The sequence below is a fragment of the Arachis hypogaea genome, chromosome 17 (genome assembly GCF_003086295.3).
Source record: "Arachis hypogaea cultivar Tifrunner chromosome 17, arahy.Tifrunner.gnm2.J5K5, whole genome shotgun sequence".
Classification (NCBI taxonomy): domain Eukaryota; kingdom Viridiplantae; phylum Streptophyta; class Magnoliopsida; order Fabales; family Fabaceae; genus Arachis; species Arachis hypogaea.
The window spans coordinates 36,108,773-36,180,861 of NC_092052.1; the positions used below are offsets into that span (position 1 = coordinate 36,108,773).

The 72,089-nt window shown below is 34.7% G+C and overlaps 1 protein-coding gene and 2 non-coding genes across 4 annotated transcripts; 1 reads left to right on the forward strand and 2 right to left on the reverse strand.

Annotated features, from left to right (window-relative positions):
* Positions 1 to 21,116: 21,116 nt before the first annotated feature.
* Positions 21,117 to 33,562, reverse strand: LOC114925680 (uncharacterized). 2 transcript variants are annotated; one of them, XM_072222739.1, is made up of 16 exons: positions 33,426 to 33,562; positions 33,249 to 33,318; positions 32,906 to 33,138; positions 32,723 to 32,818; positions 32,452 to 32,551; positions 32,213 to 32,347; positions 30,498 to 30,587; positions 30,004 to 30,054; positions 29,072 to 29,932; positions 28,883 to 28,985; positions 27,875 to 27,941; positions 26,476 to 26,915; positions 26,292 to 26,389; positions 26,112 to 26,203; positions 24,998 to 25,040; positions 21,120 to 21,924 (listed from the first exon to the last, which is right to left on the reverse strand). In XM_072222739.1, exons 13-16 carry the CDS (start codon positions 26,373 to 26,375, stop codon positions 21,223 to 21,225), a joined length of 921 nt encoding a protein of 306 aa, XP_072078840.1. In that variant the 5' UTR covers positions 26,376 to 26,389; positions 26,476 to 26,915; positions 27,875 to 27,941; positions 28,883 to 28,985; positions 29,072 to 29,932; positions 30,004 to 30,054; positions 30,498 to 30,587; positions 32,213 to 32,347; positions 32,452 to 32,551; positions 32,723 to 32,818; positions 32,906 to 33,138; positions 33,249 to 33,318; positions 33,426 to 33,562; the 3' UTR covers positions 21,120 to 21,222. The 2 variants fall into 2 exon arrangements, with proteins under 2 accessions (XP_072078839.1, XP_072078840.1); XM_072222738.1 differs by lacking the exons at positions 24,998 to 25,040; positions 26,112 to 26,203; positions 26,292 to 26,389; ... (10 more) ...; positions 33,249 to 33,318; positions 33,426 to 33,562 and adding exons at positions 22,026 to 22,089; positions 22,182 to 22,573 and having other exon boundaries at positions 21,117 to 21,924.
* Positions 33,563 to 60,938: 27,376 nt separating this feature from the next.
* LOC112768243 (small nucleolar RNA R71) lies at positions 60,939 to 61,046 on the reverse strand. The gene has a single exon (XR_003185679.1). It is a non-coding gene; the product is annotated as a small nucleolar RNA R71 (small nucleolar RNA).
* Positions 61,047 to 67,322: 6,276 nt separating this feature from the next.
* LOC112768211 (small nucleolar RNA R71) lies at positions 67,323 to 67,430 on the forward strand. Its single transcript, XR_003185649.1, has one exon. It is a non-coding gene; the product is annotated as a small nucleolar RNA R71 (small nucleolar RNA).
* Positions 67,431 to 72,089: the final 4,659 nt, after the last annotated feature.

Consider the following 72,089-nt stretch of genomic DNA (forward strand, 5'->3'; position numbering starts at 1 on the left):
AAAGAGATTGGTCGAATCTGTTGCATTGAAGAAGCGTTATTTACTTTTGGAATTAAGCAAATTTAAGTGTAGTTAAACCCTCGTAGCATTCGTTCTCCTGAAAAGAAATTTTTTACTGCTTCTTTGACATCTGGACCAATTATACCCCAGAAAAATTGAAAATTTTTTTCAGAAAATCCATCATCACTTGGGGCTGCTTTAGGGGATATTGAGAAAATCGCTCTTTTAATTTCTTGGTCAATGATAGGTCGCTATAAATTCCTGTTCATATTGGCCAAGACATTGGATTCTAAATTTTTCATAAGTCAGAATTGATAGGATTACCTCTTCGGAAGAGGTCTTGATAGCATTTTTGAGCTTGTTCACCAATTTCATGTTTTTTTGTAAAGCCATCTTCCTTTTCTATCTTCCAACCGCCAAAGTTTGTTATGTCTATTTCTCATTTGAAATTTAGTATGGAAGAAACAAGTGTTTTGATCTTCCCAATGAAGCCAATAAGCCCGTGATTTCTCTCTCCAATATCGTTCTTCCAACTCTAGAGCTTGGGATAATTCTTCCTCTAGTTATAGGATCTCTTCCTTGCCACCTTCATTTATATTTTGTTTCTTTTCGGCTAGCCACTTAGATAACTCTTCTACCAATTTTCTTGTATTAGACACATTTGATTTTTGTCCTTCTACCATGAGGTATCTACAGAGCTTGAGTTTCTGAAAAAGAATGAACATTTTAGAGCCAGTTATTGTTTCCTTCCATACCTCATCTACAATTGTGGTGATTTTAGGATTAGTGCACCATCATTCCTGGAAGCGAAACCTTTTCTTCTTTTTCTCTTCCTCTGTTTCAGTAGAGAGCAAAATCGGTCTATGATCAGATCCAACATCTTCCATGTGTGTGAGTGTGAGGATAGCTTAAGAGAAATTCTGTTTCATAGTTACTAAGAATAAGAATCTATCAAGTCTTTCTCTAATTGCTCGATCTCCATCATTACAGTTCCACCAAGTATATTTATTTCCAACATAACCCAAGTCAATTAGTTTTGCCGAGTTAATGAAGGAATTAAATTGAGTGATTGAATTTGGTTATTTGTCCCTTCCCCCTTCCTTTTCATGACTCACAGTAATAATATTAAATCTTCAATTACCATATAGTTGTCCTCTGTAGTGGCAATAAGTTGTAGGAGCTCATCAAATGGTTGTTGCTTATTGATTCTAAACTGTGTAAATGAATGGCAAACACATTCAAACTTGCTATGCTGGATACTTCTTCAATAGTAAAATAAGGACAAAGCTATTTTAATAGTTAATTTGACTCCTTTTAAATACCACATCCCAAACCTCCTGCAGTACTACTCGGAGCCACACAATAACCATATTGGTATCTATAACTTCTTTTTTGTTCAACAAATGAAGTGATATTTTTTTATTTCACAGAGAAATACCACTCCAGGGGAATAGGATTTTTTAATCCTTTTATTATTGTGAATTTTCAGGAGTTTCTCCAAATCCCGACAATTTCACATTAGCCCGAGTGTCATTTTTGGGTTGTCACCCTCGACCTCTTCAGATGCATTTACTTCATTCAAACACATCTTCTTAGAATCTTCCATACCAGCACCATCAAACAGCCCCCTTTTATCTCCTATTACCTTTCCATGATTTTTTTTTCTTTTTGGCCATGTTTTTTCATTTTTTTGTCTCCCACTTCTTTTTTCACCCCATTTCCTCCTGAACCTTAACGGAATGTATGTGGCATTAAATTAGAAGTGTTGCATAGTAGTGAATGAAGCTCATTCTTCTCCAGATTAAGGGTGTTAAGGTCCCTAACTTTGGATTCAAATGAAGGTCCATTAATAGTAATAGCCACAATATCATTATCATCAAGTTCCTTCAAAGCTGATTCCCCTGTGTCCCCCATGTGATCTCTATTTGTAGCAGCCAGTCCCTCTCCTTTTATGGTATCGGTTGCGAGTGATTTGAGTTGCTAACAACTAATGTCTCCTTAAAATTCTCCTCTCTCATGCTGAGTTTAGAAAATCCATGAAGAAGATTAACTGGCGTGAATTTTCTGGGATCTTTATGCTTCTTGTTGAAATTACTTGTTCCTTCATTCTTCTTTTCTCTATTTCTCCAACCGAATTGGTCAACCTTGAAATTTTCTGTAATTCAGTTTTCTCCTTGTTTCCCTTCTACAATATCCTCCAATAAGAATTTACACGTTCTGTCCTCGTGTCCGAGATGACCACAGTACCTGCAATAATTCCTGATTCTTTCATAATGAAAATACACTTCAATTTTTTTTCCTTCGGGCCTGTTAGACTTATTTTTTCGAGTAGCATTCTTGTGGCATCTATATAAATTCTTGCTTTCACAATTTTGCTTTCCCTTCCACAGATACTGAAAAAGTCCATTGGCAAAATTTTTCCTAACCTGGCCCTTATTTTGTGTCCAAGTTCTAGGATTTTACAGTGTTCAGAGAACCCCCAGAATTAAACCCAAATAGAAATTCGAGAATAATCTTCTACTTCTATCTCCATTCCTTCTCTCCATCTCCGAAGGTGAATGCTATAATTTTTGAACAACCATATCGATCCCCTCTCAATTCTGATCACATCAGTTTCTTTATCAAAGAAGAATTGGTATATGTTATCCCCATAGTCATAACTCTAAAATCTTTCGGTCTCCCCCATATAGCTGCCAATGTTGCCTCTATTGTACCTATTGTAAATGTTGAGTTTGACATTAGTCTTTCTATTAGGCTTTTCTCACAAATTTTCACTCCTACCTTAATGTCTTCTTTATTGAAGGGCAGATCATCAAATTCTTCATCATCATGTCTATCTCTACCCCTCCTAATTTTTCCTGGCTCTGCCATTTGGATTGGAAGGAACACTTCTACTGTAACACATACTTTAGAACACACAAATTTAATAAAATTGACAATATCACTTTTTTAGGAGAAATTCTAGCAGAACACAAATTCTAGTGGTACGCATTTAATTGTTAATACCTTATTAACATTGAACATTTACCTATTATATTAGAAAATTCAGCGAAAATATGTTACATTTTACTATTACAATTGTATGTTAATTATAAATCTCTCTGCTTACATTAAAGTATTAAACTAGTAGAACCAATTAAATGATATGTAAATTACAATTGTATGTTATTGTATGTTACAATTTACTATTACAATTGTATGTTAAGTATAAATCTCTATGACAATAAAATTATTTCAAATTGTACTTTTAAACAACAATAATTGACTTGATGAGTAAAATAGATAATAAAAAAGGCAATCGGGTGGTTAATGTTTTGGGTTGATCTAAACACATTATTAGAGTTCTTTTAAGTTTACGACTGTTTTACTTCTTTTTTCTACTAATTTCACTAGTATCTAATTTTGTATATAAAAAGGAAAGATGCATTAGAGTCGTCTCGTATCTTAAAATCAAGACCTAAATTAAATTTATATTGATAATTATTAGTAATAATATAGTTATGGGTAATATTGTAAATACACAAAAAATCATCTTTTTTTTCTTGTTTTCTTGCTTGTTGTGAATAGAAAATTTTTTTGGTGGAACCCACAAAAAAATTTTCCTTTCTTTCTATTTTTTTAGGATCCAAACAAAGAAAAATAACATTTTCCATTCACTTTCCTTCCATCCTTTTTCTTTCCCCTTATTTTCTCTTAATCCAAACATAGTGTAAGGGTTAATTTAAAAATTGAGTTAAACAGCTTCAATTCTTTTTATAACAAGAACTTCCCTCTCCCCACCATGAAGAAAATTTCAACTTAGGGTCCCACTCCACAATACCTCCAAAGTTCGGCTTAGCTCACAAATTCAAACGAGTTGGTACTCCTCTTTTCCCTTTTGTTCTTTTGTGCTCTTTCTTTTTCCATCCAACAAATACAAAAATTGTCCACTCTTAGCTAATAGAGTGATATCTTAAATTAGTATTTATATTAGAAAAATTTTAGTTGAACATTTTAATTTTTAATAATTTTAAATTTTTAAATAAGTCTTCAATTTCTTATTTTGTTAGACAAATTTGTTACATTATGTCAATTTTTTTTGTTAAAAGAAAATAATGAGACTTATTTATTTGGAGAGACTGACTTGAGAATTTAAAAAAAATCATATTTTTAATAAATAATAATGTGGATTGATTTGGTTAAATTTGTTAACCTCTATAGAAAAATCTGAAAGCAAAATTAATTTATCCTAAAAAATAAAAAATTATTAGATATATATAACGTAATAATTATTCATATATTTTTTTTTATTAATTTAAATTTTTGAGATAGTTAGTATTATGATATAGTATTAGAATTTTAATAACCAAAAAATTGTTAACGAAAAAAAAGTAGCCTATGATATTACAACGTATGAAAGAATAAAAATGTATGAAAAATTTACACAAAATAAAAAACTCTTATATAAAAAATATATTAAAAATATAATTATTTATATATCTTTTATCAATTTAAATTTTTAGAACAAATAATCTTACAAAAAGTCTAAAGTAGCAAAATTTTTAAAATTCTTAAAAGAATACCGATGGTTATCTTTTAACTTTGATTTTCTAGTTGAATGGGGTGAAGCTACACACATACATACATCAAACACAAAAACAATAATAAATAAACAGAATCTATTTCCTTTCTCACCGCCACACTTGGCAGACCTAAGACATACATTATAAGTATCTCTATCTCTATTACGTGCACGGATACATTATTATTAGTACATCTAAATCACTACTATACTATATCTTAAGAGGATCATTTAATTTTGGCCTATGTATTTGGTTTTTTACTAATGTACGAATATGCAAACATCATAAACAGTTCCAGGGTTAACCTGTTTCGCTAATTAAACCATTATATTGACATTATTATGTTCCTATAAATGCATAATCGTATTTAATTATTGATAACGTATTCATTATTGTTGTTGTTCTTATATTGCGCCGTTCTAACATTGGCCAATTAGCGGTTTTTCTTTGGTAGGTGGTGATATGTATATAACATAACAAGGCCAACGTACTTTATACACAAATGGGAAACCATATCTTATTTATTTTATATATAAATTTGAAGATAGGTTTATTATATCATGGGCTTTTATATATTTCACTCATTTTTTATCGGATAATAAGATGGAACTGGAAGTGAGTAAGGTGGTAAATATAATTATGAAATTATTTATATATCTTAAAAATTTAAATTGCTAGACAAAAGTATATGAATTATTATGTATAATACTAATAGTTTTATGTATTAGTAATTGAATTCAAATCTAAAAGATGTGAATCTTAGCCTAAATAGAGGTTGCACCTCTTCGATAGTGTCAGGATGAAATATATGGAGAATTATGTTGAAATGACAATGTTTATTTTTTAAAACATATATTTATAATATAACCATGATAAATTAATTATTTTTCAGCCAATATCAGTCAATATTTTTAAAATTATTCTTTTACTTTTAATTTTAAACCCTAAATCTTATAATAAAATCCTAAACTCTCTAAAAACTAAGTGTTTAAAATGAAATTTTATAATAAAAATTAATTAGTGTTAGTTAAGTAAAAATTAATTTCTATATTTATTCTTAATACTAAAAATTCTCAAATCATAGATTAATATGTTGATTGTAGGTGGAGATTTTGGGTGTGCACACATGCATATGAAAGTAAAATAAAAAATAAACACTCAAATAAGTTTTCAAGCTAAGGAGTTTTGGATTGGATACTTTAATTGTTAACAAAATTTTTAACAAGTTCTCGAAAATTATTCTTGTTGGATAGATTGGTCCTTCAGTCGTTTTAATCAAATTTTTAATATGCTTATTAATTAAATAAATTTCCAAAAAAAATTTATTACAGAATAATTAGATTGCAGAAAGTATCACTAAAAATAAATTAATCTCTCTTCAAAGTAATAGAGGGATCAATCTATTTAATGAAAATGATTCTTGAGAACTTTTAAAAAATATAAACTTATTAAAATTAAAATGATTGATTGATAAAGCCTTTTTAAGAATCAATTTGAATATCTACTCTAAAATAAAAATTTAATTTTGTCCTTGTAACCAATAAATAACATTGTCTCTTTCTATTTTGTGCTAAAAATGGTATTATTATCTCCTCATACTCAATTACTCATCTAAGAGATCGCGGATTCGAATCTCTCTTTGGTAAAATAAATAAATAAATAAATAAAAATAAAAAATAAAATAAAAATAAAAATAGTATTATTATTTCAATATACAAATTGGCCGCGGTAACTATATAATAATAATAATAATAATAATAATAATAATAATAATAATAAGTGTAACAAAATTTTGCACCAACATCTAATAATTTATATCATATAAAAAAAAATCATTGACCCAATCAACAACTAATTTAAAAGTCATGCATGTGATGTATCACAAATTCTAATTAGACAATAATGTAAAAACTTTTGCACCGCTAATTTATATCTGAATCAAACTTTTAAATTTTAAATAAATAGGTGCTAAATATATGTCAAATTCATCTATTAATTAATGCTAAAAGGCTACTACAAACATGCATAATCAACCACTACGACCATACTTGACATGCAACTTGCCATCTATCTATATATATATATATACTCTTGCAATGCAACTTGCAAACCGGTTTGTATGTGTACACTATTAATGTGTTCATGAAGTGGGATCATTATTATTTGTGTGGTAAACATTGCAAACGCGTTATATAAATCTTGTTACAGATATTATATAGAGTAGACTACTAGAGAGCTATATGCATTAAGTATCTAATAAATTTTATCATAAAACAATTAAATTTTAAAAATATTGTTATAAAATAAATTTTCAAAACGATAAAGAAATCAATCTGTTTGATAAAAATAATTTTAGAAGAATTATAAAGAATAAAAATTTATTAACAATCAAAATGTCCAATTTAAAATTCTTTGAGATTAAGTTGAGTGTTTATTCTAAATTTTTTCAAAATCTTATAGAAATTAAGCTCAATAATTCTATATATATAAACCCGGAAGGGAAAAAAATGTTGAGAGAAGTTGGTCATATGATAATAATAACATTGTTTCTTGGATTTAATGAGATTATATTAAGCCGTTCATGTGAAAATTTAATTTATCACACATTTTATTGCGAGAAAGAATCTAACAACATGCTATATCAATGAGTAATTAACAAGCTAAGCATAAAGCTAATTAACAAAAGAACAAAATAGTAACATTTTCTTTAGTAGATTAAATTTACCTACTATGGTAGGCTTATAGTAGCAGATAATTAAGTACAAAGATGCATGTACATTGCCTTGGTTTTCTTCCAATAGGTTTGGATTATTGGTTTCGAAATGTCAACCAGATTTGCAGCAAAATCTTTCTTAGTTTGTTCTCATGGTTATTAACTTATTATATATATATATATATATATATATATATATATATATATATATATATATATATATATGATATTTTATAATTTAGAATCTACAATGCCACATGCTAGTCGATATGAGGAACTAGCTTTATGTGCAAAATATTTACTACCTAACGCGTCGATTATCAGGTTGAGTGTGCAATGATCGCTACACATGAAAATGCTAAATCTAAAATAATACTCATATTATTAAAAATTAAGAAAAGAAAGTAGGCTTTAATGCTCACACTATATATGGCGATCGTTAATTGGTCCAAATGGTGCACGAGCTGCAATGATTAGCAATTAGATTAGGACACCACTCATATAAAAATAGCAAAAATAACTTTTTATAAAGTTGTTTATTTGGCTCTAATTAAAAAAAGTACTCTAAAAAAACATAGATTAATAATAAAAGTATAAATTATGAATAAAATTAGAAATCTAACAGAAAAAATAATTATATTAATGATTTTAATTAATATTAATTTAAATGATATTAAATTTTTTAAATTTATAAATACAAAATATTTTTTAATCTTAATTTCACAATAAATTTTATTCAAAAAATTTAAAAATATATAAGAATTATTATACTAAACATAAAACAATTAGTAATAAAAATTAGTAGATTAAAATATATATCTTCAAAAATCAGAAAAAAGAAAAACAATATTAAAAGAATTATAAAAATTATAAATAAAAACTCAACTCGTAAAAATTATTAAATTCGCAAAAATAAAAAAATTATCAAAATGATAATAAAATAAAAGTAGAAAAATAATATTATAAATTTTTAAAAATAATAAAAAATAAAACATCCTTCTAATAAATTTTTTTGTTAAAAATTTAAATTTTAAATAAATTAAAAAATTGGTATTAGAATCAAAGTAACGATTTCAAGAATATAGTAATACTTTTTAATAAAGATAATATTTTTAATCTTTATTATTTGTAAAAAATTTAATACATGACAATTTATTCAATGGATGAGATCAAACGTTTTTAAATAAAAACGTTTTAAATGTCTTTGCCTGAAATTTTGCCATTATATATTATTATCTTCCTTTTTTGAACAGTAATTAAAATTGTTTTGAGTTTAATCTATTTTAAAGATTTTTTATAGTTTTATCAAAATTTTAATTAATTTTTTATTTTAAAATTTAAAAATGAATTTTATATTAGAAAAAATATTTAATTAGGTAAAAACAAAATAGTTTTAGAATATTTGCTTCTATGTTTGTGTTTTATTTGGATAGAATATTTCAAGAATATTATGTTTTAAACGACAATATTAGTAGAAATTCAATTAAAAATTTTATTTGGTATAAAAGTTTTATTATAATATTTTTTAAATTGTAGAAATCAAAATGAAAATTTAGTAAAATTATAAATATTTATAAAAAAAATTATATTATTTTTTATTTTATTTTGGTTATTAGCTGTTTTAGATATATAGGCATAAGTATGTATGGAGTAGTCATGAGCTCATGGCGCAATACTTTTATTAAAAGATAGAAATATGGGAAAGGAAATGATTATTCTTGAAAATAAAATAATAGATGTTATAGCAAAAGGAGAATTTTTCTTCATTTAAGTTATTCTTTTCTGGGAACTTTACTTGTCGTCATCGATCATATATATATCAATATGATTTAAGTTTTACTAATTTCTTAAGAAAAATTTTACTAAACAACTTGCAAGGAGACCCAGTATCACTAATGTTAGAGTAAAGGGACAATCATTAAGTCTTTGAGAATTTTAATCTTATATTAATTAATTTTAAAAAAAATTGTTAACTAATTTTTTTAATATAATAAATAATAGAAGCATTATATCTTTCTATCTCTAGATAGTGCAAACAAAATATAATTGTATTTATATTTCATTATTTACAGTAACATGTCTTATTGATATTATTATCTATAGTAACATGTCTTGTTGATGTTATATGAATTTGAAGACGATATCATTTTAGATAATAAAATATTTATTATTTTCTAAATTTTTATATAATGCTCACCGATCACTTGTTATTTATCACACATTATAATGAAACAGATAAAGTTTCGCTCAAAAAATTAATATTTCTATGACTATTTTTCATAAAGAAATATATATAAATCACTATAATTAACAATTTACATAAGTCCTGTCATTAAGTTTTATACAATAAATTGATAAAAAAATATTAAAAATTTATCATTTATTATTATAAAAGATCTAATTAATATTTTTTATTTAAATATTAATTAGTTCGAAGTTAAAATTTTTAAAAATCTAATTATCATTTTATTCTAAATATTATTTGTGTTGAATTGTTCATCATGATGCAAGTGTGATGCTCAAGCTTATATCAAATTAAAAAAATTGTTTTGTTATATTTTTAAAAATTAAAGAATAAATTTATCTTCATGTATTATTTTATACAAAAATATTTAGTAAAAAAATTAATTAAAACTACCAAAATTTATTTTATTTAACAGTAATAATTAATAAATATTAAATAAAACAAATTTTAATTTTTTTTTTATCTCACTAACGTTGCCGTATTTTATAACAGATTTGTAATTACGCGTTTAACTAGTATGCTAGAGTTTGGATAATAATATTCAAATCTCACACGGGCCCTGATTATTAAACGAAGGGATATGATTTGTCCTTTATTTTACATTAGAAAATGACAATTAAACCACTAATCATAATTCCATCAAAACGCAACTAGGCCTCTCTGTCAATTTTATTGTAATCTCTTAATGCAAAATCATATATGGCACATTAGATACCAACCCTGTCACTCAACCATTAGACGTTCGTTTAATTGAAAGTCATTTCTTCTTATTAGGTTTTATTACTCTGCAAATCTCTATAGTTTCACCGAATTTTCAATTAGATCCTTATACTTTTTTTTTTAATTGAGTCTCTATATATTATTTTTTTAATTTAATTCCTACCGTCACAAATCTGTTTAAAATAACAGCATATTTTGTTAAAAAACCAAATATTCTTATAAATAGATTAAAATAATTAATTAAGATCTCTTCTATTTTTTTAAAATACCAATAGTATCCTTTGCATTTTGTCCCCAAATTAAAAAACCCTAACCAGCCCTAAGTTAGTTTCCTAAGATCCGAATTGAGTTTCTCCTCCGTCACACTCTGTTGCCATCTTCCATGGCGTCGTCCTTGTCCGTCGCTGGGTGGTCATCGTCCGTCTGCATTGTCCACGGGTCCACGGTCCACAGGTGCTCTGCTCCGCTTGTCTGCCTTGCCCATTGCATCGCCTCGTCTCGCCTTGTCTCACCGCGCCTGGCCTCGAATCGCCACTGTTCAACTCCGTCTTGCTTTCTGGATTGGCTCTGCAACAACATGTGGCTGCTAAAAAATTATGGTAGCGATTAAAATGGGGATGAAGCAGCAGGAAGAGTATGATGGCGATGGTGCTACTGCTATTTCTTCCACAAAGAAAATGGTGTTTGCTTACTATGTCACTGGTCATGAATTTGGTCACGCAACTCGTGTTGCAGAGGTAACCTCTCATTTCTCATCCTCATTCTCATTGTTATTGTCGTTCATGATTCATTATTTGGATATTGCATTGCACTTAAGTTTGAATTGCAATTTCAATTTCAATTGCATGTATATATGTAGGTGGTATCTAATCCTTGCTGGTCATGATGTTCATGTGGTCATTGCTGCTCTTGAATTTGTTTTCACTTTTCACCAACGAAGTGCATTCTCCTTGCTTATTCTTTCACAAGGTGAGTTTAATTCATTTTAGCTTGATTCAGGCTTAGTTTGATAGTTGGATCCACTTCAAAATGCGGTTGTTCATGATCTAAATTAGTTGGACTGTATCTGGATATGTTTGTTATAGAATGAAATGCATGCTAGGATCATAGCCCATGTGTTTATTTTTGTGAACAGAAAAAAAAAGCACATGATTTACTACATGTAATGATAATTGTACTCACCTTGAATTAAACATTGGGTTGACACACACCTTCACCATCATTGGATTGGGTGTTGTCTCACTTCAAATCATGGTAACGGTTTTGTGAACTGGCTTGGTATTTGATGCAAAATGAGCACATCAATCATTTACTCATTCAGGAAAAGGAGTAAAAGAGTTACTATAGTTAGTCCATGCTATTTTAATTTGTTGTGCGTTGAAGGAGATTTATCAATTTTTAGAGTTGTATTCTCGGATCTGGACATTCATGTTATTCAAAAGCACATAATTCTTACAAATTAGAAATACATTTTTTATCCATTTTTTTTCAAGTTGGTTTTGGAGTGTGGAGCTGTTCAATCAGATGCTTTGACAGTCGATCCCCTTGCCACTTTGGAGAGGGTAAAGAAACATAATAGTTATTTTAAACTCATTGCTGCATTGACTGGTATCCCTGCATCAATTCTTTGGTATGAATTTAATAGTGGATACGTTGCACATATTTTGCAGTTTCTTCAAAGCAGTGGTACTGATATTTTGAATCAAGGACAGGATACCAAATATGTAAAATTCTTGATTCTTGCATTGAGTTTAGTTCCGAAGTTTTATAAAGCAAAGGAAAGAGCTGTTGAATATGGTAATAAAGTCAGAACTGATGTAGCAAATGCCTTTTTTGGAATAGTTGATGGTTTTAGTCTAATAGTTGATGGTCTTAGTTTATGTGAAAAATCGGTGACTGTATTATTCCAAATTATACATCATGCGACAAAAACTAACTTGTATTGCTGCTTGTTTAGGATTCTTCTTTACAACATCAGGAGGGTTGAGCAGTTTTGAGCATCCACTTAATGAGGTGAAGCCTATCCCAAGAGTTGACAGTTCTATCCATTCAATGGATCAGCCACTCTTAAAATTGGAATGAAAAATATACCTTTTGAGAATATCTGTTTATGCTAGAGCAAGCAGCCTTTAGGTATTTCTTTCTGATGGTTCTTGTTACCATAAGAAAAATTCATTTCTTCAATATACTTGTTGTATATTTTTTAGTTTTTGTTTGTCAAATTGGTTCTCTTATTTGAGGAACTATATAGAACTCAGTTTTTATAAACAATTTTAATTATTATTCTATCAATGGTTCTTGTTACCATATGCCATATGCAAGTTCTTTCATTATGTTGGTCATAATAAATACTTGAGTGACGGAAATTAAATTTTATATTATACTTATTACTACTATTTCTATTTCATTTTATTCATTACTTTTTTTTTTGTATATGTTCTTTAAGATAAGGTATTTTGAAAGTCAAAAAAATAAAGAGAAAGTATTTTTGATACAATTTGTATATAAATAAGAAAAAGAATGATAGTGATAAAATAAAAGGGATTATAGGAATATTTTTCATGTAGTAGAATTATTAAATAGGGATTATAGGAATATCTTTCATTGAATATTTATAATTTTTTTTAAATTTTCAATTAGGTCCTTATACTTTTTTTTTCTTTTCAATTAGGTCCCTAGAGGTATACAAGTAATTTCACAATTTACTAATATTTTTTTAACGTTTAATGTTAACAAGGACTAAATTGAAAAAAAAAATGTATAGAGACCCAATTAAAAAGAAAAAAAAATATAGGGACCTAATTGAAAATTCGGTGAAACTATAAAAACCTGCAGAGTAATTAAACCTTCTCATTATTATTCCTCTTCCTCTTTCTCATCTCTTCTTTTTTGTTTCTCCTTTTCTTTTTCACTGATAGAAAGAAAAGAAGCGTAAACAATCTCCTCGTCTTTGCAGGTGGCATCGCCACTTCTATAGCAAGAGTTTAGAGGAGCTGCTCATTTCACTACAAGAAAAGAGAGCTATTTTAACATGATTTTTTTTTAACAGCTATAGTTAAGTGTAAAAATTAATATATATTTTTGACAAATATCACAAATGTCAAATTTTCTATGTTTTTTTATTTATAATTTTATTGTAGAAAATTATTCCTCAATTTTGACACTCATTTGTTTTCAACATACTCTATTATTCTTTTTTTGGTTGAGCTCCGTCAATTTTGGCATCACACTGCTCTTAGTTTAGGATCATACTACTCATTCTTCATCTTCAAAATCTCAGTTTATTCTTCAGTTTCAAGATCTCATCTCATTCTTTGTTAAAAACTTTTTGTTGAGAATTTTTTATGGTCAATAAGTGTCAAAATAAATAGTATTTTTGACGGTTAATAAGTATCACAAAAAATATATTCTCAAATTTTTCTAACAAATTATTTTTGATGGCCAATATTTATCAAAATAATATTTAAACTTTTTTTATAATTACTTATATGTTAAAAATATTATTTTTGACAAAACTTTTATTAACATATTTTCATAGTTAAAATAGTGTCAAAATTTATTTTTTTGACGAATTTTAATTTTTTGACACATAATAATCCTTAAAAATAGTCTATATTATTGTAGTGTTTCTTTCATGTTCCACTACGGCCTTAGTGTTGTTGTGTCACCGAAAAGTACTGCATTACTCAAGTTTCATAATCTTATTAAAATCAAAATGATGTAATAAGTTAATTATCTAAATTTAATTCAAACACAATACTCTAGATTCAAAAAAAATATGTAAAGGGATTTATTTTATATTATGTGTTTAGTAGGTGTATAAATAGATTTATTCGATAATGTATGACACTACAAAAAATACAGAAAATAATAGCAATTTTGTAATGAAATCGTCACAATATGATTTGTGACATTGCCTTTAAAGCACTGAAAAACGTGTTTGCAGTGGTTTTTAGTAATTGCTGAAATAATCATTGCAATTTGATTAACATCTTTTTTTAAAAAAAAAAATCAATTGTGAATATTTAATCATAAAATTTTAATATTTATAAAATTATTTATTCCAATTTAAATTATTAAATAAAAAATACAAATTAACAAAAAGTATTATGTCAAAGAAATGAAAATTCATATAAAAACTACATAAAAAACTGAAGGTTTGTGATTTGAAAATAAGGTACTTTTATTCAAATAAATAATGGAGGTTCCTTGATAAGAAAGATCGAAAGATACTTTGTAGAAAAAAATAGTACGATCAAATTAATTGTTGAGTACAAATAGACCAGTCAATGATCGGTATTACAAGGGAGGGACCATCAAGGGACATTGTACAGCACACATGCAAGAAATAGCAAGTCAAGGAAATCAGAAATTTAGATAATGGTTACAAATTTCACATCTTTCTTCGATAATAAAATTTTAGTAATAATATTACGTAATTAATAAAATTATCATTTTGAATAAATATATAGTTAATAAACAATTTTTTATATATAATATCTAAAAATACATTATTAGTTAATTTTAAACTTTGATCTGTAAATTTAAAATAATAAAATTTTTAAATTTTAATAATATAAAAATATAATTTTAGTTCCTTGACTAAAATTGATAAAATAGCCTAGTTTTCTAATACTTCGCGCAAGCACATTCAAACGCCTTAAATTTGATTTTAGATGTTTTTTATTTTTGAGATAATTTTATAATTGTTTTAGACATATTCAATTTTAGAAAATGATAATAAAATCTTATTTTAGTCGTCAAAATCACTTTACAAAGGCAAGAAAGAAATGTTAATATTACATAAATTATTTTTCATATGAAATACATATTGGTATTTTTGCTTAATATTTGGAAGGAAGGTGTTTTGTCGTTTTGTGGATGTTAGGTGTAATGCTAGGGTCCGTAAGTAACGTGTCAATTTCTCGACAACACACAGTAAGCGTGGTGATGTGACGAGCATGTAAGTGTGAAAGCTACTTGACAACACACGATGGGCGTGTTGCTTGCGAATCAAGCAGGCGTTGCAGCAACACGGGGTAGACGTGTTAGAGGTTATTTGCATGTAGGGGACAGCTCTTCCATCCCGATAAGCAGCAAAAGTAGTATGCAGCTCTATAACTTAAGTCTCTCACCCCCTCATTTCATGTATATATTAGCGAGCTTTCTGTGTTAAAAGAGAGAAGAAATGAAGTGAGGAGAGAAGAAGGAACAAGTTTAGTGTTTAAAAAAAAAACAGAGTGAAAAAAAATTATTAATTTATATTTATTTAAAAAAATGATACGTAATTATACGATACTTAAAGAACATATTATCAATTATTTAAATTATCTAATTTATGTAAGATGATTAATTTTATTTTTTATGTATTTAAATTTTTGTAACTTTTGTTATTGTTAGTATCATATGATAAAAATATAGTATTGTTATCATTATTTTTGTATTTTATTAATATTTTTAATAATATTTTTATTTGTCTAACATACTTATTTTTTATTTTATATAAATGTGAATATATAATTTTTTGAATTTTTTTGTTATAATGAAATTATTTTTTTTGTACATTTAATAAATAATTTAAATATTAATAAATAAATAAATAATTTTATTTTTTAAATTAAATATGCAAATATTTATTAAATATTTTAATAAATAGATATTATAATATATACGTGAATATTTATATAATATGTTATTATTAAATTTTGAAAAAATAAATGTTTTAATATATAAATATTATTAAATATAAATATTTATTTTTGAAAATAAAATTTATTTATATTTATTTATTTTTAAAAATAAATATAAATATTTATTTTAGCCTTAATATAACAACTAGAAAAATATGGATAAACTACCAAAAACACATTTAAATAATTTTGTCGTTGACAAAAATACGCCTTAATTTTGTTATTGACAAAAATGATCTCAAATAATTTAAAAATACGATAAAAATGTCCAAAATGAATATTATTATTTTTTGTAAATGGTTAACAATTTTTGTAGTTGACGAACCGTTTATGCATTATTTAATCCAAAATTTTATAGAAATATTTAGGTAACTATTTAAAAATTACACACAAAACATATACACCGGATATAAATTTAATCTTTATATTTTTTTATTTTTTAAAATTATTATTGATTATTAACAAAAAAATTACAAATATATATATATATATAACGAAAAATTATTAAATTTTAAAATAAAAATATTTTATTTTTTTAATTATGCTTGCAAAAAATTGTATTAAAATTTGATCTCTAAAGCAATTTTTGAGAATAGACATTTAATGTTAAATATTTTTATCACGTTTTAAAATTATCTAAAGTTATTTTTGTGGATAACAAAATTCGAATGTATTTTTTGTAGTTTGTCCAAAAAAAAATAGAAACCAACTACGCTGTAACGAAAAGCCTAAATTATCCTCTGGTAATTGTCAAATTTACATTTTACATATCTAAACTGAATTACAAATACTACCAGTGTCGTCATTGTCAGCTTTTATGTAACTTTCAGGATTTTGGTCATTCTTCTATTATTGAATATTGTGATTGCTTGTGTATCTATAATAGTTTCAAGAAAAAATTGTTAGTGTAACTGAGTCTGACGTATGTATTATTTTCTTGCAAGCATTACAGTTTAACGACAATAATGGACTGCGTAGCTTTATATTATTTTTATTGGAAAAGTATAAGTAGATAATGATAATACTAAATAATGTAAATAATGAATATGTCAGATATTCAATTCAATAGATATGCAGATGATTATGTTTATTATTTTTAATTGGATAGTTATTTCTTTTTATTTGATTTACTCATGCATAGTTAACAATGACTGGATGTTCAATTCATTAGGTGTGCAAATAGTTATTCTAATGTTAAGGTTTATGAGGTAATTTGGGGGTGGAGTATTTTTTTACTTTATTGGGTCAATTCTAAAATCAATTATTCACATTGTTTACAAAAGTTATTATCTACCTATCAAAACCGATTTTTATTAGAGGTAAATACCAAATCGATACTCGAAAGATTCTGGTGCTGACAAAATGGTACCTGTAACACCCTACTACACAGAGCTTTACACCTAGGATATAAAACAGAGGTGGTGTGGTATTACGACCTCTAAAATAAAATATATCTATACGTATAATAATTGAAAGAGTGCAGTATACTAGGAGCTTTATTGTATGTATGTATGTATGTATGTATGTATGTATGTATGTATGGAAAGTAAGAGTAGAAGATGAAGATACAAAATATCAAGTTCTGAACTCAGCCTGCAAAACTAAGGCTGGCCAGAAAATAGTTACATATATATATATATATATATATATATATATATATATATATATATATATATATATATATATATATATATATAATCCATAACCCAGAATATATAAAAGCAACCTTAATACTCCATAAACCTCTATGAAGTGCAAAAGTAAAACATATATATATAGGGAGAATCTATACATATATATAACAAAATAGAACTAAAGTATAATCCCAAAAAGTCCACTTCGTTGTGGAGAACTCCAGATGCCTAGCAAGGTGCCTCTCGACCTGCATCTGAAAAACACAAACATCGTATGGGATGAGAATCAGGAGTTCTCAGCACGGTAAATGTGCCACGTACATAAGGTATAAGGCCTTGGGAATGTCAGAGGCAATCTTAGAACACCGATACTCAAATTACAAAACTTAAAGACTTAAGATAGAAACCATAAACAGGGGTAGTTATCTACGGTTCTTAAGGTTCTAACTCAATCTTAACTTAATCCCTCAAATTACAATCCATTGGCTGTCTCATAAAACTCTAACTCTACAATTCACCTTCTACCTCCTCCAACCCTCCAAATTCACCAGTGCACAGACAAACAATACAAGTAAAGGCAAACACAATTAGAGTACAAGTAATGCAAGTAGCAAGTATAACAATTAGGCATACTAATTCACATAGGCACTCCCAATTAAGGCATATACAAGCAAATCAAAGATATACACATGATGCATGCCTGTCCTACGGCTGATGAGTCTCATCTGTCGGTTGCAAAGCCAACCCGACATATCCTGGTAGCTAACCATTGGACAGAACACGAAACACGGAGCAAGTGGGACAATGCCGCAACACTTGCATCTTACTCGTCAGAACTAGAAAATGGATTAATACAGACAGATTTACAGACAGATTTAGTCTTTATTACAGATGGATTTTTAGTTACCGACGAATTTTGTCTCTCTGTAAAGTCCCGTCGGAAATTATTTACCGACAGATTTTTTTCCGTCAGAAAATTACAGATGGATTTTTACAAGTCACCGACGGATTTTCCCTCTGTAAATTTTCTATCCATTTCCCAAAGGCGACGAACTTTCCGACGGATTTTTCGTCTGTAATTTGAATCTTGGAAAACCATCTTACACTCTGATTACAGACAAAAAATCCGTCTATAAATCCATCGGTAAGGTAAAATATTTTATTTTTAGATTTTTCAATTACAAAAATAAACCTGTTTCATACAAAATAAATATAAATTTAATAAATACAATTTTTTTTATCTATTTTGTATTCGAATATTTATAATATTTCAAAAAATAAATAAATTCATCGTATTATCAAACTAAAAGAAAAGTACTATAAACAAGCAAGTTAATATAATTCAAAACATAAACAAAGTGTATTAATACATCAACTATAATATTAAGCAACAACCATACATCAAAGTGTGATGACATCAACTATAATTCATCACAAACAAATATTTAATTAAAAGAGCATGTAATCAAATCTTATGGAATAAGAAATCTCTTAGCATGTATATTTGCCAAGCCAAGCCAAGCTAAACAAATTGCTAGATGTTTTTAGTGCCAGCATGTAATGCATTTGGTTTTTCTCAGTTGAACTATTAGAGAAGAATAATTTATATTTCTCATCATCCACTGCTTTCTGTTGCCTTAGTTCTCTTTCTAAGCCATAGGCAAGAGAATCATCAACTTGAACTCAAGATGAAACAGAGTTGATCCTGTCAACGGCCGCAAAAGCTCCTCGGAGACCTCCAAAGGTATTAACCAGTCCTTGAACCTAAATGATATAATATCAGACAGTCAAGTAAAGATCAAGAGATAAGATGAAATAAATAACAAGTCACAACTTAATACGGATTTAGTCTTTATTACAGACGGATTTTTGGTTACCGACGAAATTACCAACGGATTTTGTCCTTCTGTAAAAGCCCCGTCGGAAATTATTTACCGACGGATTTTTTTTCCGTCGGAAAATTACCGATGGATTTTTACGATTTACCGACAGATTTTCCCTCTGTAAATTCTCCCTCCATTTCTTGACGGCGAAAAACTTATAGACGGATTTTCCGTCTGTAATTACAGGCGGATTTTCAGACGGATTTTTCGTTTGTAATTACAGACGGATTTTTCGACGGATTTTTCGTCTGTAATTACAGACGAATTTTTAGACGGATTTTCCGTCTGTAATTTAAGCTTTGGAAAATCATGATTACAGACAGAAAATCCGTCTGTAAATCTGTCTGTAAGGTAAAATAGAATTTTTTTTTACTTTTTCTAATTACAAAATAAACTTATTTTCATACAAAATAAATATAAATTTAATACAAATTTTTATCTAATTTATATTTGAATATTTATAATATTTCAAAACATAAACAAATTCATCGTATTATCAAAGTAAAAGAAAAGTATTATAAACAAGCAAGTCAATATAATTCAAAATATAAACAAAATGTATTGATCATCAACTATAATTCCTAGTATATTGTTCAACCATACTAAAACTATCAGCTATAGTCTTCAATGTCATCTTCATCCTTATCATCATCATAGCCCTCATCCGAAGACATTGAGGGTGGTGGCGGTGGTAGTGGAACTGCACTAGAACTACTTGACGCTCTAACTTGAAATTCTGATGCAGGAAAAGTTCTAAAATTTGATCAATGATTTTCAATTCATAAAAAGATGGGAATAATGAACATACTTGGAAATTATCCTTAACCAAAATGTATGGAGCACTAAAATTATGTAAAATTACTCAGTAAGTCCTTGTAGTTTCACCAAAATTCAATTGTTAAACTATCTATTATCTCTGAGCTTTCACAAGTTTACACTTACTAACTCAAAATACAAGCTAATGCTCACACAGTCTTTTATAATAAATTTGTACTAGTTTAACTAAGATCTAAAAAGATCAGTGATCCTATCAAAGAAAATATACATGCTAACAACGCTTGCAGGGAGAAAATGCAAAATCCACATCTGAGCAAGCATAAAATAAATAAATAAATCCACATCTAAGCCAGATAAAATAATCCACCAACAAAATCAACACAAAACACCGAAAGGCACTAAAAGCCTGAAGAATAGAGGCAGCTCCATATTTGATTTATTATGCAAAATATCACACTTACCAGTGCAGAAAGATAAGGCAGTGACAAAACCACCAGCAATCTTCGGTGAAATTTTCACGCATGACTCATTTTCTGCATGTCTGCTTCAGCTAAAACGAAGAAAACACCCCGTCAGAGACCGTAGAAATAAGATAATGAGCAGCATAGAGTTCTCAATGGGAAGCACAGGCATTAATGGCGTTAAAAGTTAAACAGCCAATATACACACTCAAAGCTAATAATTATACTCTTAAAGCACTAACAGGTTTGTCTAATCAAGAATCTTAAAGCTAATAATTATACTCTTAAAGCTAATAATTTGTGCATTGATGAGTCCAGAAAACGAGTCCAGAGTGCTTAATAAACTATTCTGATCTAAATTTCAAACCAAACTGTAAGAAAGAGATTAAAAACAACAAGAAAGAATATGAAGCTTCCTAAATTTCAGAAAAGGGACAAGAAAAAAATTCCAGTGGTGCTTTAAACATACAAATTAAGAAGAATATATGTAAAGAACAATATAAGCTAAAACAATACAAGCTAAAAATGATTACCCTATTAAAAATCAATATCATCATTAAAGTCTGCAACATCATCATCATCATTTTTATTAGCCCCAGAACTAGAGCCAATGGACAATTCAACAATGCGGTCCTCTCCAAATGGAGACTTAAGACTGATAGGAGGCTCGGTGTCAGAAATCCTAGAAGGATTACTCTCATCTGCTTGATAAGCTACATCATTCTCTTCCTCATCCTCCTCTACATGTACATGATTGATTTCAATTCGACCTCTTGGTTTAGTGTTTACAACAACATGCCACATAGACTTGCAATTTCCAGGATAAGGTAAGAAGTAAACTTGTTTAGCTTTTTGGGCGACAATGAAAGGATCATAGTGGCGATATCTTTTACTATGGTTGACTTCAGTTATTTTGTATTCATTATGAATACGTGTTCCATTTGGACGACTTGGATCATACCATTGACATTTGAACAAAACAACTCGATTAGAGTCACTACCAGTGTATTCAAGCTCGAGTATATCTTCTAATACTCCAAACCAATCACTTTTCCCGTTGCCTATATCACCTTTAACAGACACACCGGTGTTATCAGTTTTTCTTCCTTTTGACCTTGCAAGGGTATGAAATGTATATCCATTTACTTTATAAATTGGATAACTTGTTGCTTTGTTTGAAGGACCCCAAGAAAGTGATTGCAAACCCGGATCAACAATTTCATTGCATTGATTTTGAACCTAGTTAGAAACATGCAACAAGTTATTTAATAGAAGTGATATGTGATGCAAATCTTTAGTTAGAAACTTTTAAAATAAATGATACAAATTTATGCACTTACATATGATGCAAACCAAGGGGGAAATCGGTCATCGCTTTCTCCAGGACAAGTTTCTTTCCAAAACCTTGATGAAAGTAGGACTAGAGTTTATAAGCTATGGGATTCATTAGTAGAGCTAGTGTAATTAACTGTTTAATAAAAGATCTGGGCACTTACATATAGAAAGGGCTAACTTTGCTTTCATTGAGTAGAATATGCAAATGAGCTGCGGCCTTGTCTCGTTCATCTAACCAATGATCTTTAGCTTTTCCAACCTTGCGACCAGGTCTATTAAATATTGATAAAGAGGCTTTAATTGTGTCTCCGCCGTCATCATTTCTTCCCACACGGGTTCGCCTCGATAAGATATGTGGTTCAAAGTAGAAAGAAACAAAACTTGAAGTCTCTTTTGCCAAGAAAGCCTCACAAATCGAACCTTCAACCCTTGCTCTATTTTTCACTGTTCGCTTGAAAGCTCCTATCACCCATTCAAACGGATACATCCACCTATATTGGACAGGTCCACACACACGTGCCTCATATGCTAGATAAATTGGCAAATGCTCCATCACATTAAAGAATCCCGGGGGAAATATCCTTTCTAACTTGCAAAGGATAATGGGAATATTTTACTCCATAACCTCTAAATCATGAACCTTGAGAGTGGTTGAGCACAAGTCTTTGAAAAACTGGCTTAACTCGGTAAGAGGCTTCCATATATTTGTAGGTAGTTCTCTGAATGCAGTTGGAAGCAAGCACTGCATAAAAATGTGACAATCATGGCTCTTCATACCAATAAACCTCCCCTGGGAAAGACTTACACATCTAGCAAGGTTAGATGCATAACCATCTGGAAATCTAAGTTGTTGCACCCACCTATACACGTCTTGTTGTTGTTCAGAAGTTAAAGTATAAGCTGCCTTAGGTTTGGACCAACAATTATCACCGACATGCCGCAAATGTAAATCTGGACGCTTGCATAATTCAGCCAGGTCTAACCTAGCCTTTTCATTGTCTTTAGTTCTATCAGTGTCCATAACAGTATTCATTATGTTATCAAGCACATTCTTCTCTATGTGCATTACATCAAGACAGTGACGGACCAGGTTATCCTTCCAATAAGGTAACTCCCAAAACACACTTTGCTTAGTCCAATTGTGAGTAATACCATACTCTCGCGATTTGATCCACTTTCCATTATCTGATATCTTCTCGAGTCCTTTAATCCTTTGCCAAATCTCCAAACCACTTAATCTGGTAGGAGCCTCTTCACTTTCTATTTTATTCTTCCTAAAGTCATTCTTATTGCGCCTATAAGGGTGGTTTATCGGCAAAAACCTCCGATGACAATCAAACCATGATGCCTTGCCTCCATGTGATAGTGTAAAAGACTTGGTATCCTCCATGCAAATAGGACATGACAATCTTCCTTGTGTCATCCACCCAGACAACATCCCATAAGCTGGAAAATCATTGATAGTCCACATCAATGCTGCCTTTAAGACGAAATTCTTCTTTTCTACAATATCATATGTCAAAACACCAGGATTCCACAACTCATTTAATTCATCAATCAAGGGTCCCAAGAATACATCAATGTTGGCTTTAGGGTTATTAGGACCAGGTATTAAGCAAGTCAAGAACAAATAGGGATCTTTCATACACATTCCAGGAGGTAAATTGTATGGAATAACAATTACGGGCCAACAAGAATAAGGCTTGCTAAATTGGATATTTGGGGTAAACCCATCAGAGCAAAGATCTAACCTAATATTTCTAGACTCCAAAGCAAAATCAAAGTGGATACGGTCAAAGCCTTTCCATGCCTCCCCATGTGATGGATGGGTCATCACGCCATCATCCCGTTGGTTTTTTATATGCCACGTCATGTGCGGAGCTGAACTCATTGACGCGTAAAGCCTTCGAAGTCTAGGGATTAAGGGTAAGTAGTGCATCCGTTTGACAGGAACTCTCTTGGACTTACAACTACCATCGGAAATAGGCTTGAATCTAGGTGCTTCACAAAACTTGCACCTAGTTAGAGCAGCATCGTCTTTTTGATACAACATGCAATTGTTTGAGCAACAATCTATTTTGATTGCCTTCAATCCAAGTTTTTGCACTAACTTCTTAGCCTCATAGTAATCCCTAGGTATGGCACTACCCTCAGGAGAAATTTCCCTAATTAAGGTGGCCCACTGCTTAAATGACTCCTGTGATTGGTTTTCCTCGGCCTTAATGCATAGCATTCTAACAGCTATCGATAGTTGAGAGTGCACACAACCTTCCCACAAAGGTTTTTGAGCTGCCTCAAGAAGATCAAAAAAGTTTTTAGCCTCTACATGAGGATCTTCTGGACCAGCAGAATCGAAAACCATTTCATGATACCTTCTGGAGTTGTTTTCCTAGCTAATGTCATACATATCACATTCTTCCACATTTGCACCACTTCCTGAACCACCTTCCCCACAATTATTGAATCCCGTCTGATTAATCCCTATGTCGTCAATCTCTCCATGTTCTGTCCAAATCCAATAATTTGGCATAAACCCCTTTTCCCACAAATGCATCTTAATAATGTTCAGCTCTTTATAATTTGTGCATCTACACTTAACGCATGGACATCTACACTTTCCTTCCGACTTCACAACATCTAACTTACTAATTATTTCTATAAACTCCTCAACCTTGTCATAAAACTCAGGTTTAATACCCCCTCTTGTTGGATTCAACCTATCATACATCCACACTCGATGGTGCCAAGACATTTCTTACGAATTCGATATTTTTAGTACCTATAAATCATCCAACACAAGCAACATTTCATCTATCATATAACATCCTATCAATATTTAATCCTATTAATATTTAATCCTATCAATATTTAATCATATTCAATGCAATACAAGCAACAACACAACACAAGTACTATTTCATTTATCATACAATACCCTAGAAATCAATGAAATTTATAACACAATAATTGCACTAACCTTAACTCCAAGCAAAAAGTTGAAGGGATTAGACCAAAAATCTCTGAGCAAACACAAATATGAGAACACAAAATGTTAGATGGACTTGATAACAGGGTAGCACCTGAAACAGGGTAGCGAATATACATTAATTTATGTAGTGAAGGAAGAAGAAATATATATGTAGGAAAGAGATATATATGTAGTGAAGGGAGAAGAGATTTAATTATATCTATGCAGAAAACCCATCTCACTTTGGGTGTTTGGCTTTGTGTTTCAATTGTATAAACTAAGTTCTGCCTATCAGCTGAGTAAATTTGAGGATATAATTTCTTAAATATTAATGAACCAAAATTTTTAACATAAATATCAATAAGTTAATATATTTTCTACTATTTCAGTTTTGTTGATTGTTCCAACAAGATTGCAAATAAAAGTTTTTCTTTTTTTATTTTACAGATAGTGGCTACAAAATTAGGAGGCTGCAAAATTAAAGAATAATACATAAAATAATAAATATTTGTATTTTTATGTAAAGTAGTAAATATATAATTTTTTTATTTATTTAAAAAGAAGGCAACTATGACACCAACGTAATTTTATATAAAATTAATAAATTAAAATAATAATGATGATATGATGAAACATGAAAGTAGAGAGTGAAGATGTGTTAAAAGCTTTTTTATGTGCTGAGGTCAGGGGCGTGTGTGGTCCTTAATTTTTGCTTCTTTTCCTTCTCCAATTTGCTATGTCAAAACCCTTTGCTTCTACAATTCATTGTTTCTTAATCACTAATACAACCATTTATAAATAAAAACTACCATTAAGTAAAGCTAATTATATGTAAATCACACACTCAATAGCACTATTACATCATCTACATAGAAAAAGGGTTATGAAGATAGATCCAATGCAAGCAATGAAGCAACAAAACTTGAACATGTTCAGCCAATCAGAGCTTGATATCTTCATGGTAACTAACAATAAATATATGCAAAAAAGTTATCAGTTCTGTTATAACTATCCTAACTTCTTATCTCTGTAACAAACTATACAAAGAAAATGGATTAAGCAAATAGAGAATTTTAAGACTTCCTTCAACAAGCAAGCAACCATATTGTTTATAACTACTTACTTCTGAGTCCTGCAAGTATTATCACTGAGTCCACTGATTTTGAACTCAAGATTATTAACCTTGATTCTGAGGTTTTTCAGCACACTTTTTGCCTGAAAGTAAACAAAAAGAAAGCATCACAGTTCAATAAACATAAAAATCAGAACCTTGTTACAATTAAAATAAAGATAGCAATATCACCTTGGTCCAATCAATAAAATCTGGATGTTTCACATTCTGATTCTCACAAAGGAAGTCCAGTACAGGGCCAGGCTTTACAACCATAGTAGTTGACACATCTTTAAAAGAAGATAAGAATAAATGGTGTCAATTCAAAAACACAAGGAAAACAGAATTTTCCATGCATGTACCTTTAAAATCTTACCAAGATAAGAAGGAGTGATGGGTAGTACATAACATACTATCTTTGTGAAGAATGAATGGACACTTACAGCCAAGGACCAGAGGGACAAAGACACAACATCACCAAATTATTTGAAAAGGATTCATCTGATTGAGGGAAATGGACACTTACAGCCGAGGAATCTTCCAAGTGAGGGAGAGCTAACAGCTTCAACAAGTGCAGAAGACAACTTCGAGAATCGGATGGTTGATCTTACAAGCTATATAGTGGAATCTTCTACTAGTATTAGTGGCTCAAAAGATGGATCGACAACATCAGAATCAACTTGTGACTATGTCAACCCTGCCAAATATATATATATATATATATATATATATATATATATATATATATATATAGGCACATCAGCGTTGAGAGACACAAAGCCATGGCTCATTCTTTGAATCCAAAGCAAGCTCAACCTATAGAGGCCCCAAATCACAGAATAAGTTCTAATCTAGCATAAACTTAAAAATTAAACAGCAGGTGCAAAGAGTGTTTCTCAAGCCATCACATGTCCACATTTGCTATTAATTATCTATAATTATTTCATTAAAAATTGAAACATCTAAAAGCTTAATTATTAAAAGGGTTATAATTATAAAATGTTCCAATTTTCTGACCTGATATATATTGTGTTAGTCTATTATGTGTTCTATTTCATCAATGAAAAGTTATCACAGTACATAGTGGAGCCATATCTATATCCTTACTTTGTAAGATAGTGATGATGAAATAAATACATGCTCAATAATTATATGACCCACCCACATTAGTGGCATTACTACCCTATATGCAAAATATGTGTGACATACATTACCCTTTTAAGATTTTGAAATTAAAGATATATAACACACCCGTTTAGCCTTAACAAGAATCCAAAGCCAATGTTCATCAAAAAACATGAAAAGAAAAGAATCCAAAGCCATATAATGAGAGCTAATGAATGATTAGAGGGGGTGTGTTTATTAAAAAATAAATTAAAAAAAATCACCTTTTTAATATTTGTAAAAATTTAATGAAATTACCAACTCTTAAAACAAAAATTAAATCATTTTTCAGTATTTTTGAAAAAATAGAATGATTTCTGATTAAACTAAAATTGATTTTCAACTTTTTTCTAAGAGTTTTTCATCAATATTTCACAATTGTTATACTGCCAGTTCATCAACTCTAACTACTTGTTTCTCCAACTTAAACTACAAACTCTGACAAGCTTTATTTTCAATATATGTTTCAAATTATTCAGTATCACTAGAAAGAGTTTTATCCAACTAATATCATTAACTAAAGTTTGTCTGGACAATTCATAGAAATAAAAAATAAAAAGAAAAAATTAATAGTTAAAAGAAGCAGAGATGAATGAAAGAGTTTGAAGTACCTTATAACATTTGCTCTTTGTAGTTAATTGTGTTGGAAGAAAGAAGTGTTGTGAAGCTTTGAAAAAACTGAAGATTTAGTAGTAGTAGCAAATGAATAAGGTAAAGCCATGATTAGTTTATGCAGAGTTATCTTTATTTTCTTCTAAGAACAAAAGGAGTAATTGAAGGGCAGGACAATCTGTTTGGGAGCAAATTAGATATTTGTATGGTTCATATTTGAGAAAGCCACTCAAAAGATAACATAAAAGAATAAAATATTGAAAAATATACGATTACTCTTTTTTTATATGATATATTTGTATAAATTTATTAAAAAATAATATTTTCAAAATAAAAATGATAATATTCATTCTTAACAAACGTAGATATACATGTATAATCCCCTGTTGTCACACTGGAAACTGCAGAAATTGATATTTGATGGATCCTCAAATTGATATTTAAAAGACACAAAAACCATGAAACCATATAAGCACACATAAACACACCTAAGCATGATCAAAATGAACAGCAAAACCCAGCTAGGCATTTTGTGATTCACTCAGTAATAAGCATACATATACTCCAAATCCAACACTGGAGAAAAAGGAGCTGTTCACAATATTATGGTGAAATGGGCAGAGCTAATTGAAGAAAATGTGTGACACTTGAGATTAAATGAATGAAACAGGACATGTGTGGACTTATTAATAAAATTAACAGATCCTCTATTTCTCCATTGCCAATTATTTATTCTTTCACACTGTAAGTACTTCAAACCAGTATCAGTCACACTGTTGTAACTTGTAATGATAATTAATATAATGAACTTTTGATCAATTATTTAAATATTTTTCATTAAAGAGAATATGAAATCATTCAAGCCAAGCAAGCCTTTTCATTATAATGATAACATTTGAAAGCCAACTTGCATGCAACAGGAAACAACTTATTAAGAGCATGCTGAGGAAAAACCCAGAACATAGAGCATGCTGAGATTCATCCGATTAAGGGAAATGGACACTTACAACCGAGGAATCTTCCAAGTGAGGGAGAGCTAACAGTTTCAACAAGTGCAGAAGACAACCTCGAGAACCGGATGGTTGATCTTACAACATCAGAATCAACAACCTCGAGAGAGTAACGAGCAAAAGAAGCGTCAGCTGAAGAAAAATACAAAATACAAACGAATAGAAAAGTTAGGGTTTGCGATCTACCAGTTGCGCGAAGGGAATCTGACAAAGAAAGCGCTGATCTGGAACGAAAAGAAGCTCGGAATCCGATGGCAACGGATCTTCTACGGTGGCGGTGGAGGCTGTGTCTGTGTAGCGGCTGCGGTGGCTGCGCCGCTGAGGGACTGCGAGGCTGTGGGGGTTGCGGGGAGCTGCGAGGGCTGATGCGGGGGCTGCGTGGCTGCAGTGACGGCAGAGACTGCGGTGGCTGTGGGCGGCGGGGTGCAGGGCGAAGTTGGCGAGTGAATGGAGTGAATGGCAAGTGAATGGTGTGAATGGCGAGTGAATGGGTTAGTCTTCAACTAGGGTTTTCAATGTTTCTGATGGATTTCATTTAAATTACAGACGGATTTTCCGTCTGTAATAATTTTATAAAACGCGCATCTTGTCTACTTAATTACAGACGGAAAATCCGTCTGTAACCATTCCACGGAAAAAAAAAATTAATTTTTCCGACGGAATTATAGACGGATTCTCTTTTCCGTCTGTAATTTATGCTAATCTATTTTTTTTGTTTTTTGACAAAAAAATCACTCTGAAATTCCGTCTGTATTTCAGTGGGATAAAATCCGTCAGAAATATCCGTTTGTAATAACTAATTTTCTAGTAGTGCAACTTAAAAATATTATTTTAATGGTTGAACTTGTTGCAAAAGAAACAGTGAGAGAGAAATATAAATGGAAAAATAGAAATTTTGAACAGATTAGAACTGCTTACCGCCTTAACTTTGTTCCCTCTAAGACAATATAATGAAATCAAAGAGATATAAATAGCAACCCTGGTCATAGATTCATTAAATGATTTGAAAGTACCAAGCTTTATCCCACTTGACAGGAAAGACAGAACCTGTAAAGAACTAATAATTAGAGGTGTCAAGCCTTTCACAAAAAAACCTATTCGTTCTTGAATAATCTTACCTGTTTAGCAAATGTAAACATCTGCCGCTTTTCACCACCAAAAGATCTTACCTGTAATAATTTATTTTACTGTTATCAACTGTCTATTACAAATACAACACTTTACAATGCACAAAGTTACTATAAATTTGAAGTATAAACCATGGAGAACTCAGTGTTCGAATAGCAGAAAATGTTTCTGATACACAATCAGCTATTGATGCCTGGGCCAACCTATGTGCTTTGAAAATAGGAAATGTTGATCTCTTGTAGACAGCTTCAGAGAACTAAAAGAATCAGCAGAAGAAAACACAAATTGACAAGCAACATGACTCAAAATTTCTATATATGATACTTTTATATTAATGTATTTCTAATTCAAGCTACAAGAACAAAGAAACGGGTTGAATATGCCCACACTTAATAATAATAAATCACAATAGTCTTAGATAATAATTAAAAAAAAGAATAAAAGGATGATGAAGATCAGAAGATAGAGATATGGATATACATACAGGAGTGTGGAGTCTCTAATGGATCCATTGAGATGAGCATGCAACTCCACCTTTGGCACTTTCTTGGTATTGATATCAAAACATGCAACTCTGATTTTTTAGATGAAAATTAAACATGAGAAGAAGTGGTACTTTCTTGGTATTGATATCAAAATCATCTTCAGTGTTATCTTTAAAAAACAAAACTCTTTCTTTCTCTTTCTTTTTTAAACCAGGAGGAAAAAAGAGGAAAGCTCTTTAAGATCGACTACGCAGTAGGCCTTTAATATCGAAATCAAAGTAATTACTAGGGAAGACTTCACAATAAACCCTATATTTTAATATCTTTTAATTCAAATCAGATAAAGCATCTCATACTTTATCCAACAATAGAGTAAACTCTCCACTGAGAAAAAAGAGGCATGAACCTAAGCTTTAAAATTAACTAGTATTACTCAGTCATCATTTTCAATTTGACGTAAAATTATCTATCAATCTGCCACCAGTGCCCACAGGTTAAAGTGAATCCCGCAATCCCTCAAATAAACTAACTCACCCACAAGTTCAACTCACAAATCATAATAACAACAATATACAATTTAAATCACAGAAATGTGGAAATAATATTTAAATTTTTTTAATATTAAATTAAATGTCTTTTTCCTATCTTATTGGATTGCACCCAAAAGTCCAAATTATTGTCAACATCCACGTCATATTTCTGACATTATTTTATTATTTTAATTTCAATCTTGGGCTTCTATTTTGAAGAAACTTTCGTTCATGGACCCCCCTCTTATGGCGGCCACCAATACTTGTGTACAAAAACAAAAAAAGTGCCAAATTTTCTTTTTCAAAAGATTAAGAAAAGTGTGGCCAAATCAATTCTGAGTCACCTAACTCAAGTTGTTTAGTTGGACTTGTTCTTTCTCCTTCACCTGCCAATATATATATATATATATATATATATATATATATATATATATATATATATATATAATATAATTTGTTATTGTCGCTAAATAGAATAAATTATAAATTAATATACCTTATTTTCAATCTATTAAGACTTTCAAGTCTCCATACTTGAATTCTTTAATACCATCTGTTATGCTCTCTCTATGTCATATACCTTTCAATCATTTTCATGTAATTATGGGCTTTTTTATTTAAACAGAGTAAGATATAGTGCATGAGCGATTTTATTTAAATAACAATATACAATCTCTTCTTTATTACCAAATTAAATACCGACCAAAAAAAAGGTAAAGACTAAAGAACTAATAAAGATGCATGGGAAGTACACCCATTTTTTATGTTTTTTGTACGTTATCCATGTGAAGTTGGTAAAGAGAAGCTAAGTGCAATTTAGGTTTCTTTATTTTGTCTTCAGAATGATTAACATATCTGAAAAAGGTTGGGTGTTATGTCATTTATGTGGGTCATATATATATATATATATATATATATATATATATATATATATATATATATATATATATATATATATATATATATATATATAGAGCCCTGCTCATCACCCTTTCTAATTATATGTTTGTGGCATAGTTTCTTTTATAGATTGAATCATGGCACAACAATATAAGTTTCTGGCATGATCATCACCAAGCTAAGATGACATTTAAGAAAGTAAATTTTGGTTTCAATCATGGTCTTATCATTGTACACAAGTGGCACTTGTTTATTGAGAAGCAAGAATTAGGGAGAAATGTTACCTCCACTCTCTTATTCAGGATGTCAAGATCACCGCGATTATTGTCAGTTAAAGCACAGTGTCGTACAAGATACTCAATGAACAACTCTCCAGATGAACCAACCAAGTAACAATGTGAAGCCATAACCACAATTAACTACAAGAAAAGAAGGAAGGCAAGAAAAACCAAAAGAAAGTGAAGGGTAAGAAACTGTGTTAGTTCAGAAGTAAATTACATGAACATGGTTCATAATGGATTACCTAAGAAAGTGCTTTCCGAACACCTAAACTCGGCTCCTCTAGCAAGGACTTTACAGCTTCAACAAGTAGAGGTATTTTACTATGCCAAGCTTCAAATAACCTTCAAATAAGAATTGTAGGTCAGTTTACACAAGATAATAACACGAGATGCACTGGCTTGTGCCTCTGCCATGAACTCATCATAAGATGCCTGTACATAGACCTCGTTACAATTCTTAACAGTTTTTTTCCAAATCACAGATCAAATAACGTTAGTCAAAGAGGTGAAAACCTTCATTGCCTCATGGCTTTCAGTGATCCATTCGAAAAACTTCTTGTACTCCTGTTCTGCTTAATCCATCATTTGGTGGCATGCTTGAGTCTGCATCTAAAATTTCAAAATAAAAACAGCAATGTGATTAATAATTAGCCTAAAGATCTATCACAAACTCTCAAAAATTTGTCACAGGTTTACCATTCTTTGATCAAATATGCCAGAGTATCTAACTGTTCTCTCAATTTCTGCTTATACTGGTTCCGAATGTTCTAGCTAGCACCAATGTAAGCATTCTAATTCCATATTAATCTGTTTAACTTCTAAGAATATGTGAATAACATCAAAGAGCTCACTGTTCTGGTGGAGATCAAGACGAATTAGACGTGAAAGGCCTCCAATGCTGTCTGGTATGCCATTCAACAAGTTTTTTGCTGCAGTAGTGATAAGAATGGAAACAATTGGTGAGTTGACATGTAGGAATAGAAATAATAAATTGAAAGCAAAGCAGCATATGTGTGTATTTAGAGAAGAAAACCCCTACATGCATTGAATTCAGTAAGCATGGTCCATGATGAAAAGAGATTTTCAGATATCTCTGTTAACTTGTTTCCCTGGAGACAAAAAAGAGGTTATAATGAAGGCACTGGTTAATAAAACCTTAACCTCTCAAAATTTTTGTTGTCATTTAATACACCAAATTTTTTATACTAGTGCCTACCTCCATATTTAGCTTGGACAATTTGGAACAATTTGCTAAATCTTCTGGCAAGCTTGCAATAAGATTGTTTGATCCCTGGAAAGAAGAGTATCATAAACTCCATGTCATCAAAGAAGATGTGGATGCCAAAATTTCACTAACTTTGTTCAATTATCTAATAGTTGAGAATAATTTTCGGGCAATATTATACACAGGAAATGATAGCTCAGATCAAAATTCAAATAAAGCATCCACTCTTATAAGATTATTTAGTTATGGCAAATGAACCAAGCATTGAAAACACAAAACAGTATTTTATTAAGGGAATTAGGGAAACATAGCATTTTTTGTTCAGGGTGGCCACCTTGAAGAATCAATGGAAATAACTAATTATTATTACAATTTATTTGTTTATTAGCATAAATCATGACATGGAGTTGTGGGGACAAACCTTATGGAAGTTGAATATCAAGTCCAGTTCACAAACCTGTAACTGGTTATGCAAGCAACAATGAATTAGAAAGATATGAGAAAACGCTATATTCTGAGGAAGAGAAGAATGGTACATTAGGGTCTGAATGGTATAAACAAACTCAAATTCATTAACCTTGAATTATGAAGTGTTGTGGTGCATGAAATTGTGATGTCAATGTTCACATTACTCTCTTACAACTTCGCACAACTAACCAGCAAGTGCACTGGGTCATCCAAGTAATACCTTACGTAAGTAAGGGTCGATCCCACGGAGATTGTTGGCTTGAAGCAAGCGATGGTTATCTTGTAACTCTTAGTCAGGATATAATATCAATAATAATTTTTAGTTTGAATTGTAAAAAGTAAAAATGGCAGAACACAAATTATACTTGTATGCAGTAATGGAGAATATGTTGGAGTTTTGGAGATGCTTTGTCTTCTGAAATTTTGCTTTCCTCTGTCTTCTTGTTCACGCACGCACGTCCTCCTATGGCAAGCTGTGTGTTGGTGGATCACCCTTGTCAATGGCTACCATCCTTCCTTTCAGTGAAAAGGATCCAGGTGCGCTGTCACCGCACGGCTAATCATTTGCAGGTTCTCAATCGTACCGGAATAGGATTTACTATCCTTTTGCGTCTGTCACTACGCCCAGCACTCGTGAGTTTGAAGTTCGTCACAGCCATCCAATCCCAGAATCCTACTCGGAATACCACAGACAAGGTTTAGACTTTCCGGATTCTCATGAATGCCGCCATCAATCTAGCTTATACCACGGAGATTCTGATTAAGGAATCTAAGAGATACTCATTCAATCTGATGTAGAATGGAGGTGATTGTTAGACACACGTTCATGGATTGAGGAAGGTGATGAGTGCCACGAATCATCACCTTCTCCATAATTAAGCGTGAATGGATATCTTAGATAGGAACGCGCATGTTTGAATGGAAAACAGAAATACTTACATTAATTCATCGAGACACAGCAGAGCTCCTCACCCCCAACAATGGAGTTTAGAGACTCATGCCGTCAAAAAGTACAAAGTTCAGATCTAAAAATGTCATGAGATAAAAATTAAATCTCTAAAAGTTGTTTAAATACTAAACTAGTAACCTAGGTTTACAGAAAATGAGTAAACTATGATAGATAGTGCAGAAATCCACTTCTGGGGCCCACTTGGTGTGTGCTGGGGCTGAGACTAAAGCTTCTCACGTGCCTGGGCTGTTTTGGGCGTTCAACGCCAGGCTGTAACCTGTTTCTGGCGTTGAACTCCAACTTGTAACGTGTTTCTGGCGCTGGACGCCAGACTACAACATAGAACTGGCGTTGAACGCCAGTTTACGTCATTTATCCTTGAGCAAAGTATGGACTATTATATATTGCTGGAAAGCCCTGGATGTCTACTTTCCAACGCAATTGAAAGTGCATCAATTGGACTTCTGTAGCCCCAGAAATTCCATTCTGAGTGCAGAGAGGTCAGGATCCAACAGCATTAGCAGTCCTTTTTCAGCCTGAATCAGATTTTTGCTCAGCTCCCTCAATTTCAGCCAGAAAATACCTGAAATTACAGAAAAATATACAAACTCATAGTAAAGTCCATAAATATGAATTTTGCCTAGAAACTAATGAAAATAAACTAAAAACTAACTAAAACATACTAAAAACTATATGAAATTAACCCCAAAAAGCGTATAAAATATCCGTTCATCACAACACCAAACTTGAACTGTTGCTTGTCCCCAAGCAACTAGACAAATAAAATAGAATACAAATGAGTCAAGAAACAATAATATCTCAGAGTTTTTGAGTGAAGCTCAGATTCTAATTAAATGAGCGGGGCTAGTAGCTTTTTGCTTCCGAACAGTTTTGGCATCTCACTTTATCCATTGAAGCTCAGAATGATTGGCATCTATAGGAACTTAAAATTCAGATAGTGTTATTGATTCTCCTAGTTCAGTATGTTGATTCTTGAACACAGATACTTTTATGAGTCTTGGCCGTGGCCCTAAGTACTTTGTTTTCCAGTATTACCACCGGATACATAAATGCCACAGACACATAATTGGGTGAACCTTTTCAGATTGTGACTCAGCTTTGCTAAAGCCCCCAATTAGAGGTGTCCAGGGTTCTTAAGCACACTCTTATTTTTGCTTTGGACCTTGACTTTAACCGCTCAGTCTCAAGTTTTCACTTGACACCTTCACGCCACAAGCACATGGTTAGGGACAGCTTGGTTTAGCCGCTTAGACCAGGATTTGATTCCCTTAGGCCCTCCTATCCACTGATGCTCAAAGACTTGGATCCTTTTTATTACCCTTGCCTTTTGGTTTTAAGGGTTATTGACTTTTTCTGCTTGCTTTTTTTTTTTTGCAAGCTTTGTATTCACTGCTTTTTCTTGCTTCAAGAATCATTTTTATGATTTTTCAGATTACCAATAACATGTCTCATGTTTATCATTCTTTCAAGAGCCAACATATTTAACATTCAAGAACATCAAATTCCAAAGACATATGCACTGTTCAAGCATTCATTCAGAAGGCAGAAAGCATTGCCACCACATGTAATTAATCAAAATTTCTTGTATTAAAAACTCGAGAAATATTGCCTCCTTATCCTAAAGAAAATATTCTATTTTATTCATGTTTAATGATGATGAAAAAAATAAACTATAGCTTAATTGGAGATAAAATCAAAATATAGATACTAATTACTACTACTTATATGTAACTTCTAAGGTAAAGCACAAATAAGAGCAATTATCACAGGGTTAAGGCTAAGATTAGAACTCAACAACCTTGAGGTTGGGAAGTGGATGTTCCTCTACTCTGTGGGGTGCTTGGTCCTTCAAGAGATAACCTCTGACGCTTCAGTTTCTTGAAGTCACGCCCTTGTTCTTCTTGTTCCCTGAGCAGTTTGCAGAGCATGCTATGTTGATTTTGCTATTCTTCTTTTATTTGGTCCATAGCTTCTTGCAACTTAGTAACAGATGCTTCAAGATGTTCCCAGTATTCAAATTGAGGGAGTTCTGGTAGAAATTCTTGCGCCCTCCTCTTGATGGGGTCATCCTGCATTTGTTGTTTTTCTATTGTGATTTTAGTGATTGGTTGCTCCACTGAGATATACTCTGTTATTCCCATCTTTACTCCAGCATCTTTGCAGAGCATAGAGATTAGGCTTGCATAAGCCAATCTGGCATCCTTGGAGTTCTTGTTTGCGAGTATGTAGAATTCAGATGGAATCAGTTGATGAACTTCTACTTCTTTTCCCAACATAATGCAATGGATCATCACTGTTCTTTTAACGTTGACTTCAGAACGGTTGCTGGTGGGCAATATAGAACGCCCAATGAAGTCCAGCCATCCTCTGGCGACTGGTTTGAGATCTTCTCTCTTGAGTTGATTTGGGACACCCCTCGTGCTGGTGGTCCACCTGGCTCCAGAGATGCATATATCCTCTAGAATCTTATCCAGGCACTTGTTTGTTCTCATCATTCTCCTATTAAAGGAGTCTGGGTCATCTTTCAGCTGAGGTAGCTTAAAGATCTCCCTGATTTTGTCAGGGTGGATGTGAACAATCTTTTCTCTGACCGCAGTCCTATAGTCATAGAGGGCAGTTCCAGATATTCTCTGCCTGTCTGTTTGCCACAGATTAGCGTAGAATTCCTGAGCTATATTCCTTCCCACTTTCGTCTCAGGATTAGCTAGGACTTCCCAGTTCCTGTTTCAAATCTGCTCTTGGATCTCCGGATATTCATCTTCTTTCAGATCGAACTTGCTTCCGGGATCACTGATCTTAGACCAATTATTTTGTAGTAATGGTCTGAATGTTCTTTGGTTAAGAACCTCCCTTGATTCCAAAGTGGTTTTGGAACACTCTCTTTCTTGCCTCTTGGAGTGGGTTGTTTTCCTTTAGGAGCCATGATCTTAGTGGGTATGGTGTAGTGATCACGGATAAACACACCAAACTTAGAGGTTTGCTTGTCCTCAGGCAAAAGAAAGAAAGGAGAGGGATAGAAGGAGAGCGAGTGTTGAATGGTGGATGAGAGGAGGGAGGCCGAATGTGTTTTTAAAAGGGAGGGGGGGTGGATTTTCGAAAATAGGGAGAAAGATAAGATAGAAGATATGATTTAAAAAGAAATAAGTATGATAAGAAAAGATATAATTTAAAATTGAAGAGATATGAAAGATATTTGAAAAAGATAAATTTGGATTTTTGAAAAAGATAATATGGAGATTTAAAAAAGATATTGATTAGTTGAAAAGATTTTAGAATGAAAAGAGATAGATTTGTTTTGAAAATTTGAAAAAGAGTTGAGTTGGATTGAAAAAAAGGATTTGTGCTTATGGATTAAGATACATTTGATATTTTTAAAGTAGGGTTTTTAGAAATTAGGGATTTTAGAAATCAGGGTTTGTAACATGTTTATGCAAGAAATCATAAATTGAAACATGAAAATTAAAATTAAAATGAAAATTGAAACATGAAAATTAAAATTAAAATCAGGGTTTGCCAATGAGCTCTTTTTCTCTGTTTTGTGTGCAGGATCCTTCTGTAACCCTGTGAACTTATACAATTACTTATTTACCTTAGTATCAATGAACTTTATATAAACAAATAAAATCAAGAATAGGGCAAAATGCTTAGAGGAAGTGATGCCCCATGGCTGGGTTGTCTCCCAGCAAGCGCTTCTTTATTGTCTTTAGCTGGACCTTGCTGAGTTTTTAATCTAGCCTCAGCCTTGAGCACTCTTGCTCAACATTGCCTTCAAGATAGTGCTTGATTCTCTGTCCATTAACAATGAACTTCTTATCAGAATCAATGTCTTGAAGCTCCACATAACCATATGGTGATACACTTGTAATCACATATGGTCCCCTCCACCGGGATTTCAGTTTCCCGGGGAATAGCCTGAGCCTAGAGTTAAATAGCAGAACTTTTTGTCCTGGTTCAAAGACTCTAGATGATAGCTTTCTGTCATGCCACCTTTTTTATTTTTCTTTATACAGCTTGGCATTTTTGAAAGCAGTGAATCTGAATTCCTCTAGCTCATTCAGCTGGAGCAATCTTTTTTCTCCAGCTAATTTGGCATCAAAGTTTAGGAATCTGGTTGCCTAGTAGGCCTTATGTTCCAGTTCCACGGGCAGGTGACAAGCCTTACCATACACAAGTTGGTACGGAGAGGTCCCTATAGGAGTCTTGAATGCTGTTCTGTAAGCCCACAGAGCATCATCCAAGCTTCGTGCCCAATCCTTTCTATGGGTACTTACAGTCCATTCCAAGATTCTTTTAAGTTCTCTGTTAGAAATTTCAGCTTGCCCATTTGTCTGTGGATGATATGGAGTTGCCACCTTGTGGCGAATCCCATACCGGACCATGGCAGAGTAAAGCTGTTTGTTACAGAAGTGAGTGCCCCCATCACTGATTAGTACCCTAGGGACACCAAATTTGCTGAATATATGTTTCTGGAGGAATTTCAGTACTGTTTTAGTATCATTGGTGGGTGTGGCAACGGCCTCTACCCATTTTAATACATAGTCAACTGCCACCAGAATATAAGTGTTTGAGTATGATGGTGGGAAAGCCCCATGAAATCAATTCCCCATACGTCAAACAACTCAATCTCTAAGATTCCTTGTTGAGGCATGGCGTAACTATGAGGTAAATTACCAGCTTTCTGGCAACTGTCACAGTTACGTACAAACTCTCAGGAATCTCTGTAAAGTATAGGCCAGTAGAAACCACATTGGAGGACCTTGGTGGCTGTTCGCTCACCTCCGAAATGACCTCCATATTGTGACCCATGGCAATGCCATAAGATCCTCTGTGCTTCTTCTCTAGGCACACACCTACGTATTATTCTGTCTGCACATCTCTTAAAGAGATAGGGTTCATCCCACAAGTAGTACTTTGCATCAGTAATTAATTTTTTCTTTTGTTGCCTGCTGTACTCCTTGGGAATGAACCTTGCAGCTTTGTAGTTTGCAATGTCTGCAAACCATGGTAATTCCTGAATGGCGAACAAATGCTCATCCGGAAAGGTTTCAGAGATCTCAATAGAGGGGGAGGACGCCCCTTCCACTGGTTCTATCCAGGACAGATGGTCAGCCACTTGGTTCTCTGTTCCTTTTCTGTCTCTTATTTCTATATCAAACTCTTGCAGAAGCAACACCCATCTTATGAGTCTGGGTTTTGAATCCTGCTTTGTGAGTAGATATTTAAGAGCAGCATGATCTGTGTACACAATCACTTTTGATCCTACTAAGTATGATATAAACTTGTCAATGGCATAAACCACTGCAAGCAATTCTTTTTCTGTGGTTGTGTAATTTTTCTGGGCATCATTCAAAACACGGCTAGCATAATAAATGACATGCAGAAGCTTGTCATGCCTCTGCCCCAGTACTGCACCAATGGCGTGATCACTAGCATCACATATTAATTCGAATGGTAATGTCCAGTCTGGTGCAGAGATAACTGGTGCTGTGACCAGTTTAGCTTTCAGAGTTTCAAACGCTTGCAGGCACTCTGTGTCAGACACAAATGGCGTGTCAGCAGCTAGCAGGTTGCTTAGAGGTTTTGTAATTTTTGAAAAATCCTTTATAAACCTCCTATAGAATCCTGCATGCCCCAGAAAGCTTCTGATTGCCTTAACATTGGCAGGTGGTGGTAATTTTTCAATTACCTCTATTTTAGCTTGATCCACCTCTATTCCCTTGTTTGAAATTTTATGCCCAAGGACAATCCTTTCAGTCACCATAAAGTGACATTTTTCCCAGTTTAAAACCAGGTTGGTCTCTTGGCATCTTTTCAAAACCAGTGTCAGGTGATCAAGACAGGAGCTGAATGAGTCTCCATATACTGAGAAGTCATCCATGAAAACTTCCAGAAATTTTTCCACCATATCAGAGAAAATAGAGAGCATGCATCTCTGAAAGGTTGCAGGCGCATTACACAGCCCAAAAGGCATCCTTTCTGTAAGCAAATACTCCAGATGGACATGTGAATGCTGTTTTCTCTTGATCCTGGGGATCTACTGCAATTTGGTTGTAGCCTGAATAGCCATCCAAAAAGCAGTAATAATTATGACCTGCTAGTCTTTCTAGCATCTGGTCCATGAATGGTAAAGAAAAATGATCCTTTCTGGTGGCTGTATTGAGCCTTCTGTAATCAATACACATGCGCCACCCTGTAACTGTTCTTGTAGGAACCAGTTCATTTTTTTCATTATGAACCACTGTCATGCCTCTCTTTTTAGGGACAACTTGAACAGGACTCACCCAGGGGCTATCAGAAATAGGATAAATAATCCCAGCCTCCAGTAATTTAGTGACCTCTTTCTGCACCACTTCCTTCATGGCTGGATTTAGCCGCCTCTGTGGTTGAACCACTGGCTTAGCATCATCCTCCAATAAGATTTTGTGCATGCATCTCGCTGGGCTTATGCCCTTAAGGTCACTTATGGACCACCCAAGAGCTGTCTTGTGTGTCCTTAGCACTTGAATTAGTGCTTCCTCTTCTTGTGGATTTAAAGCAGAGCTTATGATCACTGGAAAAGTATCACCTTCTCCCAGAAATGCATATTTCAGGGATGGTGGTAATGGTTTGAGCTCGGGTTTAGGAGGTTTTTCCTCTCCCTGAGGAAATTTCAGAGGCTCTTTCAATTCCTTTGAATCCTCTAGGTCAGGCGGAACATCTTTAAAAATGTTTTCCAGATCTGATTCGAGACTCTCAGCCATGTTGATCTCCTCCACCAGAGAGTCAATGAGATCAACTTTCATGCAGTCTTTTGGTGTGTCTGGATGCTGCATGGCATTGACAGCATTCAACTTAAACTCATCCTCATTGACTCTCAGGGTTATTTCCCCTTGTTGGACGTCAATGAGAGTTCGTCCTGTTGCTAGGAAAGGTCTTCTTAGAATAAGAGTAGCACTCTTGTGCTCCTCTATTTCCAGCACAACAAAGTCAGTGGGAAAGGCGAATGGCCCAACCCTGACAATCATGTCCTCAATCACGCCTGATGGGTATTTAATGGAGCCATCAGCAAATCGGAGACATATCCGGGTTGGTTTAACTTCTTCAGTTAAACCAAGCTTTCTGATGGTGGATGCAGGTATTAGGTTGATGCTTGCCCCAAGATCACATAGGGTTGTGTTGGTGCAATTACCCTCTAGTATGCATGATATCAGAAAGCTTCCGGGATCTTTAAGCTTTTCAGAATGACTGCACTGCATTCTTCAGTGAGGAGAACTCTTTCAGTTTCTCTCCAATCCTTCTTATGACTTAAGATCTCTTTCATGAACTTGGCATAAGAAGGTATTTGCTCAAGTGCCTCTGCAAACGGAATCTTAATTTCAAGAGTCCTGAGATAATCTGCAAAGCGAGTAAATTGCTTATCCTGCTCCTCTTGGCGGAGTTTTTGAGGATAAGGTATCTTGGTTTTATATTCCTCAACCTTGGTTTCTGTAGGTTTATTTCCTACAGAAATGGTTGAAGAAGCCTTTTTAGAGAGGTTGTCATCAGCACTTGTGTGTGTCTGATCCCTCACGGGCATTTGAGTAACAGAGTTAGAAGCTGGAGTGACGTTAGACGCCAACTCCTCATCTGTTCCTGGCGTCTGAACGCCAGAACTGTGCTTCTTTTGGGCGTTCAACGCCAGTTCCTTGCTTGTTTCTGGCATTGAACGCCAGTCCTGAGCATAGTCTGGGCGTTCAGCGCCAGCCTTCCACCCAATTTCTGGCGTTTTAACGCCAGAATTATCTTTCCCTGGGCTCTTACTGTCCTCAGATGGATTTTGGGTGGTTTGCTCATTTCTTGGCTTCCTGCTGCCTTGAGGTGGGGTATTTAATGTTTTCCCACTTCTTAATTGAACTGCTTGGCATTCTTCTGTTATTTGTTTTGACAGCTGCTGCTTTGTTTGCTTCAATTGTTCTTCCATATATATATATTAGCCATCCTTGTCTCTTGTAGTCTATCTTTGAATTCGACTAACTGCTGTGTTAGAAAGTCCAATTGCTGATTGAATTCAGTAGCTTGTTCAACAGGACTGGGTTCAGTAGTCACTGTTTTAGCCTCTTCTTTCATGGAAGATTCGCTGCTTAGGTACAGATGCTGATTTCTGGCAACTGTATCAATGAGCTCTTGAGCTTCTTCAATTGTCTTTCTCATGTGGATAGATCCACCAGCTGAGTAATCTAGAGACATCTGAGCTCTTTCTGCAAGCCCATAATAGAAGATGTCTAACTGAACCCACTCTGAAAACATTTCAGAGGGGCATTTTCTTAGCATCTCTCTGTATCTCTCCCAGGCATCATAAAGAGATTCATTATCTCCTTGTTTAAAGCCTTGGATGTCCAGCCTTAGCTGTGTCATCCATTTTGGAGGAAAGTATTGATTCAGGAATTTCTCTGTCAGCTGTTTCCATGTCTTTATGCTAGCCTTAGGTTGGTTATTTAACCACCTCTTGGCTTGGTCTTTTACAGCAAATGGAAACAGTAATAATCTGTAGACATCTTGATCTACTTCCTTATCATGTACTGTGTCAGCAATTTGTAAAAACTGTGCCAGAAACTCTGTAGGTTCTTCCTGTGGAAGACCGGAATACTGGCAGCTTTGCTGCACCATGATAATGAGCTGAGGATTCAACTCAAAGCTACTGACTCCAATGGAGGGTATACTGATACTACTCCCATATGAAGCAGCAGTGGGGTTAGCATAAGACCCCAGAGTCCTTCTGGACTGTTCATTTCCACTTAGATCCATGATGGAGAAAGGGAGATGATGTAAAATAGAGAAAAAATATTTTTAATTATTTATTTAGTATTTATTTCAAAAATAAAATAAATTAAAATAAAATAAATAAAAATGGGTGAAGATTTTCGAAAAATGGAGAGAGAGAAAAAAATGGTTAGGAAGTTTTGACAAAGATATGATTTGAAAAAGATTTCAAATTTTGAAATAAAAATATGAATTTTAAAAGTAAATTTCGAAAATTTGCTTTAAAATAGAGAGAAAAGATGTTTTTGAATTTAAAGAGGAGAGAGAAAGACAATAAGATAGCACAAGATTTAAAATTTTTTTAGATCTAATGCTCCTTGTTTTCGAAAATTTTGGAGGAAAAACACCAAGGAACACCAAACTTAAAAATTTTAAGATCAAGACACAAGGAAAACTCAAGAACACTTTGAAGACTCACAAGAACACAAGAACATGAAGAAAGAACACCAAACTTAAAATTTTTAGAAAACCAAAATAAGATTTTCGAAAACCAGAGAAAAATCAACAAGAAAACACCAAACTTAAAGTTTGGCACAAGATTTAATGTAAAAATTATTTTTGAAAAAGAATTTTAAAAAGATGGTACCCAATTACCAAGAACACAGACCAACGCTCTAGCTAATTGGGCAGTAAATGTAACACTTGTTTTGAAAAAGTATTTTTAATAACTAAGAATAAAATTTTTGAAAAATAAAAAAAAAAGAATTTTAAAAAGAAAATTTTAACCAAAAACAATATTAGAAGACCCTAAACCAAAAAGAAAAATTTTTCCTAATCTAAGCAACAAAATAAACCGTCAGTTGTTCAAACTCGAACAATCCCCGGCAACGGTGCCAAAAACTTGGTGCACGAAATTATGATGTCAATGTTCACATTACTCTCTTACAACTTCGCACAACTAACCAGCAAGTGCACTGGGTCATCCAAGTAATACCTTACGTGAGTAATGGTTGATCCCACGGAGATTGTTGGCTTGAAGCAAGCTATGGTTATCTCGTAACTCTTTGTCAAGATATAATATCAATAATAATGTTTAGTTTGAATTGTAAAAAGTAAAAAGGGCAGAGCACAAATTATACTTGTATGCAGTAATGGAGAATATGTTGGAGTTTTGGAGATGCTTTGTCTTCTGAAATTCTACTTTCCTCTGCCTTCTTGTTCATGCACGCACGTCCTTCTATGGCAAGCTGTGTGTTGGTGGATCACCGTTGTCAATGGCTACCATCCTTCCTTTCAGTGAAAAGGATCCAGGTGTGCTGTCACCGCACGGCTAATCATTTGCGTCTATCACTACGCCCAGCACTCGTGAGTTTGAAGTTCATCACAACCATCCAATCCCAGAATCCTACTCGGAATACCACAGACAAGGTTTAGACTTTCCGGATTCTCATGAATGCCGCCATCAATCTAGCTTATACCACGAAGATTCTGATTAAGGAATCTAAGAGATACTCATTCAATCTGATGTAGAACGGAGGTGATTGTCAGACACACGTTCATGGATTGAGGAAGGTGATGAGTGTCACGAATCATCACCTTCTCCATAATTAAGCGTGAATGGATATCTTAGATAGGAACGCGCATGTTTGAATGGAAAACAGAAATACTTGCATTAATTCATCGAGACACAGCAGAGCTCCTCACCCCCAACAATGGAGTTTAGAGACTCATGCCGTCAAAAAGTACAAAGTTCAGATCTAAAAATGTCATGAGATAAAAATTAAATCTCTAAAAGTTGTTTAAATACTAAACTAGTAACCTAGGTTTACAGAAAATGAGTAAACTATGATAGATAGTGCAGAAATCCACTTCTGGGGCCCACTTGGTGTGTGCTGGGGCTGAGACTAAAGCTTTTCACGTGCCTGGGCTGTTTTGGGCGTTCAACACCAGGCTATAACCTGTTTCTGGCGTTGAACTCCAACTTGTAACGTGTTTCTGGCGCTGGACGCTAGACTGCAACATGGAACTAGCGTTGAATGCCAGTTTACGTCATCTATCCTTGAGCAAAGTATAGACTATTATATATTGCTGGAAATCCCTGGATGTCTACTTTCCAACGCAATTGGAAGCGTGTCAATTGGACTTCTGTAGCTCCAGAAATTCCATTCCGAGTGCAGAGAGGTCAGGATCCAACAGCATCAGCAGTCCTTTTTCAGCCTGAATAAGATTTTTGCTCAGCTCCCTCAATTTCAGCTAGAAAATACCTGAAATTATAGAAAAACACACAAACTCATAGTAAAGTCCAGAAATATGAATTTTGCCTAGAAACTAATGAAAATAAACTAAAAACTAACTAAAATATACTAAAAACTATATGAAATTAACCCCAAAAAGCGTATAAAATATCCGCTCATCATGTTGTTTAGTGGGGTTTACCTCTGCAAGCATTGACGAGAGCGAAGAAGCTCTGTTCAAGGTCATGGATGAAATCACCTTCCTTCTTTGACAAGAAGAGCTTGATGCGACGGTAGCTCTCAAACATGGTTCGAACCTCATCTTTGTTCCTCTGCTTGGTGACGACCTCATCCTGTGACAGAGGCGGAGGAGGAGGAGTAGGCGGACGAGCTAGGGTTTGAGGAGATTGTGGCGGTGGTGCTAGCGGCGGTGGTGTGGCAGTGAGGATTCTGAGAGAGTGTCGTGCTTTTGCTTCTTCAATGGCTGCTCGGTGGACGCCATTGGTTATGGTTAGTGGCACTGAATGAGCGATCGGTGCTGTAGTTTTATAAAATCGTGAAAGTAGACAAAGGCGACGAAGACGGTGGCAGAGAAATGCAAATTAGGGTTCAAAAGGAAACGACGCGGGCACCACACATAGAAGAGTCGGGAAGGGGTGTGACGGGGCGATGGAAGTTCAGTGCAATGGAGGTTCCGTGCAGCGGCAGCGCAAGGTGCGACGGTGGTGCAAGGCTGAGAAGCACCGCCGATCGATCATTTGGAGGAGAGAGTGTGGAGGCGCGGGGAAGAATATGTGAAACGAGGAGGAGTTGGTAATACCGGACTTTATTTTAATATTTCTGACGGAAAATTTAAATTTCAGACGGATTTTCCGTCTGTAATAATTTAATAAAACACAGTGTTTTGTCTATTTAATTACAGACAGATTTTCCGTCTGTAACCATTTCCCACAAAAAAAATTAATTTTACCGATAGAATTATCGACAGATTTTGTTTTTCGTCTGTAATTTATGCTAATTCATTTTTTTTTGTTTTTCGACAAAAAATCCCACTGAAATTCCGTTTGTATTTCTGTGGGATAAAATCCGTCGGAAATATCCGTCTGTAATAACTAATTTTCTAGTAGTGCGTGTACCCGGAGTAGGGGACATTTTTACCCTGCCTCTTACCCAGGTGGTGTTATAGTTCTCAACCCGGAGCACGCGGCGACAGAATTTCACCGTTGCATCTTACCCAGAGCTTCGAACTCCTAACTGGAGCAAGTGGATACACCACTCTATCTCACCCAGCAATCTCACCTCTTACCCGGAGCAAGTGGATGACACTACTGCATCTTACCCGGAGGCATAACACAATCAATTTCAATTTCATTATCATTATTATTCATTTATAATCCTTCAATTTCACAATCCAATTCAGTTTACATCATTTCCCAAATCATTCATAATCATTTATAACCAATGCATAATCATCTTTTACAGCCATGGCATCACATATACTTCAGTTCTTTACATTTTTCATACATAATTTATTATTTTTCAATCTTACCTCACCCCCAAATTACCACCCTTTACTTGCTCCATCTCATTATTAGGCATACTATTAAGATCTAGGGTAAAAGAATGAAAACAGGGGTTTAGAGGGTTGAAATTGGGCTTTAAAACAAATATTCATTTTTGCTAAAAATAGAGTCGTCGCATAAGCAAGCACCTTGCTCGCGTATGCAAGATGCCCAACCCGAATTGGTTGGTCGCGTCGCGTGCAGATGGTCGCATACGCAACCCCTCAAAAACCACTACTTTCGTACACAAGGACCCTGCTTGCATACACAAGATGCCAAACCTGGAGAGTTTGGTCACATCGCGTGCAGTGGTCGCCTACGCAAGCTATGTAGAACAGCTAAAATGCTAAATGCTGCAGAATTTTCAGCTTTGCCCTCCAAACTTCCGATGCGCATAACGTTTTTGTTTTAAAATATTTTTCATCCGTTTTTTAAATGGTGTAAGCTTCACAGACCCACTTTTCATATAAAATAACTTTGAAAAAAGTTGGAGGTCTAGAAGCCAAGTTATGGCTCACCGAAGTTTGGCCAAAAATTAGTTTTTCACAAAAATTCTTAAACCTCTATTTTCACCAAAACTAATTCAAACTCAACCTACCATACACAAAATCCTCAACACAACATGTCCTTTACAGCACCACAACAACCTCCACACCCTACTATTCCTTAATCTTAACAATCTCATGCATTAATTTCTCAAATATACCAACAAGATTATCCTCCACCCATTCAATATATATATATATCATCATGTCAATCACCATCAACTCATCACTTAACATACTATTATCATCATAAATAACCATCATCCAACAAATACTCAATTCATATCGCAATCATCATCAAGGGCGCCAAGCATTAAACATACTCATACGTTCCCACCTATCCTATGGTCATTTAGCCTAAGTTTTCACAAAATATTATATATTATATACGAGAAACCTAAACCATACCTTGGCCGATTTTCTCGTATAACCCAGGACAACCCACTTAGGCAAAATGGCAAGCCTTCAACTCCAAAATTTCGCTACCAAGATCTAGACCAAGCTTCCAATTTATATATTCACACACCTAATACACATAATTACATATACATACCCAAAATTCAATATTCAATAGATTAAATTAAGGAAGTAGCTAAATTTTTAGGGTTTTCACCTTATCCAAGTGCCAAAGAAGCAAGAGTGAATGCTTTTCTCAAGCTAATTCGAGTCTAAACACCAAGGCATCAAGCTATAACAATTAAACCCCCAAAATTTTGAAGACCAAGGGAATTTAGAGGTTGAGACAAGAGAAGAGGTTTCTTACCGAAATTGGTTACTGTTTCGAGGGTAACCTGAAACTGTAGGTCGATCTCGGACGAGATCTTCTATACCGGTCGAAGATGACGTGTCCGGATGGTTGGTGGCGGCTGGAGCTGTCGTGTCCGACTTGTTGGACTGGCTGTGCTGCTGATCCTTTGTCACCGGAGGGTGGTGGTACCTGCAAGGGACTCTGATGCTTAAGTTAGCAAGGGTATTAAGCAGGTTTTTAGTAGAATCAGAGTATGAGTTATACTTGGGTGCTCCAGTGTATTTATAATGGTGTAGAGTGACCTTCTTAGATAAGATAAGTTAGTTATCTTATCTTATCTTATCTTATCTTTGAGTGAGGTCATCTTATCTTCAAGGGAACCACCCTCCTCTCTATAGGCTTGGGCTGCCTTAGGATTTGGGGCGTGGTCCTCCATTTGGGCCCTTTTAGGCTTTCCTGGTGATTTAGCCGAGCTCTTTGAGAAGAGGTCGGATTGTCCTGACCTGAAGAGGTCGGTCGACTTGTTAGTAGAACATCCCGGGTTGGACAGATCGACCCAGGGTATGAACAGTGCCCCTGCTCAAGCTCGGTCTTCCATTTGAGGTCGAGTCTTCTTTTTTAGGACTTTGATCCTTTTATGGTGAAGCCGAACTCGAGCATTTTGTCGACTTTGCTGCAGCTTTTGAATATGAAGCGTTTCTCCTTCATTTCTCTTTAGAAGCGCGCGCTTTGTATTAACCTTTTTGTCTTGGAAATGTGCGAGGGTTTAATACCCTCAATAATTGGTTTTAATGCCCCTTTCTCTTGCCTATTTTATTTTGAACTTTACACACAAAAACGGTTTTTCTCTTTTCTGTAACTTCCCCCCTTTTCTTTGTCTTTCTGTTTTGCCTGAGACTTGTACTTTCGCATTTTTCTCTGCGACGCTTGCTTGGTGCTTATTGGTGCTTTGCTCGAAAGGTGATTCTGGATTTTGTTGCTCTGTTCTTCAACTTCTTCAGAGCTTTCTCCTTTTTCTTTAGGTTGGCTCTCGTTTCTTTACTTCTTTCGTCGTTCTTTTAAACTTCTTTGGTAAAGTTTAAATTTTTGCTTGAGTACATTGTTGGAAAGCTTGAACCTTTTCGTGTTTTTGTGCCTGCCTGTCATTGTGATGTACCTTTCTAGCTTTCTTTTGAACTTATGTATACTTTGGTATTTTTTCTGATGATTAGGGCTTATCTTTGCATGTTTGTTGCATTATTGTTTGATTTTGTAGTTTCTGTGGGATAATGGCTCTGTTCGTTTCTGGGAAAGGTCTCATCTTTGATGACTTTTTCTTGGTATATTTTGTTGCTTGGTAGTTCTTGTAGACTGAAACTGTAGTTGAGAGGTGGATTTAACAATCCATTTTTCTCTTCGGAGTGTTGATTGAAAGAAAGCTTTTTCTCTGTTGTGATAGCTTTGTAGAGAATGATGGTCTTCTTGGTGATCTTGCTCTGATTTGCGTCTTTTTTGCTTAGAGTATTTTGCTAGGTTGTTTTAGCTTCTGTAGGTTTTCCTGAGTCTTTTGCTCTGTGTCACTGCCTCCAAAGGATGCCCCTGGACCTTGGTGTGCGTCTTGGGGCTTTCCTTTTAATGTTTGTATTGCTCTGGATCATGTTGTCCGAGTTGTTTTGATATCGCCCGAGCTGTTTCTTGGTTAGTAATCCATTTTCTTTTCTTGTTTGTAGGATTAGTTGGCCATGTCTTCTCGCAAAAATATTGTCGAGGCATCTTCTAAGGTTCCTGAGGGGATGTCCGATTGGTTGGACTCCCTTGTGTTGCTGTGTGTTTCCGTAGTGAATGATGAGTTTTGTGTGGAACTTAGGAAACATCATCGTCTCTGTAAGAGTAGAGATCAGGAAAAGAATTATGAATTGGTGGCGTCTGATTCTGAGGAGAGGGTTTGCTTTCCTGCTCTGACCCAGGGGAAGCGCCCTTTCTTTTATGCTTATGACTATTTTTTCAGCCAATTGAATATTACTTTTCCTTTCACTTCCTTTGAGACCGATTTGTTGTGTTCATGTAACGTAGCTCCATCCCAGCTCCATCTGAACTCCTAAGGTTTTATCAAGATCTTTCAACTGCTTTGCCAAGAGTTGGATGTCACACCATCCCAGACTCTCTTTCTTTACCTTTTTATCTTAACTAAGCCCGGGATTTCTTCAAAAAAGAAAGCCTCTTGGATTTCCTTTAGATCTGTCCAAGGACATAAAGTTTTTGCCATGTATGACGAGTCCTTTAGATACTTCAAGAACTACTTTTTTAAGGTCCGAGCGGTTGAGGGAGCTCGACTATTTTTTCTAGAACCAAATAATGAGCCTGCCTTCCCTTGTGTTGGCAACAGAATGTAGTGGTGTCTCGATACATGTGGGAGATGCTTGATGAAGTCGAGCAGGCCTTTGTAAATGTTTTGGAGGATATTTGCGGGGAACCTCCTGATAGGCAAAATTATTATTCAGATGTAAAATTTGTTGTTCATTCTCCCCCTGGCACTGGCACCGAAAACTTGGTGCACAATACCATGGTCCAAACATAACTTCACAACTTCGCGCAACGAACCAGCAAGTGCACTGGGTCGTCCAAGTAATAAACCTTATGTGAGTAAGGGTCGATCCCAGGGAGATTGTTGGTATGAAGCAAGCTATGGTCATCTTGCAAATCTCAGTTAGGCGGATAATAATTGGTTATAGAGTTCTCGAATAATAATAATAAATAAACAGAAAATAAAGATAGAAATACTTATGTAAATCATTGGTGAGAATTTCAGATAAGTGTATAGAGATGCTTTCGTTCCTCTGAACCTCTGCTTTCCTGCTGTCTTCATCCAACCATTCCTACTCCTTTCCATGGCAAGCTTTATGTAGGGCATCACCGTTGTCAATGGCTACATCCCATCCTCTCTGTGAAAATGGTCCAATGCGCTGTCACTGCATGGCTAATCATCTGTTGGTTCTCGATCATACTGGAATAGGATTTACTATCCTTTTGCATCTGTCACTACGCCCAGTAATCGCGAGTTTGAAGCTCGTCACAGCCATCCCTTCCCAGATCCTACTTGGAATACCACAGACAAGGTTTAGACTTTTCGGATCTCAAGAATGGCCATCCATGGGTTCTAACTTATACCACAAAGATTCTAATATCTCGGACTCGGTCCTCTGTATTAGATATCCAAGAGATATTCATTCTAGCTTGGTTGCATGTAGAACGGAAGTGTTTGTCAAGCACGCATTCATAAGTGAGAATGATGATGAGCGTCGCATAATCATCACATTCATCATATTCTTGGGTGCGAATGGATATCTTAGAATAGGAATAAGCTTAAATTGAATAGAAAAACAGTAGTACTTTGTATTAATTCATGAGGAACAGCAGAACTCCACACCTTAATCTATGGAGTGTAGAAACTCTACCGTTGAAGATACATAAGTGATAATGGTCCAGGCATGGCCGAATGGCCAGCCCCCATAAAGATCTAAGATAACATAAAACTGATCAAAGATGATCCGAAGATCATCCAAAGATGTAAATACAATAGTAAAAAGTCCTATTTATACAGGGTTTACAGAAATAAGTAAATGATGTAGAAATCCACTTCCGGGGACCACTTGGTGTGTGCTTGGGCTGAGCATGAAGCTTTCACGTGGAGAGGTCATTCTTGGAGTTGAACGCCAGTTTGTAACGTGTTTCTGGCGTTTAACTCCACTTTGTAACTTGTTTCTGGCGTTTGATTCCAGAATGCAGCATGGAACTGGCGTTCAATGCCAGTTTGCGTCGTCTAAACTCGAGCAAAGTATGGACTATTATATATTGTTGGAAAGCCCTGGATGTATACTTTCTAAGGCAATTGAGAACGCGCCATTTGGAGCTCTGTAGCTCCAGAAAATTCACTTTGAGTGCAGGGAGGTCAGAATCCAACAGCATCTGCAGTCCTTCTTCAACCTCTGAATCTGATTTTTGCTCAAGTTCCTCAATTTCAGCCAGAAAATATCTGAAATCACAGAAAAATATACAAACTCATAGTAAAGTCCAAAAATGTGATTTTTAATTAAAAACTAATAAAAATAGACTAAAAACTAATTAAATTATACTGAAAACCATGTAAAAATAATGCCAAAAAGCGTATAAATTATCTGCTCATCACAATACCAAACTTAAATTGTTGCTTGTCCCCAAGCAACTGAAAATAAAATAGGATAAAAAGAAGAGAATTTACTATAAATTCCAAAATATCAATGAAACTTAGCTCCAATCAGATGAGCGGGACTTGTAGCTTTTTGCCTCTTGAATAGTTTTGGCATCTCACTTTATCCATTGAAGTTCAGAATGATTGGCATCTATAGGAACTCAGAGTTCAGATAGTGTTATTGATTCTCCTAGTTCAATATGTTGATTCTTGAACACAGCTACTTTATGAGTCTTGGCCGTGACCCTAAGCACTCTATTTTCTAGTATTACCACCGGATACATAAATGCCACAGACACATAACTGGGTGAATCTTTTCAGATTGTGACTCAGCTTTGCTAAAGTCCCCAATTAGAGGTGTCCAGGGTTCTTAAGCACACTCTTCTTTTTGCTTTGGACCTTGACTTTAACCGCTCAGTATCAAGTTTTCACTTGACACCTTCACGCCACAAGCACATGGTTAGGGACAGCTTGGTTTAGCCGCTTAGGACAGGATTTTATTCCTTTAGGCCCTCCTATCCACTGATGCTCAAAGTCTTGGATCCTTTTTATTGCCCTTGCCTTTTGGTTTTAAGGGCTTTTGGCTTTTTGCTCTTGCCTTTTGGTTTTAAGAGCTTTTGGCTTTTTCTGCTTGCTTTTTCTTTTTCCCATTTTATTTTGTATGTTTCTCTCTTTTTTTTTCTGCAAGCTTTTGTATTCACTGCTTTTTCTTGCTTCAAGAATTATTTTTATGATTTTTCAGATTATCAAATAACATTTCTCCATTTCATCATTCTTTCAAGAGCCAACATATTTAACATTCATAAACATCAAATTCAAAAGACATATGCATTGTTCAAGCATTCATTCAGAAAACAAAAAGTATTGTCACCACATCAATATAATTAAACTAAATTCAAGGATAAATTCGAAATTCATGTACTTCTTGTTCTTTTGTAATTAAAACATTTTTCATCTAAGAGAGATGATGGATTTATGGAATTATTGATAGCCTTAGGACATAGTTACTAAATACTAATGATCATGTAATGAAGACACAAACATAGATAAACATTTAGCATAAAAAAACGAAAAACAAAAAATTTAAGAACAAGGAATGAGTCCACCTTAGTGATGGTGGCATTTTCTTCTTGAAGAACCAATGATGTCCTTGAGCTCTTCTATGTCTCTTCCTTGTCTTTGTTGCTCCTCCCTCATTGCTCTTTGATCTTCTCTAATTTCATGGAGGATGATGGAGTGCTCTTGGTGCTCCATCCTTAGTTGTCCCATGTTGGAACTTAATTCTCCTAGGGAGGTGTTGATTTGCTCCCAAAAATTCTGTGGAGGAAGGTGCATCCCTTGTGGCATCTCAGGGATTTCTTGGTGATGAGCTTCTTCATGCGTCTCTTGAGATCCATGAATAGGCTCTCTTGTTTGCTCTATCCTTTTCTTAGTGATGGACTTGTCCTCATCAATGAGGATATCTCCCTCTATGTCAATCCCAACCGAATTGCATAGATGGCAAATGAGGTGAGGAAAGGCTAACCTTGCCAAAGTGGAGGACTTGTCAGCCACCTTGTAGAGTTCTTGAGGTATAATCTCATGAACCTCCACTTCCTCCCCAATCATGATACTATGGATCATGATGGCCCGGTCTACAGTGACTTCAGACCGGTTGCTAGTGAGAATGATTGAGCATTGAATGAACTCCAACCATCCTCTAGCTATAGGCTTAAGGTCCAATATTCTCAGTTGAACTGGTTTGCCTTTTGAGTCAATCTTCCATTGAGCTCCTTCCACACATATGTCCATGAGGACTTGGTCCAACCTTTGATCAAAGTTGACCCTTCTTGTGTAGGGGCGTGCGTTTTCTTCCATCATTGGCAAGTTGAACGCCAGCCTTACATTTTTCGGACTAAAATCTAAGTATTTCCCCAGAACCATGGTGAGCCAATGCTTTGGATTTGGGTTCACACTTTGATCATGGTTCCTAGTGATCCATGCGTTTGCATAGAACTCTTGAACCATTAGGATTCTGACTTGTTGAATGGGGTTGGTTAGAACTTCCCAACCTCTTCTTTAGATCTCATGTCGGATCTCCGGATATTCATTTTTCTTGAGTTTGAAAGGGACCTCGGGGATCACCTTCTTCTTGGCCACAACATCATAGAAGTGGTCTTGATGGGCTTTGGAGATGAATCTTTCCATCTTCCATGACTCGGAGGTGGAAGCTTTTGTCTTCCCTTTCCCTTTTCTAGAGGTTTCTCTGGTCTTGGGTGCCATCAATGGTAATGGAAAAATAAAAACTATGCTTTTACCACACCAAACTTAGAATATTGCTCGCCCTCGAGCAAGAGAAGAAAGAAAAGAAGAAGAAAAAGAGAAAATATGGAGGAGAGTGAGGGGGAGGTGTATTCGGCCAAGGTAGAGAAGATAGGGTTGTGTTGTGTGAAAATGAAGGAGGATGGAGGGGTTTATATAGTGAGGGGAGAGGGAGTAGGTTCGGCCATATTGGGTGGGTTTGGGTGGGAAAGTGATTTTGAATTTTGAAGGTAGGTGGGGTTTATTGGGAAGAGTGGATGGATGTGAGTGGTGAAGGGGTAATAGGGAAGAGAGATTGAGGTGATTGGGGAAGGGTGTTTATTGGGAAGAGAGGATGAATGTTGAGAAGAGGGGAGAATATGAGTGGAGGTAAGTGGGGATCCTATGGGGTCCACAGATCCTGAGGTGTCAAGGATTTACATCCCTGTACCAATTAGGCATGTAAAACGCCTTTGCATGCAATTCTGGCGTTTAAACGCCGAAGTGATGCTTGTTCTGGGCGTTCAACGCCCATGTGCAGCATGTTTCTGGCGTTGAACGCCAGCTCCATGCTTGTTTCTAGCGTTCAGCGCCAGCTCTTCTCAGGGTGTATTCCTGGCGTTTGAACGCCAGGATGTTGCTTGTTTCTGGCGTTCAACGCCAGATCCATGCTCTGTTCTGGCGTTGAACGCCAGCCAGATGCTCCTTACTGGCGTTTAAACGCCAGTAAGTCCTTCCTCCAGGGTGTGATTTTTCTTTTGCTGTTTTTGATTCTGTTTTTAATTTTTGTATTTATTTTGTGACTCCACATGATCATGAACCTAATAAAACATGAAAGAACAATAAAAAAGAAAATAAAATTAGATAAATAAAAATTGGGTTGCCTCCCAACAAGCGTTTCTTTAATGTCAATAGCTTGACAGTGGGCTCTCACGGAGCCACACAGGTGATCAGGTCAATTTTGTAGACTCCCAACACCAAACTTAGATTTTGATTGTGGGGGCTTTGGTTGACTCTGTACTGAGAGAAGCTTTTCCTACTTCCTCTCCATTGTTACAGAAGGATAGCCTTGGGCCTTAAACACAAGGTAGTCCTCATTCAGTTGAAGGACTAACTCTCCTCTGTCCACATCAATCACAGCTTTTGCTGTGGCCAGGAAGGGTCTTCCAAGGATGATGGATTCATCCTCATCCTTTCCAGTGTCTAGGATTATGAAATCAGCAGGGATGTAAAGGCCTTTAACCTTTACTAACATGTCCTCTACTTATCCATAAGCCTGTTTCATGGATTTATCTGCCATCTCTAATGAGAATTTGGCAGCTTGCACCTCAAAGATCCCAAGTTTCTCCATTACAGAGAGTGTTATTAAGTTTATGCCTGACCCCAGGTCACACAGAGCCTTCTCAAAGGTCATGGTGCCTATGGTACAAGGTATTAAGAACTTTCCAGGATCCTGTTTCTTCTGAGGCAATGTCAGTGGACCCAGATCACTCAGTTCATTGATGAGCAAGGAAGGTTCATCTTCCCAAGTCTCATTACCAAATAATTTGGCATTCAGCTTCATGATTGCACCAAGGTACTTGGCAACTTGCTCTTCAGTAACATCCTCATTCTCTTCAGAAGAAGAATACTCATCAGAGCTCATGAAGGGCATAGGGAGGTTCAATGGAATCTCTATGGTCTCTAGATGAGCCTCAGAGTCCTTTGGTTCCTCAAAGAGAAACTCCTTGTTGATCACTGGACGTCCCAGGAGGTCTTCCTCACTGGGATTCACGTCCTCTTCCTCCCCTGTAGGTTCGGCCATATTGGTTATATCAATGGCCTTGCACTCTCTCTTTGAATTCTCTTCTGTATTACTTGGGAGAGTACTAGGAGGAGTTTCATTGACCCTTTTACCCAGCTGGCTGATGAGCGGATAATTTATACACTTTTTTGCATTGTTTTTAGTATGTTTTTAGTAGGATCTAGTTACTTTTAGGGATGTTTTTAGTAGTCTTTATGTTAAATTCACATTTCTGGACTTTAATATGAGTTTGTGTGTTTTTCTGTGATTTTAGGTATTTTCTGGCTGAAATTGAGGGACCTGAGCAAAAATCAGATTCAGAGGTTGAAGAAGGACTGCTGATGCTGTTGGATTCTAACCTCCCTGCACTCAAAGTAGATTTTCTGGAGCTACAGAACTCTAAATGGCGCGCTCTTAATGGCGTTGGAAAGTAGACATCCAGGGCTTTCCAGCAATATATAATAGTCCATACTTTGCCCAAGTTTAGACGACGCAAAAGGGCGTTGAACGCCAGTTCTACGCTGTAGTCTGGAGTTAAACGCCAGAAACACGTCACAAACCTGAGTTGAACGCCAGAAACACGTTACAACTTGGCGTTCAACTCCAAAAGAAGCCTCTGCATGTGTAAACTTCAAGCTTAGCCCAAGCACACACCAAGTGGGCCCCGGAAGTGGATTTATGCATCAATTACTTACTTCTGTAAACCCTAGTAGCTAGTCTAGTATATATAGAACTTTTTATCATTGTATTCACAGTCTTGGTTACTCCGGTTCCCCTCTGGGGCCGAGACTAATGAACTCCATTATCACTTATGTATTTTCAACGGTAGAGTTTCTGCACTCCATAGATTAAGGTGTGGAGCTCTGCTGTTCCTCAAAGATTAATGCAAAGTATTATTGTTTTTCTATTCAATTCAACTTATTCCGCTTCTAAGATATTCATTCGCACTTCAACATGATGGATGCGATGATCATGATAGTCATCATCATTCTCAACTTATGAACGCGTGCCTTACAACCACTTCCGTTCTACCTTAGATTGAATGGATATCTCTTGGATATCTAATACAGGGGACCGAGTCCGAGTTATTAGTGTCTTCGTAGTATAAGTTAGAACCCATGGATGGCCATTCCTGAGATCCGGAAAGTCTAAATCTTGTCTGTGGTATTCCGAGTAGGATCTGAGAAGGAATGGCTGTGATGAGCTTCAAACTCGCGAGTGCTGGGCGTAGTGACAGACGCAAAAGGATCAATGGATCCTATTCCAGTATGATCGAGAACCGACAGATGATTAGCCGTGCCGTGACAGAGCATTTGGACCTTTTTCACAGAGAGGATGGGATGTAACCATTGACAATGGTGATGCCCTACATAAAGCTTGCCATGAAAAGGAGTAGGATTGATTGGATGAAGACAGCAGGAAAGCAGAGATCAGAGGAACGAAAGCATCTCTATATGCTTATCTGAAATTCTCACCAATGAATTACATAAGTATTTCTATCTTTATTTTCTGTTTATTTACTATTATTATTCGAAAACTCCATAACTATTTAATATCCGCCTGACTGAGATTTACAAGGTGACCATAGCCTGCTTCAAGCCGACAATCTCCGTGGGATCAACCCTTACTCACGTAAGGTTTTATTACTTGGACGACCCAGTGCACTTGCTGGTTAGTTGTATCGAAGTTGTGACAAATTATAAATTAAGATTAGAGCACCAAGTTTTTGGAGCCATTACCAGGGATCACAATTTCATGCACCAAGTTTTTGGCGCTGTTGCCGAGGAATGGAATGATCACGATTTCGCACACCAAGTTTTTGGCGCCGTTGCCGGGGATTGTTCGAGTTTGGACAACTGACGGTTCATCTTGTTGCTCAGATTAGGTAACTTTATTTTAATTTTAACCTTTTTGTTTTTATTTCTTAATTCTTGAAAAATACAAAAAAAATTCTTCTTTTTCGTTTTTCCCAATTAATTTTCGAAAAAAATACAAAAAAAATTTACAAAATCATAAAATCAAAAATATTTTTGATGTTTCTTGTTTGAGTCTAGAGTCAATTTTTAAGTTTGGTGTCCTGCATGTGTTTTTTTTTTCTCAAGAATTTTCGAAAATTCATCATATGTTCTTCATGATCTTCAAGTTGTTCCTGGCCAGTCTTCTTGTTTGATCTTCATATTTTCTTGTTTTGTGTCTTTTCTTGTTTTTCATATGCATTTTTAATTTGTTAGTGTCTAATTATTGAAAATTTCTAAGTTTGGTGTCTTGCATGTTTTTCTTTTCTTAAAAATTTTCAAAAATAAGTCTTGATGTTCATCTTGATCTTCAAAGTGTTCTTGGTGTTCATCTTGACATTCATAGTGTTCTTGCATGCATTGTGTGTTTTGATTCATAATTTTTATGTTATGAGTCTTTTTCATGTTTTTCTTTTTCTTCATTAAAAATTCAAAAATAAAAAAAATATCTTTCCCTGTTTCTCTCTTAAAATTTCGAAAATTTGGATTGACTTTTTCAAAAATTTTTAAAATCTAGTTGTTCTTATGAGTTAAGTCAAATTTTCAATTTAAAAATCCTATCTTTTCAAAATCTTTTTCAAAAATCAAATCTTTTTCATTTTTCCTTCATATTTTCAAAAACTTTTTAAATTTGATTTTCAAAATCTTTCTCTTATTTTATTTCTTAATTTTCGAAAATCTTATTAGCATTTAATGTGATTGATTCAAAAATTTCAAGTTGTTACTTGCCTATTAAGAAAGGTTCAATCTTTAAATTTTAAAATCTTATCTTTTTGTTTCTTGTTAGTCAAGTAATCAACTTTAATTTTCAAAATCAATTTCTTTTTAAATTTCTTTTTCAAATCTTTTTCAAAATAAGTTTCAATCAATCATATCTTTTTGTTTCAATCATATCCCTTTTTTTTAATTTCAATCATATCTTTTTCAAATTCAATTTCAAAATCTTTTCTAACTTCTTTCCTAACCTCTTATCTTTTTAAAATTGAATTTCAAATCTTTCTCAATCAATCATATCTTTTTATTTTCAAATCATGTCTTTTTCAAAACTACCTAACTAATTATCTCTTTCTAATTTTCGAAAATCCTCCCCTTTTTTTTCAAAATTTCATTTTAATTACTTAATTGTTTTAATTTTAATTTAATTTCAATTTTAATTTTCGAATTCTAAGTTTAATTTTAAAAATATTTTTATTTTCATTTTAGAAATTTAACTTTAACTTTAAATTTTTATTTTAATTAATTTTCGAAATTCTCTCACATCTCATCTCCTTCTATTTATTTATTCATCTAAGAATACTACTCTCCTCACCCTTGTGTTTGGATTCTCCTCTCTTCTCTTTCCTTACATTACATTCTTTTCTTCTTCTACTCACACAAAGAAATCTCTATACTGTGACGTAGAGGATTCCATATTTTCTTTGTTATTCCCTTCTTTGTCATATGAGCAGGAGCAAGGACAAGAACATTCTTGTTGAAGCAGATCCTGAACCTAAAAGGACTCTGAAAAGGAAATTAAGAGAAGTTAAAATACAACAATCCAAAGACAACCTTACAGGAATTTTTAAACAGGAAGAGGAGATGGCAGCCGAAAATAATAATAATGTAAGGAGGATGCTTGGTGACTTTACTGCACCCAATTCCAATTTACATGGAAGAAGTATCTCCATTCCTGCCATTGGAGCAAACAATTTTGAGCTGAAACCTCAATTAGTTTCTCTGATGCAGCAGAACTGTAAGTTTCATGGACTTCCATCTGAAGATCCTTTTCAATTCTTAACTGAATTCTTGCAGATCTGTGATACTGTTAAGACCAATGGGGTTGATCCCGAGGTCTACAGGCTTATGCTTTTCCCGTTTTCTGTAAGAGACAGAGCTAGAGTGTGGTTGGACTCTCAACCCAAAAATAGCCTGAATTCTTGGGATAAGCTGGTCACAGCTTTCTTAGCCAAGTTCTTTCCTCCTCAAAAGCTGAGTAAGCTTAGAGTGGATGTTCAAACCTTCAGATAGAAAGAAGGTGAATCCCTCTATGAAGCTTGGGAGAGATATAAGTAACTGACCAAAAAGTGTCCTTCTGACATGCTTTCAGAATGGACCATCCTGGATATATTCTATGATGGTCTGTCTGAATTAGCTAAGATGTCATTGGATACTTCTGCAGGTGGATCCATTCACCTAAAGAAAATGCCTACAGAAGCTCAAGAACTCATTGACATGGTTGCTAATAACTAGTTCATGTACACTTCTGAGAGGAATCCTGTGAATAATGGGACGCCTATGAAGAAGAGAGTTCTTGAAATTGATACTCTGAATGCTATATTGGCTCAGAATAAAATATTGATTCAGCAAGTCAATATGATTTCCCAGAGTCTGAATGGAATGCAAGCTGCATCCAACAGTACTCAAGAGGTATCTTCTGAAGAAGAAGCTTATGATCCTGAGAACCCTACAATAGCAGAGGTGAATTACATGGGTGAACCCTATGGAAACACCTATAATCCCTCATGGAGAAATCATCCAAATCTCTCATGGAAGGATCAAAAGCCTCAACAAGGGTTTAATAATGGTGGAAGAAACAGGTTTAGCAATAGCAAGCCTTTTCCATCATCCACTCAGCAAAAGACAGAGAGTTCTAAGCAGACTCCATCTAGCTTGGCAAACATAGTCTCTGATCTATCTAAGGCCACTCTAAGTTTCATGAATGAAACAAGATCCTCCATTAGAAATCTGGAAGCACAAGTGGGCCAGCTGAGTAAAAGGATCACTGAAACCCCTCCTAGTACTCTTCTAAGCAATACAGAAGAAAATCCAAAAGGAGAGTGCAAGGCCATTGAAATGACCATCATGGCCGAAACCACAAAAAAGGAGGAGGACGTGAATCCCAGTGAGGAAAACCTCCTGGGACGTCCAGAGATCAATAAGGAGTTTCCCTCTGAGGAACCAAAGGACTCTGAGGCTCATCTAGAGACCATGGAGATTCCATTAAACCTCCTTTATGCCATTCATGAGCTCTGATGAGTATTCCTCTTCTGAAGAGAATGAGGATATTACTGAAGAGCAAGTTGCCAAGTTCCTTGGTGCAATCATGAAGTTGAATGCCAATTTATTTGGTAATGAGACTTGGGAAGATGAACCTCCCTTGCTCACCAATGAACTGAGTGATCTGGATCAACTGAGATTGCCTCAGAAGAAACAGGATCCTGGAAAGTTCTTAATACCTTGTACCATAGGCACCATGACCTTTGAAAAGGCTCTATGTGAGCTTGGGTCAGGGATAAACCTCATGCCCCTCTCTGTAATGGAGAAACTGAAAATCTTTGAGGTGCAAGCTGCCGGAATCTCATTAGAGATGGCAGACAACTCAAGAAAATAGGCTTATGGACTAGTGGAGGACGTGTTAGTAAAGGTTGAAGGCCTTTACATCCCTGCTGATTTTATAATCCTAGACACTGGGAAGGATGAGGATGAATCCATCATCCTTGGAAGACCCTTCCTAGCCACAACAAGAGCTGTGATTGATGTAGACAGAGGAGAATTGATCCTTCAACTGAATAAGGACAACCTTGTGTTTAAAACTCAAGAATCTCCTTCTGTAACAATGGAGAGGAAGCATAGAAAGCTTCTCTCAGTACAGAGTCAAACAAAGCCCCCACAATCAAACTCTAAGTTTGGTGTTGGGAGGCCTCAACCAAACTCTAAGTTTGGTGTTGAACTCCCATATCCAAACTCTAAGTTTGGTGTTGGGAGTCTATAAAATTGACCTGATCACCTGTGTGGCTCCATGAGAGCCCACTGTCAAGCTATTGACATTAAAGAAGCGCTTGTTGAGAGGCAACCCAATGTTATTTAATATATTTTATTTTATTTTCTCTTTGTTATTTCATGATTTACTAGGTTGATGATCATGTGGAGTCACAAAAACTACAAAAAATTTCAAAAACAGAATGAAAAATAGCATTGAAAATAGAACACCCTGGAGGAAGGGCTTACTGGCGTTTAAACGCCAGTAAGGAGCATCTCGCTGGCGTTCAACGCCAGAACAGAGCATGGATATGGTGTTGAATGCCAGAAACAAGCAGCATTCTGGCATTCAGACACCAGGAATGCACACTGAGGAAAGCTGGCGCTGAACGCCAGAAACAAGCATAGAACTGGCGTTTAACGCCAGAAACATGCTACATATGGGCGTTGAACGCCCAGAACAAGCATCAATTCGGCGTTTAAACGCCAGAATTGCATGCAAAGGCATTTTACATGCCTCAATGGTGCAGGGATATAAATCCTTGACACCTCAGGATCTGTGGACCCCACAGGATCACCTCAGCATCTGTGAATCCCACAGGATCCCCACATACCTCCACTCACCTTACCTCCTCATAATCCTATATCACCCTTTCCCAAGAACCCTTCACCAATCACCTCCAATTCCCCTCCAAAACCATCAACACACCTCCATCTCTCCTTCTTCTCATCCTTTCTTTCTTCTTTTGCTCGAGGACGAGTAAACATTCTAAGTTTGGTGTGGAAAAAACATTACTTTTTTTGTTTTTCTATAACCATTGATGGCACCTAAGGCCAGAGAAACTTCTAGAAAGAGGAAATAGAAGACAAAAGCTTCCACCTCTAAGTTATAGGAGATGGAGAGATTCATCTCAAGGGTCTATAGCTCAGTGGTAGAACATTTGACTGCAAATCAAGAGATCCCTGAGATACCTCAGGGGATACATTTTCCTCCACACAATTATTGGGAGCAACTAAGGGTGGAACATCAAGAGCACTCCATCATCCTTCATGAAATTAGAGAAGATCAAAGAGCAATGAGGGAGGAGAAACAAAGACAAGGAAGAGACATAGAAGAGCTCAAGGACATCATTGGTTCCTCAAGAAGGAAACGCCACCATCACTAAGGTAGACTCATTCCTTGTTCTTAAATTTTCTGTTTTTCGTTTTCTTATGTTAAATGTTTATCTATGTTTGTGTCTTATTACATGATCATTAGTATTTAAGTGTCTATGCCTTAAAGTAGTGAATATGAATCCATCACCTCTCTTAAATGAAAAATGTTTTAAAAACAAAAGAACAAGAAGTACATGGTTTCGAATTCATCCTTGAAACTAGTTTAATTATTTTGATGTGGTGACAATACTTTTTGTTTTCTGAATGAATGCTTGAACAGTGCATATGTCTTTTGAAGTTGTTATTTAAGAATGTTAAATATGTTGGCTCTTGAAGAATAAGGAAAAAGGAGACATGTTATTTGATAATCTGAAAAATCATAAAAATGATTCTTGAAGCAAGAAAAAGCAGTGAATACAAAAGCTTGCAGGAAAAAAAATGGCGAAAAAAAAAAGAGAAAGAGAAAGAAAAAGCAAGCAGAAAAAGCCAAAAGCTCTTAAAACCAAGAGGCAAGAGCAAAAAGCCAGTAACCCTTAAAACCAAAAGGCAAGGGTAATAAAAAGGATCCAAGGCTTTGAGCATCAGTGGATAGGAGGGCCTAAAGGAATAAAATCCTGGCCTAAGCGGCTAAACCAAGCTGTCCCTAACCATGTGCTTGTGGCGTGAAGGTGTCAAGTGAAAACTTGAGACTGAGCGGTTAAAGTCAAGGTCCAAATCAAAAGAAGAGTGTGCTTAAGAACCCTGGACACCTCTAATTGGGGACTTTAGCAAATCTGAGTCATAATCTGAAAAGGTTCACCCAGTTATGTGTCTGTGGCATTTATGTATCCGGTGGTAATACTGGAAAACAAAGTGCTTAGGGCCATGGCCAAGACTCATAAAGCAGCTGTGTTCAAGAATCAACATACTGAACTAGGAGAATCAATAACACTATCTGAACTCTGAGTTCCTATAGATGCCAATCATTCTGAACTTCAATGGATAAAGTGAGATGCCAAAACTATTCAAGAGGCAAAAAGCTACAAGTCCCGCTCATCTGATTGGAGCTAAGTTTCATTGATATTTTGGAATTTATAGTATATTCTCTTCTTTTATCCTATTTGATTTTTAGTTGCTTGGGGACAAGCAACAATTTAAGTTTGGTGTTGTGATGAGCGGATAATTTATACGCTTTTTGGCATTGTTTTTAGTATGTTTTTAGTAGGATCTAGTTACTTTTAGGGATGTTTTTAGTAGTTTTTATGTTAAATTCACATTTCTAGACTTTACTATGAGTTTGTGTATTTTTCTATGATTTCAGGTATTTTCTGGCTGAAATTGAGGGACCTGAGCAAAAATCAGATTCAGAGGTTGAAGAAGGACAACTGATGCTGTTGGATTCTGACCTCCCTGCACTCAAAGTGGATTTTATGGATCTACGGAACTCCAAATGCCGCGCTCTCAACGGCGTTGGAAAGTAGACATCCAGGGCTTTTCATCAATATATAATAGTCCATACTTTCCCCAAGTTTAGATGACCCAAAAGGGCGTTGAACGCCAGTTCTACGCTGCAGTCTGGAGTTAAACGCCAGAAACACGTCACAAACCAGAGTTGAACGCCAGAAACACGTTACAACTTGGCGTTCAACTCCAAAATAAGCCTCTGCACGTGTAAACTTCAAGCTCAGCCCAAGCACACACCAAGTGGGCCCCGAAAGTGGATTTATGCATCAATTACTTACTTCTGTAAACCCTAGTAGCTAGTCTAGTATATATAGAACTTTTTATCATTGTATTCACAGTCTTGGTTACTCCGGTTCCCCTATGGGGCCGAGACCAATGAACTCCATTATCACTTATGTATTTTCAACGGTAGAGTTTTTGCACTCCATAGATTAAGGTGTGGAGCTCTGCTGTTCCTCAAAGATTAATGTAAAGTACTACTGTTTTTCTATTCAATTCAACTTATTCTGCTTCTAAGATATTCATTCGCACTTCAACATGATGGATGTGATGATCGTGACAGTCATCATCATTCTCAACTTATGAACGCGTGCCTGACAACCACTTCCGTTCTACCTTAGATTGAATGGATATCTCTTGGATATCTAATACAGGGGACCAAGTCCGAGTTATTAGTGTCTTCGTGGTATAAGTTAGAACCCATGGATGGCCATTCCTGAGATTCGGAAAGTCTAAACCTTGTCTGTGGTATTCCGAGTAGGATCTGGGAAGGGATGGCTATGACGAGCTTCAAACTCGCGAGTGCTGGGCGTAGTGACAGACGCAAAAGGATCAATGGATCCTATTCCAGTATGATCGAAAACCGACAGATGATTAGCCGTGCCGTGACAGAGCATTTGGACCTTTTTCACAGAGAGGATGGGATGTAACCATTGACAACGGTGATGCCCTACATAAAGCTTGCTATGGAAAGGAGTAGGATTGATTGGATGAAGACAGCAGGAAAGCAGAGATCAGAGGAACGAAAGCATCTCTATACGCTTATCTGAAATTCTCACCAATGAATTACATAAGTATTTCTATCTTTATTTTCTGTTTATTTACTATTATTATTCGAAAACTCCATAACTATTTAATATCCGCCTGACTGAGATTTACAAGGTGACCATAGCCTGCTTCAAGTCGACAATCTCCGTGGGATCGACCCTTACTCACGTAAGGTTTATTACTTGGATGACCCAGTGCACTTGCTGGTTAGTTGTACGAAGTTGTGAAACAGATATAAGATCATGAACGTGTGTATTGAGCTTTTAGCGCCGTTACCAAGGAATGGAATGATCACGATTTCGCACACCACTGGCCTACTTGTGCCTCCAAATTTCTTATGGAGGACCTTGTTTCACTCATGAAACTTAAAGTGGCCTTGGACAGATCAGAGACTAAGTTTGCTAAATTAGAGGTATTTTGTTCAGAATTCTCTGTCTGTTGCGGAGAACATGATAGAAAAGGCTTGCTATTGCTGAGCCTGTTTCTTCCACCATTATTAAAGCCTTGTTGAGGCTTTTGTTGATCCTTCCATGAGAAATTTGGATGATTTCTCCATGATGAATTATAGGTATTTCCATAAGATTCACCCGTGTAATTCACCTCTGCTATTGCAGGGTTATCAGGATCATAAGCTTCTTCTTCAGAAGATGCCTCTTTAGTACTATTGGATGCATTTTGCCATCCATTCAGACTTTGGGAAATCATGTTGACTTGCTGAGTCAACACTTTGTTTTGAGCCAATATGGCATTCAGAGCATCAATTTCAAGAACTCCCTTCTTCTGAGGCGTCCCATTATTCACGGAATTTCTCTCAGAAGTATACATGAATTGATTATTTGCAACCATGTCAATAAGTTCTTGAGCTTCTGCAGGCGTTTTCTTTAGGTGAATGGATCCACCTGCAAAATGGTCCAGTGACATCTTGGAGAACTCAGACAAACCATAATAGAATATATCCAGAATGGTCCATTCTGAAAGCATGTCAGGAGGACACCTTTTGGTCATCTGCTTGTATCTTTTCCAAGCTTCATAAAGGGATTCACCATCTTTTTGCTTGAAGGTCTGAACATCCACTCTAAGCTTGCTCAGCTTTTGAGGAGGAAAGAACTTAGCCAAGAAGGCTGTGACCAGCTTATCCCAGGAGTCCAGGCTATCCTTAGGTTGTGAGTCTAACCATGTTCTAGCTCTGTCTCTTATAGTAAAAGGGAAAAGCATGAGCCTGTAGACTTCAGGATCTACTCCATTAGTCTTAACAGTCTCACAGATCTGCAGGAATTCAGTTAAAAACTGATAGCGATCTTCTGATGGAAGTCCATGGAATTTGCAGTTCTGTTACATTAGAGCAACTAATTGAGGTTTCAGCTCTAAATTGTTTACTCCAATGGTAGGGATTGAGATGCTTCTTCTATCAAACTTGGAAGTAGGTGTAGTATAATCACCAAGCATCCTCCTTGCATTGTTATTATTTTCGGCCATGTTTCTTTCTTTTTTGAAAATTTCTGTCAGATTTTCTCCAGAGAGTTGTGCTTTAGCTTCCCTTAGCTTCCTCTTCAGAGTCCTCTCAGGTTTAGGATCGGCTTCAACAAGAATGTTCTTATCCTTGTTCCTGCTCATATGAAAAAGAAGAGAACACAATAGAAAATATGGAATCCTCTATGTCACAGTATAGAGATTCCTTATGCAAGTGTAAGAAGAGAAGAATATAAGAAGGAGAAGAGGAAAAACTCGAACACAGAGAGGGAGATGGGGTTCGAATTTTGGGTGGAAGAGAAGTGTTAGTAGATGAATAAATAAATAGAAGGGGATGAGAGAGAGAGAAATTCGAAAATTAAAATAAAATAAAATAAAAAATTAAAATAAAAAATTCGAAAATTGAAATTGAAATCAAATTAAATTAAAATTAAAACAATTAGTTAATTAAAAAGGAAATTTGAAAAAGAGGGAAGTATTTTCGAAAATTAGATAGGTAAGAGTAGTTAGGTGGTTTTGAAAAAGATAAGAAACAAACAAAAAGTCAATTAGTTAGTTGAAAAAAATTTGAAAATTAATTTTGAAAAGATAAGAAGATAAGAAGTTAGAAAAGATATTTTAAAATCAAATTTTTGAAAATGATATGAGTTAAAAAGATATGATAGAAAGATATGATTAAAATTAGTTTTGAAAAAGATTTGAATTTTAAAATCAAAATTAATGGCTTGATTCACAAGTAATCACAAGATATGATTCTAGAACTTAAAGTTTAAATCTTTCTTAACAAGAAAGTAACAAACTTGAAATTTTTTAATCAAAACATTAATTGTTGATAATATTTTCGAAAATTATGAGATAAAATTAAGAAAAATATTTTTAAAAAATATATTTTTTTAAAATTTTCGAAAATAAATAAGAAAAATGAAAAGGATTTGATTTTTGAAAAAGATTTTGAAAAAGATAGAATTTTTAAATTAAAAATTTGATGAGAAGAAAAAGGGAAAGATATAATTTTTTTTTTGATTTTTTGAATTTTTGATGATGAAAGAGAAAAACATGAAAAAGACTCAATGCATGAAAATTTTGGATCAAAACATCTGATGAATGCAAGAACACTATGAATGTCAAGATGAACACCAAGAACTTATTTTTGAAAATTTTTAAGAAAAGAAAAACATGCAAGACACCAAACTTAGAAATTTTCAATATTTAGACACTAACAAATTAAAAATGCATATGAAAAACAAGAAAAGACATAAAACAAGAAAATATGAAGATCAAACAAGAAGACTTACCAAGAACAACTTGAAGATCATGAAGAATGCAATGCATGAATTTTCAAAAAAATGCAAAAGAGAGATAAACATGCAATTGACACCAAACTTAAAATTTGACTCAAGACTCAAACAAGAAACATAAAATTATTTTTGGTTTTATGATTTTATAAATTTTATTTTGTAATTTTTCGAAAATTATTTGGAAAAAGCAAATAAGGATTTCAAAATTTTTAATAGGAATTCCAGGAATCTTGCACTGTTAGTCTAAAGCTCCAGTCCAGGAATTAGACATGGCTCACTAGCCAGCCAAGCTTTCAGTGAAAGCTCCGGTCCAAAACACTAGACATGGCCAATGGCCAGCCAAGCTTCAGCATGTAAATCAGACATATAACAGCTGATACTTCAATTAACTTGTCTCTATGTTGATGAGTGGAAGCCTCAGTCCAAAAGAATTAGACATGGCTTTACAGCCAGCCAGGCTTCAACATGCTTCATGAAACTCTAGAATTCATTCTTAAAAATTATGAAGAAATTTTTTTTCTTTTTTTTTTTGAATTTTCGAAAATAAGTTTAATAAGAACAAAAAGCTTAAAATTAAAATAAAATTACCTAATCTGAGCAACAAGATGAACCGTCAGTTGTCCAAAGTCGAACAATCCCCGGCAACGGCGCCAAAAACTTGATAGGCGAAATTGTTATTCAGATGTAAAATTTGTTGTTCGTTCTCCCCCTGGCACTGGCGCCGAAAACTTGGTGCACAATACCATGGTCCAAACATAACTTCACAACTTCGCGCAACTAACCAGCAAGTGCACTGGGTCGTCCAAGTAATAAACCTTACGTGAGTAAGGGTCGATCCCACGAAGATTGTTGGTATGAAGCAAGCTATGGTCATCTTGCAAATCTCAATTAGGCGTATAATAATTGGTTATAGAGTTCTCGAATAATAATAATAAATAAACAGAAAATAAACATAGAAATACTTATGTAAATCATTGGTGAGAATTTCAGATAAGTGTATAGAGATGCTTTTGTTCCTCTGAACCTCTGCTTTCCTGCTGTCTTCATCCAACCATTCCTACTCCTTTCCATGGCAAGCTTTATGTAGGGCATCACCGTTGTCAATGGCTACATCCCATCCTCTCTGTGAAAATGGTCCAATGCGCTGTCACTGCATGGCTAATCATCTGTCGGTTCTCGATCATACTGGAATAGGATTTACTATCCTTTTGCATCTGTCACTACGCCCAGTACTCACGAGTTTGAAGCTCGTCACAGCCATCCCTTTCCAGATCCTACTCGGAATACCACAAACAAGGTTTAGACTTTCCGGATCTCAAGAATGGCCATCCATGGGTTCTAAATTATACCACAAAGATTCTAATATCTCAGACTCGGTCCTCTGTATTAGATATCCAAGAGATATTCAATCTAGCTTGGTTGCATGTAGAACGGTAGTGTTTGTCAGGCACGCGTTCATAAGTGAGAATGATGATGAGCGTCACATAATCATAACATTCATCATGTTCTTGGGTGCGAATGGATATCTTAGAATAGGAATAAGCTTGAATTGAATAGAAAAATAGTAGTACTTTGTATTAATTCATGAGGAACAACAGAGCTCCACACCTTAATTTATGGAGTGTAGAAACTCTATCGTTGAAGATACATAAGTGATAATGGTCCAGGCATGGTCGAATGGCCAGCCCCCATAAAGATCTAAGATAACATAAAACTGATCAAAGATGATCCGAAGATCATCCAAAGATGTAAATACAATAGTAAAAAGTCCTATTTATACTAAACTAGTTACTAGGGTTTACAGAAATAAGTAAATGATGTAGAAATCCACTTCTGGGGCCCACTTGGTGTGTGCTTGGGCTGAGCATGAAGCTTTCACGTGGAGAGGTCATTCTTGGAGTTGAACGCCAGTTTGTAACGTGTTTCTGGCGTTTAACTCCACATTGCAACTTGTTTCTGGCGTTTGACTCCAGAATGCAGCATGGAACTGGCGTTCAACGCCAGTTTGTGTCGTCTAAACTCGGGAAAAGTATGAACTATTATATATTGCGGGAAAGCTCTGGATGTCTACTTTCCAACGCAATTGAGAGCGCGCCATTTAGAGTTCTGTAGCTCCAGAAAATCCACTTTGAGTGCAGGGAGGTCAAAATCCAACAGCATCTGCAGTCCTTCTTCAACCTCTGAATCTGATTTTTGCTCAAGTCCCTCAATTTCCGCCAGAAAATATCTGAAATCACAGAAAAACACACAAACTCATAGTAAAGTCCAGAAATGTGATTTTTAATTAAAAACTAATAAAAATAGACTAAAAACTAATTAAATTATACTGAAAACTATGTAAAAATAATGCCAAAAAGCGTATAAATTATCCGCTCATCACCTCCTCATCTTGACACTAAGAAATTTTTGGGGGACCCATTTCTTGTCCGAACTGCATTGGGTATTGATTAATATATTTTGTTCTTGTGTTTACTTTGCTTTCTTCTTTTTCCAGTTTGTAACCTGTTTTTATGGTTGATTTTTGTTTTTCAGAGATGGCCAAAAACAATGACTCTGTGAAGGCCTTTAAGAAGGCGAGGAAGGCTACTGCGGCTTAGAACATCTCGGCCAAGATGGCTGGGGAAGGATCTTCCCGGGTTCTTATGAAACAGTCTGTGCCGAGTTCTCCTAGTCTGAAGAGGATGATCCCTACTCCTCAGGTTCACTTGGTTGATCCTCCTCAGACTTCTGCTACTACTTCTCTTCCACCTGTCGCTCCTCCTTCGAAAAAACAAAAAATAGCTGAGCCATTTAACCTTGATGCCCCTGACTTTGATGTTGTCGAGTTTGTGGATCAGCAAATTGGTCCTTATGGTACTATCCCTACTGACGATGTTTCTCTTCTTCGCCATCTGGACTTTATTACTCGGAGCAGCATCAAAATGGCACACATGGGGGCGGCTTTATATTGGACTGCCCAGGATCTTCCCATTCA

Bases quoted from the DNA above. Each gene is read 5' to 3' on its own strand.
- LOC114925680 (XM_072222738.1), bottom strand. From the start codon at position 22,573: ATGGAGCATTTGCCAATTTATCTAGCATATGAGGCACGTGTGTGTGGA. The intron at 22,090-22,181 runs GTAAGTGCCCAG...ACTTTCATCAAG, and splicing joins AAAGTTAGCCCTTTCTATAT to GTTTTGGAAAGAAACTTGTC. The intron at 21,925-22,025 runs GTAAGTGCATAA...GTTTCTAACTAG, and splicing joins CCCCTTGGTTTGCATCATAT to GTTCAAAATCAATGCAATGA.